The 65,401-nt window shown below is 42.1% G+C and overlaps 1 protein-coding gene across 1 annotated transcript; it reads right to left on the bottom strand.

Moving 5' to 3' along the window:
• Positions 1–5,727: 5,727 nt before the first annotated feature.
• LOC137372469 (LIM/homeobox protein Lhx8-like) lies at positions 5,728–45,750 on the bottom strand. Its single transcript, XM_068036328.1, has 8 exons — positions 45,670–45,750; positions 44,013–44,165; positions 41,594–41,715; positions 39,906–40,126; positions 34,496–34,599; positions 25,213–25,308; positions 13,122–13,302; positions 5,728–5,804 (listed from the first exon to the last, which is right to left on the bottom strand). Exons 1-8 carry the CDS (start codon positions 45,748–45,750, stop codon positions 5,728–5,730), a joined length of 1,035 nt encoding a protein of 344 aa, XP_067892429.1.
• Positions 45,751–65,401: the final 19,651 nt, after the last annotated feature.

Raw genomic sequence — 65,401 nt, 5'->3', positions numbered from 1 at the left:
AGCTAGCTTCCTAATTTCTTTCTCCTGATTAACCTTTTAGTCAGTCTCTGCTGTTCTTTATATTCTGACCAATCATCTGACCGGCCACTCACCTTTGCACAATTATATGTTTTTGCCTTCAGTTTAATGCTTTCCTTAACTTCTTCAGTTAACCATGGATGGTTAGAATTTTTCTTTATAGTAGGAACATACTTATTCTGAGTATTCTAAAATACCCCCTTAAATATCTGCCACGGCTTCTCTGTTGATCTATCCCCTAGCCTAGTAACCCAGCTCACTTCAGCTAGCTCAGTTTTCATGCCCACATAGCTTCCCTTATTCAAGTTTAAAATACTAGTCTTAGACCCACTCTTCTGTCTTTCAAACGGGATGTAAAATTCAATCATATTGTGGTCGCTGCTACCTAGAGGTGTCTTTACTCAGAGGTCATTAATTAATCCCATCACATTACACAATACCAGGTCTAATACAACGTGCTCTCTGGTTGGTTCCAGAATGTACTGCTCGAAGAAACTAATCTCAAGCATTGTATGCACTCCTCATCCAGGCTGCTATTGACAATCTGATTTTTCCAGTTCATAGGTAGATTAAAATCACCCATGATTATTGCCATCCCTTTGTCACAAGCACCCAATATTTCTTCTTGTATACTTTCTCCTACATTGCGGTTACTGTTAGGGAGCCTGTAGACCACACCCACTAGTGACTTCTTTCCCCTATTATTCATCTTCCCCCAAACCAATTCTACATCCTGATCTCCTGAACCAAGGTCATCTCTAACTATTGCCATCCTTGATTAAGTGCTACCCCTCCACTTTTACCTTTTTTTTCCTCTTGAATGCCATATACCCCTCAATATTGAAGACCCAATCCTCATCATCCTGCAGCCACATCTCCGTAATGGCTATCAGATCATATTTATTTACTTCAATGTGCACCATCAGTCTGCCTACCTTATGAATGCTATATGCATGCAGATACAAAGCCTTTAGCTTTGTCTGTTATCTTTGCAACATCTATTCTTAACTGTTTGTATGGTCAGTTTTTTTTTTTTCCCTGTCCATCCTGCCATTCATTTCCCATATTACTATTCTGCTCTCCTGCCTTGACTACCTCTCGATTGGCTACATCTACCCAAGCTTTATCCTTCTTCCCCCCCGTTTAGTTTAAAAGCCCTCTCTACTTCACTGGTTATATATTGTTTGCTAGAACACTTGTCCCAGCATAGTTCAGGTGTAGACTGTCCCAATAGTACTGGAAAAAGTGGGGGCTGTACCATTGGGACGCTCTGCACCTGAACCATGCTGGGACCAGAGCGTCCCAATGGTACAGCCCCCACTTTTTCCAGTACTATTGGGACAGTCTACACCTGAACTATGCTGGGACAAGTGTTCTAGCAAACCATATAACTAGTGAAATGAATACATGGCTCAAAGACCAGTGCCCAACAAACCAAAACCCACTTCTCCCACAACAGTCTTTGAGCCATGTATTCATTTCACTAATCTTATGTGCCCTCTGCCAATTGGCATGTGGATCAGGTAATAATCCAGAGATTATTACCCTCGAGGTTCTGCTCTTCAATTTGGTGCCTAGTTCCTCATACTGTCTAAGCAGAACCTCTTTCCTAGTCCTATGTCGTTGGTACCTACATGGACCATGCCAACTGGGCCCTCCCACTCAAAGTTCCTGTCCAGCCAAACAGATGTCCCAAACGCTGGCACCAGGTAGGCAACACAGCCTTCTGGACTCACGTTCTTGGCTACACAGAACAATGTTGATCCCCCTCACTATAACTATCCCCTATCACTACATTGCTTTTGGCTCTCCACCCCACACCCACCCCCCCCCCCCCCCCCACCTCACCCCCCAATTGAATAGCTTCCTGTACCACAGTGCCAGGGCCAGTCTGCTCATTCACTTTGCAGACCTCGCTTTCATCCACACAGGTTGAGAGTACCTCAAACCTGTTGGACAATTGTAAAGTCTGAGGCTCCTCCGTTACTGCCTGCTCAGTCCCTTTACCTGCCTCACTCAGTCACATCCTCCTGTCCCTCACTGCTCACCAAAATAGATGACCCTGTTCTAAGAGGGGTGACCGTCTTCTGAAACAAAGCGTCCAGGTATTCCTCCCCCTCCCTTATATTGCGCAGTCTTTGCAGTTTGGCTTCCAGATCAATGATCCTGATCCAGAATTCCTCTAGCTGTTTACACTTCCTGCAAACGAGTTTGTCCTGGATTGCCTTGGCATCCAGGAACTCCCACATACCACAGCTGCAACATAACACCTGTCCTGCCATTGTTACTCATGCTATTAATTTACCTTAATTGACTTATAACTCCTACATATAGTAGAATTTGCTGTGCTTATTAAATGCTAGTACCACCTTCAACTAAAGTTATACTTGATTGCACAGATATGTAGACCTTCCTACTGGTAATAGACCTTACCAATGCTGATAAAGCTTTGCCAATACTAATAAACCTTACTATTAGTAAACCTTACCAATACTGATAAACGCCAATACTTAATACAGCTTGTGTGTCAAGTTGTCTATTAGCGACTGTCTTTGTATGGCCCCTGATTCTGGTCTCCAGCATAAGCAGAAATATTTTCTGTATGTTTATCACATCAAACCCTATATATAGACCTCGATCAGGCCATTCCTCAGCCTTCTCTTTTCTAAAGAGCCCCAACCTGTTCAATCTATCCAGTTGGTTATAACCGCTCAGTTCTGGTATCATCCTTGCAAATTGTTTTTGCACCCTCCCTGGTGCCTTTTTTTTTGTAATATGGGGACCGGAACAGCAGTGCACTCAGTTGTCTAACCATGGCTCAAAACATGCTTAACATGACTCCTAAATGTGTTAGAATAATAGACTACTCTGGTACCTCTACATAAAAAAAAGCCTCTCACAAATTTGGGCCTGTATAAGGAAAGTTAAGTTGCTTTGCTGATGTGCTGTTGCTAGAGGCCAGAAACATGGAACCCACAGTATACACTTCTGCAGCTGCCCAAATCTGTAGGCAGTCAGGAAAAGGGCTATGGGCACAAACTAGTGAAGGTAAATGAGCACAAGCCACCTCACCCAAAAGTCAATATTCAATACCCTGGCAGACACATTCATCATAAACATGAGAAACAGAAGATTTACAGCACGGAGGCTATTTGGTCCATCATGCCTGTACTGGCCATTTAACAAAGGAACAAAGAAACAAAAAGATAGTACACTTTTTTCTGCAGTTTTCTCCTCCAAACCATTGTTACTTTCAGACTATTCCAATGCACTCCTATCTGGCCTTCAACCTTGCAATCTTCAACTTGAACTCATCCAAAATTCTACTGTCCATATCCCAACTCACCAAATCCCATGCACCCTTTACCCTAGTGCTCAAATGACCTACATTGACTCCCAGTTTGGGAAAACACCTATATTTTAAAAATACTTATATTCCTCTATATCCTTGCCCCCTCACCCATCATCTCCATAACCCCATAACCCTTCAATCTCTGTTCCTCAAATTCTAGACTCCTGCACATCCCCAATTTAAAAAAAATTGCTCCACCACTGACAGCCGTGCCTAGGCTCCAAGTTCTGGAATTCTCTCATCTAGCTCTTTCCTCTGAGGTAATCCTTAGAAGCTGCCACTTTGACCAATATTTTGGTCACTTGTCCCAAGACATCCTTCACTGGTTACAAAATGTTTGAGTGCCCCAAGATTGTGAAAGGCTGTATAAATGCAAGCCTTTCCCTTGTTTATTTCTATGGGAAGGAAACTTAAAAGACCCTAAAAAATTATACTGTAGGATTATAGGACTGTTTTCCTTTGCATTCTTCAGAATTCCTGAGTTCATGAAAGGCACTGTACGTATGCACGCTTTGCTTTGTCAAATCTCAAAATATCTTGCGTGAGGATCTCTGACAACTTCTTATACATCCCTTCCCCAATCTCAGCTGCAACTTGATGATCTTCACTTCAGGTAGAAAAGAACAGATATCCAGGTTTACAAAACTACCACTGGCACATTACATGGGAATTAAATAAGACTGCAGTATTGAAAACTTTACTTCTTCCCCCACCCACCCCACTGCACAGTGGCGCAGTGGTTAGCACCGCAGCCTCACAGCTCCAGTGACCTAGGTTCGGTTCTAGGTACTGCCTGTGCAGAGTTTGCAAGTTCTCCCTGTGACCGTGCGGGTTTCCGCCAGGTGTTCCGGTTTCCTCCCACAGCCAAAGACTTGCAGGTTGATAGGCAAATTGGCCATTGTAAATTTCCCCTAGTGTAGGTAGGTGGTAGGAGAATTGAGGGAAGGTGGGGATGTGGTAAGGAATATGGGATTAATGTAGGATTAGTATAAATGGGTGGTTGATGATCGGCATAGCCTCGGTGGGCCGAAGGGCCTGTTTCAGTGCTGTATCTCTCTCTGACTGTATGACTGACAGTGCATGGTGGTGTTTAAAGCCAGAATGGAAATTGTAGAATGACAAGCCTCCCACTTAAACGAATACCATGAAAATAACACCATGCATTTATATCACACCTTTGATGTAGCAAAGTGCCATGAGCAAGTATCAAAGAATATTTGACACCAAACCACATGAGGAGATATTAGGAAAGGTGACCAAATGTTTGGTCAAAAAGGCAGGGTTTAAGCAGCATCTTAAGAGGAGAGAGAGAGGGGAGGAAAGGTTTAGATAGGACGTTTTAGAGCTTGGGGCTGAGGCAGCTGAAGCCACCAATAGTGGCGCCATGGCAATTGGGGACGTCAAAGAGCCAGAAATGGAGGACGTTAGAGAGATAGGGAGGGTGTGAACATAAACTGCTTCTCATGGGGATTGCATTTAGTGCTGTCCTTTGGGGGGCTTTCCGTACCCCACCCCATTTAAAAACCAATGTAACAGACTGGTGTGAATATGGAACACACTACTCCAGGGAGTGCTGTGAGGCAAAGAACTTGGATGCAGTTAAGGGGAAGCTAAATAAATACCAGAGGGAGAAAGCATTGAGCAATATGGTGATGGGTGTGTGGAGACTCATCAAGCAGAAACAACCAGCATGAACCAGTTGGGCCAAAATGGCCTGTTTCTCCATAGATTCTATGCAATTCGTGACCTCTACTTGCCTTTTACTATGGATCATGCTTCAAACATCGAACCAACCAGAAAGCAAGTGTCTCGAGTGGTTAAGAGATTACCCTTGGCACAACTATTTCAACCATGGGATAGCAAGGAAACAGACAATCAATACAATTCAAGTCAGCTAGGATATAAAAATTGAACCATAAGCATCAGTAGCAAACATTTATTTTATTTGTCCAGAATCCAACATTGGTGCAACAAAAACTACAGAATGGAGAGATAACAGGACTTCTTACACAAATTCCTTTCCTCGAATAATCAAGTTACTGTATAAAACACAGATGGGGTTTGCAAACACTATATATTCTATAACAATAACTTATCAATATAAACTAGCGTCAACATTTACACTACAGTCAAGGTTGTAAACATTTGGCACATTAGTAACCAAAATAGGAATTTAAATCGATCAAAAGGTGCTCCACTAGACGCCAATAAATAGGAAAATTTGGGAGGGGTTTGGGGAGAGAAAAGTTTCTCATCTGCAAGACTCTTCAAAAAGTGGACTGAAATGCAGTAGATTAATGCACTTTGCATTCATCTTCCAACCTGAATATTCAACAAAATCTATTGATGAAGGGAAGTCAAGCATGGCCAATGGGAAGCTGCGTCATTGCTCGAGATGGAAGAGGTTGAAATCCCAGTGACGTTGGCGAATGAGCTGTTAATGGGGGAAGAGAGAGAGAGATTAGGTTTGATTATTCATAAACCAGTTAAGACATAACAGACAAAATGTAAAAACTTCAATAGTAAAAGAACACAAGAAATAGGAACATAGGCAATGGAGTAGGAGGCGTCCATACTGCCCAAGCAACTTGACAACTTTTTATTTTTCATTCATTCATGGGATGTGGGTGTCAAGGGCAACAGATCGCTTTCTTGAACAGTTGCAGTCTGTGTGGTGAAGGTACTTCAAAGTTCCAAGGGAGACCGTTCCAGGATCTTGACCCAATAATGAAGGAATGGCCAATACTCATTTCCAAGTTAGGATGGCTTAGTGTGACTTGAAAGGGATCTTGGGAGGTTGTGGTGTTCCCATGCACCTGCTGCCCTTTGTCCTCAAAGGTCACAGATTTGATCGGTGCTGTTCTGGAAGCTTCGGTGAGTTGCTAAGTTACACTAATTGTACCAGCTGTGGCTCAGTGGGTAGAACTCTTGCCTTGGAGTCAGAAGGTTGTGGCTTCAAGTCACATTCCAGAAATTGTGCTCAAAATCTAGGCTGACACTTCCGAGGGATTAAATAAAGATACAGCTTCTGTCCAACTATAATGGAGCAGGTGCCATGTTTTAATGTCCTACAGAGGGAGACCTGCACAGAGGCACCAACTTTTAGATGAGACATCAAACAGAGACCCTGTCTGCTCTCAGATGGATGTAAAAGATACCATGGCATTATTTTAAAAGAGTAGGGGAATTCTTCCCAGTGGCCTGGCCAATTTTATCCCTCAAATATTAGGTGAAAATATCTGGGCATTGCCACATTGTTTGTGGGGCCTTGTTGTGCATAAATTGGTTGTTGTATTTTCCTACATTACAAAAAATGACAACTTAAAAAAGTACTTGGACAGTTGGGACAGGTTGCAAAGTGAGCTTTACAAATGCAAGTTCTTCTCTGGATGGCAGTTACAAACATATGAATTAGGAGCAGGAGGTGGTCACTCAGCCCCTCGAGCCTGCTCTGCCATTCAACAAGATCATGGCTGATCTGGTTTTAACTTCAACTCCACATTCCAGCCTACCCCATCACCATCCACTCCCTTGCTTACCAAGAATTTATCTATCTCTGCCTTAAAAATATTTAAAGACTCTGCTTCCACTGCCTTTTGAGGGAGAGTTCCAACATCTCACGAGCCTGAGACACAAACATTTCTCATCTGTCTTTTAAATGGGCGACCCCAATTCGAGATTCTCCCACAAAAGGGGAAACATCGTTTCCACATCCACCCTATCAAGACCCCTCAGAATCTTATGTTTCAACCAAGTTGCTTCTTGCTCATCTAAACTCCAGCAGATCCAAGCCTAGCCTGTACAACATTTCCTAAGATAACCTGCCCATTCCAGGTATTAGTTGAGTAAATCTTCTCTGAACGGTTTCCAATGCATTTGCATCCTTCCTTAAATAAGGAGACCAATACTGTACACAGTACTCCAGATGCGGTCGCACCAATGTCCTGTATAACTGAAGCAACCTCTAAAATAAAAGCAAAATACTGCAAATGCTGGAAATCGGAAATAAAAACGGAAAATGCTGGAAATACTCAGGTCAGACTGCATCAGTGGAGAAAGAAGCAGGGTTGATGAAAGGTCACAGGCTTGAAACGTTAACTCTGTTTCTCTTTCCACAGATGCTGCCTGACCTGCTGAGTATTTCCAGCATTTTTTTGTTTTTATTTGAAGCATTGCCTACCTACATTTGTATTCAATTACCCTCGCAATAAATAACATTCTATTAGCTTTCCTAATTACTCACTGTACTGGCATACTAACCTTTTGTGATTCATGCACTAGGTCACCCAGATCCCTCTATCTCAGAGCTCTGCAATCTCTCACCATTTAGATAATATGCTTCTTTTTTATTCTTCCTGCCAAAATGGACAATTTCACATTTTCCAGCATTATACTTCATTTGCCAGGTCTTTACTCACTCATTTAACCTATCTATATCCCTTTGTCGCCTCCTTATGTCCTCTTCACAACTTACTTTCCTGCCTCTGTCTCATCAGCAAATTTAGCAACCATATCTTCGGTCCCTTCATCCAAATTATTTATATAAATTGTAAAAAGTTGAAGCCCCAGCATTGATCCCTGTGGCACACCACTCGTTACATCTTGCCAACCAGAAAATGACCCATTTATGCCAACAGTTTTCTGTTAGCTAGCCAATCTTCTATCCATGCCAATATATGTTACCCCCGACACCATGAGCTTTTATTTTCTGCAATAACCTTTGTTGTGGCACCTTATCAAAAGCCTTTCAGAAATCTAAGTACAATACATCCACTGGTTCCCCTTTATCTAGCCCATGTTACTTCTTCAAAGAACTCCAATAAATTGGTTAAACATGATTTCCCTTTCACAAAACTATGTCGACTCTGCCAGATTACCTTGAATTTTTCTAAGTGCCCTGCTATAACAATTTGCTCAGTACCACGTCCCTGGCGATTGTAATTTTCTTGAGTTCCTCCCTCCCTTCCATTTCCTGATATACAGCTATTTCTGGGATGTTATTTGTATCCTTCATAGTGAAGACCGATGCAAAATACCTGTTCAATTCATCTGCCATCTCCTTATTTTCATTATTTCCCCAGACTCACTTTCTATAGGACCAACGCTCACATTAACTCTCTTTTTAAATATCTATAGAAACTCTTACTACCTTTATATTTCTAGCTAGCTTTCTCTCGTACTCAAAGTTTGATAGGGAGAGAAAGTTATTCTTTGCTGTTCTTTATATCCTGTCCAATCGTCTGACCTGCCACCCATCTTTGCACAATATGCTTTTTCTTCAAGTTTGATATTATCTAGTTATCCACAGTGGGTCCTCCCCTTGAAATTTTTCCTTCTCGTTGGAATGTATCTGTTGTGTATTCTGAAATATCCCCTTAAAATGTCTTTTAAAAATTTTCATGGAATGTGGGTGTTCTTGGCAACACCAGCATTTTTTGCCCATTCCTAATTGCTCTCGACAACTAAATGGCTTGCTAGGCCATTTCAGAGGGCATTTAAGAGTCAACCAAATTGCTGTGAGTCTGCAGTCACATGTAGGCCAGACCAGATAAGGGCAGCAGATTTCCTTCCCTAAAGAACATTAGTGAACCAGATCAGGTTTTTTTTTTTAAACCACAATTGATGACAGTTTCATGGCACTATTACCGAGACTCACTTTCCAGATTTTTTTTTTAAATATTAGTTGAACTTGTTAATTAATAGAATTTAAATTCCACCAGCTGCCATGGTGGGATTTGAACCAGTGTCCCGAGGGCATTGGCGTGGGCCTCTGTATTACTAGTTGTGACATTACCACTACATCACCATCTGCCCCTAATGCCATTGCATCTTTGTTGACCTACCCCTTAACCTAATTTGCCACTTCATTTTAGCTAGCTCTACTTTCATGCCCTCATAATTACCTTTATTCACGTTTAAAATTCTAGGCTCGGACCCATTCTTCTCTCCCTCAAACTGAAATGTAAAATTCAAACCATATTATGAACGCCATCATCTAGGGGCGCCTGCACTACAAGGTCATCAATTAATCCTATCTCTTTCCACAATACCAGGTCTAGTATAGTTTGCCCTCTGGTTGGCTGCAGAATGTGCTGTTCTAAGAAACTATTCTGAAAACATTCTAAACTCATCTATGCTACCTTTGCCCATCTGATTTTTCCAGTCTATAGGTGTATTAAAATCCCCCATGATTATTGCCACACCATTCTAACAAACTCCCATTATTTCTTCCTTTATACTCTGCCCTACCATGTAGGTACTGTTAGGGGGCCTATACACTACTCCCACAAGTGACTTCTTGCCTTTATCATTCCGCATCTCTGCCCAAACCCCTTCTACATCCTGGTTTCCTGAACTTAGGTCATCCCTCTCTATTGCGCTAATATCATTAATTAACAGAGCCACCCCTCCACCTTTTCCTAGTTTTCTGCCCTTCCTAAATGTCATGTACCCTTCAATATTCAGGTCCCAATCTATGTCATCCTGCAGCCATGTCCCTATAATGGCTATCAGATTGTACTTCTATATCTTTCTATTTGCGTTATCAGTTCATCGGTTTTGTTTCAAATTCTACGTGCATTCAAATAGAACCTTCAGTTCTGTCCTTTATTGTAATCTTTATCCTTGACTGCTGATTTACTCAGATTTGTACTCTCTATCCCTTCCTGATCACTGTCTGTATCATTACCCATCTTGATACCTTGCTCTCTTGCCTTGTCTCTGATTTACCACATATTCCCAAATTTTACAACCAATAAAATTAGAGCAAATCATTTTTGTTCACTTTAGATTGCAATGTTGGTTTTGCAACACTTATTGCAAACTCCCAAACTATAAACTGATCAGACCTGTAAGCAAAATATTTAACCACATTCCAATTATGTCCTGCCTCAAACAGACACCTAGACCCAATAGTAAGTCATTCAGACCCTCGAACCTGGTTGAACAAGCACGAGGGACTGAATGGCTTACTCCCCTGGTCCCATGTTCAAGTACGAGCTTGCTAGCGGTCAACAAAAAAAAAAGGGAAAAAAAAAATCATCGCCACAATTCCCACGCAGGACCGAGAGGCAAAAAAAAAAGTTCTTAGAAACTGCAAGAGTATTGTAATCGGAGAATACAAGAAACAGGAGTAGGGCATTTGGCCCCTCGAACCTGCCTCACCATTTAATAAGACCATGACTGATCTGATTGCGGCCTTAACTCCACTTTCCTGCCTGCCCCAAAGCACTCGACCCCCTTGCAGATCAAAAATCTGTAACTCAGCCTTGAATATATTCAATGAACCAGCCTCCATTGTAAAGATTAACTATCCTCAGAAGAAATCCCCCCTCATCACACTCTTAAAAGGGAGTTCCCTTATTTTGAAACTGTGTCCCCTAGCACTGATTTACCTCAAGGGGAAACATCCTCTCAGCATCTACTCCATCAAGCTCTTTCAGAATCTTACAGGTTTCAATATCACCTCTCATTCATCTAAACTCCAGTCAGTATAGGTCCGACCTGCTCAACCTTTCCTCGACAATCCCTTCATCCCAGGAATCAGCCTACTGAACTTTCACTGAACTGCTTCCAATGCAAGTACATCCCTCCTTAAGTGAGACCAAAACTGCACACAGTACTCTAGATGCAGTCTCACCAATGCCTTGTAGAGTTTTAGCTAGACTTTCCTACATTTATACTTCAACCCCTTGCAATAAATACCAACATTCCATTTGCCTTCCTAATTACTTTCTGTACCTGCATGCTAACTTTTGATGATTCACGTACAAGGACACTCAGATCCTGTCTCTCCCATTTAAATATACTGCCTTTCTATTCTTCATGCTGAAGTGTACAACTTCACATTTTCTCACATTATACTCTGCCAAATTTTTGCTCACTTTCCAACCTAAAAATGCCCCATTTATCCATACTGTTTCCTGTTAACTAATCCTCTATCCTTGCTAATATATATTCCCCAACAGCATGTGCTCCTTTCTTGTGTAGTAACCTATTATGTGGCACCTTATTGAATGCCCTTTGGAAATCCAAATACACTTTTTTCTTCACCCAGAGAGTGGTGAGCCTGTGGAATTCACTACCACAGAAAGCAGTTGAGGTCTAAACATTGTTTTCAAAAAAAAAAAAAAAATTCAAAGAGTTAGATATAGCTCTTGGGTCTAAAAGGATCAAAGGGTATGGGGGCGAAAGCTGGAACAGGTTACGGAGTTGGATGATCAGCCATGATCATAATGAATGGCGGAGCAGGCTCGAAGGGCCAAATGGCCTACTCCAGTTCTACGTTTCTAGGTCTACTGGTTCCACTTTATCCACCCTGCTTGTTAAATCCTTTAAGAACTCTAATAAAATTTGTCAAACACGATTTTCCTTTGATAAAACCTTCTTAGCCTCCTAAAAAAATCAAATTGCCTATTATTTATGTTTTGCAGGCAATAAAATGTCATTATATTGATTATTTTTGTTCAAGAATGCTCAAACACACCCAAAATAAAGTCATTCTATAATAGATTAACTAACTAGCACCACTTCCAGTTGCAATAAAAGTAACCTTGAAACAAGAACTGTGGGGTGTACCTACAACACATGGAGTGCAGCGGTTCAAGAAGGCAGCTCACCACCACCTTCTCAAGGACAATTAGGGATGGGCAATAAATGCTGACCTAGTCAGCGACACCCACATCTCATGAATGAATGAATTAATTAATTTTTAAAAATTAAATACACTAAAATCTTAAATTTTAAACAGGTATATCTGATTAAAATGTATGGTAGAATACTTGATGAAAATCTTTAAGAAGAGTATTGACATGAAACATAAATCACAAAAGTGAGTAACTTAGAAGTTACTGGGCTAGATCAAGTCAGGTCTTCTGTCCTTTTTTGGCAGCAAACTGATCCGATTCAATGATTTGCTGGGCCACTTCAGAGGGCAGCCACATTGGCACAGAACTGGAGTCACATAGACCAAGACCGGGCAAGAACAGATTTCCTCCATTAAAGGATGTTGGTGAACCAGTCAGGGTTTTGCAAAGGTTTTATGGTCACTTTACAGATAGTAGCTTTTTATTTTCAGATTTCTTTTAATTAAAACTGAACTCAAATTCGGAGACTGGAGTGGCAAGATTTGAATTGATATTCTCTGGATTATTAGTACATTAACATAACCACAACCCTACCATACCTGGCAATGCGCAAGCACAGATAGCTGAGCAAGTGCAAATCCAGGGAAGTCATTTCTTACACAAAAAAAAAAATCTAGTTTCAAGAACAAGATGAGACATCTGAAAAAGTTACATTTCTATAATGCTTTAGATGACCACAGACAAGCCAAAGCATTTTACAGCCAATGAAGTACTTTTTGTTTTGAAATGTAATCAACGTTGTGCAGGAAAATTGGCAGCCAATTTGCACGCAAGGTCCCAAAAACAGCAATGAGATAATTACAAGATAATCTATGTGATGTTATTTGAGGGATAAATATTGACCGGGAAACTAGGGAGAGCTCCTCTGCTCTTCAAAACAGTGCCATGGGATCTTTAACATCCTTTCAAAAGGGCAGACAGAGCCTCAGTCATCTGAAAGATGGCACTTCCCAATAGCGCAGCAGGTCCTTCACTGCTGGCACTGGGACGATCAGCCTAGATTTTTGTGCTCAAGTCTCAGTGACTCAGGAGTAGAAGAATGTGCTACCCAGAGTCAAGGTTGACACTAGACCATAATCTACTCTCACTAGTAGTAGAAAACTTACATTCCATGTAGGTGTGTAAGGCAGTCAACATCTGTCCATCTGGTGCTATATACGAGTAGGTCATTTCGTCCAGCATCGGTGGAGAGACTCTCTCTTGTTGTGCCCCTGTCACAGGGGTAGTGGACAGATGGTTTGGACTCACATGCTTCTTATGACGTGCTCTACAGTTCTGAAACCAAACCTGTAAACATCATTTTGCCAATTTAGAAAATATAGTGCATGCAAAACTACATTTGAAGAGATCCATTGAGTCATTTTAGGATTGGCTCACAAACAAAAACTGTTAAATACATTTTCAAATATTACAGCAAAAAAAGGCCACTCGTCCATCATGCCTGCACTGGAGAACTATCCAATCAACAGCACCATACCAGCCCATCCCCAGTCCCCACTCTTTCCCTATAGCCCTGCAACTTGTTTGCTTTAAGTATTTTTTCCATTCCCTTTTGAAAGTTACTATCGGATCTGCTTCCACCACCCTTTCAGGCAGCGCATTCCAGATCCTAACCACTCGCTGTGTTGTAAAAGTTTTTCCTCATGTTGCCTTTGGTTCTTTTCCCATTCACCTTGAATTGGTGGTTATCTACTTCACAACACATCCAATGGAGTCAGTGCTTGTGGAGACAAAGCAGCTACTCCCTGATCCAATTAACACTAATGGATTTTGATCACCATTGAATCACTTCACGGCAATAATTTTATCTGCCACGTGTCTACCCATTCCACCAGCCTGTCTATATCCAGTCTATCACAATCCTCCTCACAGTTCACAATACTTCCAAGTTTTGTATCATCTATAAATTTTGAAACTGTGCAGTGTACAAAGTTAGGTCAGTAATATAGATCAAGGAAAGCAGTGGTCCTCCTACTGACCACTAGGAAACCCCACTGTATACCTTCCTTCCTTCAGTCTGAAATACAACTATTCACTATTACTCTTGGTTCCTATCGGACATGAAGACCCTCACCAGCCAAGAATGAGGCATATTAATTTAGTCATATGAACATTAATTTTAAATTGTTGCTGGAGTGAAGAAATTACTTATTTAAAAGGGATCACCAGACATTTGGCTGGAGGACATGTGCATACTAAGAGTCGGTGCTTGTGGAGACAAAGCAGCTATTCCCTGATTCAGTTAACACTAATAGATTTTGATCACCAGACATTGAAGGTGTAAGGAAGCTCGCATTCCAGGGTCTGCTAAGATGATAGAATCCACAAACACAGGAGTTTGTTAAAGCAGCTGGTCATGTAACTAACCAGTTGGCCCAGGTTTTCTTTGTTTGAACTGCACACAGCACAGTTTGGTCAGACAGAGATGGTAACTGAACCCGGAACAAGACAGCCTCTCTCCTGGCTGGTGCGCTCTCGCTTTCTCACAAGCCTCCAGATCCACTGAAGACACAAACCTCAAAAGAGAAAAGACTTCTACATCAAAACAAGTTGAAGCGTGCACTGGGCCCCAATGAACAGCAAGACTTACCGGCAACCAGAGACTCCACATTAAACTCAAAGGACCGTAAATAACTACCAGATATTGCCTCAAACTTGTCCCCTTTATTGCTTCTACTTTTTCTGTCTCTTTCTGCGTGCGTTTATCAGGTATACATGCTAGCGTGGTCATGTCGCATAATCGTAGCTGTTAACCAAATTAGAGTTTAAGATTAATAAACTTCCACCTTTCTTGTTTAAATCTAAGGAAACCGGTCGGATTTGATCTCTTTGCCTTGCAATTGGAAAGCAGTGAACAAGGATTCACTGAGGGGGGAGCTAAATGTTGGTGTTTTTAAAATTAAACCCCGTTATGATTAAACCAAGCAAAGGCTGAGAGGGAACCCCCGAGACCCCCCTTCTCACCTGGTCATAACATATCACTCAGCCAACATCGTATCCATGTTACTATTGTCCCTTTTATTCCATGGGCTTTAACTTTGCTGGCAAATCCTTATATGGCATTATCAAATGCCTTTTGGAAGTCCATGAACACCACATCATTGCATTGCCCTGATCAACCCTCTCTTGCCTCAAAAAAAACTCCAGCAAGTTAGTTAAACACGATTTCTCAACAAATCCATGCCCGCTTTCCTTAAATAATCACTTGTCCAAGTAACTGTTAATTTCATCCTAGATTATGTTTTCTAAAAACTTTCCCATCACTTAGGTCAAACATATTGGCCTGTAGTAGCTGCGTTTGTCCTTGCATTTTTAAAAAAAATATAAATTGGACAAGGGTGCAACATTTTCAATTCTCCAGTCCTCTGGCACCACTTGTGTTTAAAGATGCTTGGAAGATTATGGCCAGTGCCTCCACAATTTTTACCCTTGCTTCCCTCAGCATCCTTGGATGCATCCCATCTGGTCCTGGTGACTTAACATTTTTTAAATTCATTTCTGAGAGGCAAGCATTGCTGGCAAGACCAGTATTTGTTGCTTATCCCTAACTGTCTGAGAAAGTGGTGGTGAGCCGTTGCCTTGAACCTCTAATCCCCGTGTTGTAGGTACACTCAGTGCTGATACAGAGGGAGTTCTAGGAATTTGACCCATGGCAGTAAATTAACACTAGATTTCAAGTCAGGATGGTGTGCGACTTGGAGGGGAACTTGCAGGTAGTGGTGTTCCCACACATCTGCTGCCCTTGTCCTTCTAGGTTGTAGAGGTCACAGGTTTGAAAGGTGCTGTCATAAGAGGCTTCCAGGTTGCTGCAGTGCATCTTGTAGATGGTACACACTGCTGCCACTGTGCGCCAGTGATGGAGGGAGTGAATGTTTGTAGTTGGGTGCCAATCAAGCAGGCTGCTTTGTCATGGATGGTGTTGAGATTCTTGAATATTGTTGGAGCTGCACTCATCCAGGCAAGTGGACAGTATTCCAACACACTCCTGACTTGTGCCTTGTAGAGAGCGGGGATTTGAAGGTCAAGCGGAGATTGTTAGATTCTCTCTTGCTGGAGATAGTCACTGTCTAGCTGGTAAGCACCATGCATGTCACCTACCAGCCCAAACCTGAATGCCATCCAGCTCTTGCCGCATGCACACATGGACTGCTTCAGTACTGGAGGTCTTGAAAACAATATTGGACCCTTTGCAATCAAATATCCCCAATTCTGACCTTATGAAAAAGGTCATTGATGAAACAGCTAGGACACCATCCTGAAGAACTCCCGCAGTGATGTCCTGAAGCTGAGGTGATTTGCCTTCAACAACCACAACCATCTTCTTTTGTGGTAGGAATGACTAACTAGTCAAGAGCACCACCCCACCCACTCCACACCACCCACCCCCAGATTTCCCATTGACCAATTTTTCTAGGGCTCCTTGATGCCATACTGTCAAATGCTGCCTTGAATGTCAAGGGCAGTAACTCTCACCTCAGACTGGAAGGTTGTTTCCAGTGGGGGTCTAGTGGGCTCAGTATTAGGTCCCTTGTTCTTTATGGTACATATCAATGTTTTGGGCAAGAATGTAGGGGGCAGACAATACAAAAATTTGCCATGTGTTGATAATGAAGAATGTAGACTGCAGACTGCAAGAAGATATCAATGAACTAGGTCAGGTGGGCAGAACATTGGCGAATGAAGTTCAGTCCTGAGAAGTGAGGGGCATTTGGGAAGGCTAACAAGGCAAGGAAATACGCAATAAATGGTGGGATACTGAAGGGTAGAAGAAAAGGAATTTTGGAGTGTATGTCTTCAGATCCCTAAAGGTGGCCGGACAGATAGATCATCAAGAAGGCATACAGAATTTATGAAAGGGAAATAATGTTTGAAAAATCTGTTCGAGTTTGAGGATGTTTCTTGTAGCATAGATAAAAGGAGAACTAGTGGACGCGGTGTATTTGGATTTTCAGAAGGCTTTTGATAAAGGTCCCACACAAGAGGTTTGTAAACAAAATTAGAGCACAGGGGATTGGGGGTAATATACTGCAATGGATTGAGAATTGGTTAACAGACAGAAAAGGGAATACAAATAAACAGGTCATTCTCAGGAATGGCAGGCTGTTACAAGTGGGGTACTGCAAGGATCAGTGCTTGGGCAGCAGCTGTTCATAATCTATATGATGATTTGATTTGGGGACCAAATGTAATATTTCCAAATTTGCTGATAAAACTAGGAAGGAATGCAAGTTGCGAGGAGGATGCAAGGAGACTTCAAGGGGAGTTGGACAAGCGAAGCGAACATGGCAGATGGAATATAATGTGAATAAGTGTGAAGTTATTCACTTTGGTTCTGATGAAAGGTCACCGATCTGAAACATTAACTGTTTCTCTCTCCACAGATGCTGCCAGACCTGCTGAGTATTTCCAGCACTTTTTGTTTTAGATTTCCAGCATCTGCAGTATTTTGCTTTTATTGAGGATGGGGATGTTTGTGGAACCACCTCCTCCGATTAGTTGTTGAGTTGCCTGCCGCCATTCACGACTGATGTGGAAGGACTGCAGAGCTTTGATCTGATCTGTTACTTATTGGATTCTTAGCACTTTCCATCACATGCTGCTTCTGCTGTTGATCATGCATGTAGTCCTGTGTTGTAGCTTCATTTGGTTGACACCTCATTTTTTGGTAATGACTCATGCTGCTCCTAGCATGCTCTCCTGCACTCCTCATTAAATCAGAGTTGGTCTCGTGGCTTGATGGTAATGGTAGAGTGAGGGCTATGCCAGGCCATGAGGTTACAGATGGTAGTTGAATACAATTCTGCAGTTGATGGCCACAGCACCTCCTGGAAGGCTGGTTCTGAACTGCAAGATCTGTTCCAAATCTACCCATTTACCATAGTGGTAGTACCACACAAGAAAATGGATGGTAGTTTCAGTGTGAGGATGGGACAAAGCCTCCATAAGAACTGTCCAGTGGTCACTCCTACCAATATTGTCATGGACGGATACATCTGCAACAAGTAGATTGGTGAGGACTGTGCAGTGGTCACGCCTACCAATACTTTTTTCTTCTTTCATTGGATGTGGGCATTGTTGGCAAGGCCATCTCTATCTCAGTTTGGTAGAGGTAACATGGAAGATGAATTTGTAGAGTGCATCAGGGTTTGTTACTTAGAGCAATATGTTGCAGAACCTACCCGGGAACAGGCTGTTTTAGATCTGGTAATGTGTAATGAGGTAGGATTAAGAGATAACATAGTTAAGGATCCTCTAGGGGGTAAGCGATGACAACATGGTAGAATTTCAAATTCAGTTTGAGGGCAAGCAACTCTGGCCTCAAACCAGTGTCCTCAACTTAAACAAGGGCAATTACGGAGGTACGAAGAAAGTTGTCTAAAGCAGGCTGGGAAGATAGACTAAGGGGAAGGTCAGTGGATAAGCAGTGGCAGACATTTAAGCAGGTATTTCATAACGCTCAGCAAAAATTTATCCCAGTCAAAAAGGAGGACTCTGAGAAGCATGAACCATCTGTGGTTAACAAAGGCAGTCAAGGAGTATCCAATCAAAAACTAAGGCATTCAAAGTGGCAAAAACTAGTGGCAGGCCAGAGGATTGGGAATTTTTTGGGGGGTGGGGGGAGGAAACCAGCAGCGGATGACTAAAAACTAAGAGGGAGAAAATTGATTATGAAAGTAAATTGCAAGAAATATAACAAACAGGAGTTTCTGCAGGTATATAAAAAAAAAAGAGTAGCTAAACTGAGCGTGGGACCCTTGGAGGATGCAACTGGAGAACGGATAATGGGGAGCAGGGAAATGGTAGATTACTTAAACCAATATTTTGCATTGGTCTTCACAGTGGAGGACACTATAAACATCCCACAGATATCGGATAAGCAAGGAGCTAATGGGAGGAAAGATCTTGTAACAGTCTCTATCACAAGGGACAAAATATTTGACAAACTAATGGGACTAAAGGCAGACAAGTCGCCAGGACCTGATGGCCTGCATCCAAGGGTTTTAAAGGAAGCGGCTGCAGAGATAGTGGAGGCATTGGTTGAAATTTTCCAGAACTCACTGGATTCCAGGAGGGTCCCAGTGGATTGGAAAACCACTAATGTGATGCCCCTGTTCAAGAAGGGAAGGAGACGAAAAGCAGGAAACCATAGGCCAGTCAGCCTAACATTGGTCATTGGGAAAATGCTAGAGTCCATTATTAAAGGAAGAAATAGCAGAACATTTAAAAAAGCTTAATGCAATCAAACAGAGTCAACATGGTTTTGTGAAAGGGAAAGCATGTTTGACAAATTTGCTAGATTTCTTTGAGGATATAACAAGCAGAGTTGATAAAGGGGAACCAGTAGATGTAGTGTATTTACATTTCCAGAAGGCATTCGATAAAGTGCCACATAAAAGATTATTGCACAAGATAGGAGCTCACAGTATTGGGGATAATGTATCAACATGGATTGAGGATTGGTTAACGCCAAGAAAGAATTGGGATTAATGGGTCTTTTTCAGGTTGGAAAGACGCAACTAGTGGAGTGCCACAAGGATCAGTTCTCGGGCCTCAATTATTTACTATCTGTGTTAATGACTTGGAGGAGGGGGGCAGAGTATAATATACCCAAATTTGCTGGTAATACAAAAATAGATGAGAGGGCATGTTGTGATGAGGACACAAGGAATCTGCAAGGGGATATAGATAGGTTGGGTGAGTGGGTAAAAACTTGGCAGATGGAGTTTAATGGAGGAAAGTGTGGAGGTCATGAACTTTGGTAGGAAAAATCCAATGACAGATTATTTAAATGGAGAGAAACTTCAAAAAAGTACAGCACAGAGGGATCTGGGTGTTCTCGTGCATGAAACACAAAAAGTTAGCAAGTACAGCAAGTAATTAATGCAGCAAATTGACTTTTGGCCTTTATTGCTTGGGGGTTGGAGTTTAAAAATAGGGAAGTCTTGTTACAACTGTACAGGGTGTTGGTGAGGCCGCACCTGGAGTACTGTGTACGGTTTTAGTCCCCGTATTTAAGAAAAAATATACTGGCATTGGAGGGAGTTCAAAAGAGATTCACTAGGCTGATTCCCGGTTTGAAGGGGTTAACTTATCAAGAACGGCTAAACAGGTTAGGCCTTTATTCATTAGAATTTAGAAGAATGAGGGGTGATCTTATTGAAACGTACAAGATTCTGAGGGGGCTTGACAGGGTAGATGTTGAGATGATGTTTCCACTAGTGGAGGAATCTCAAACTAGGGGACATAGTTACAGAATAAGGGGACACTCATTTGAAGCGAATGCCTGGAATTCTCTGCCTCAGAGTTGTGGAGGCTAGATCACTGAAAGTATTTAAAGAGGAGGTAGATAGATAGATTTTTGAAATATCAGAAAGTTGAGGATGAGGAGCTGGCATGAAAGGAGAGTTGAGGTCTGGGGCAGATCAGCCATGATCTTATTCCATGGCAGGGCAGACTCAAGGGGCCAAATACTCCTATTTATGTTCTTAGGTATGTTCTTAGCCCTAGTTGTCCTTGACAATGGAGTGGCTTGCTAGGTCATTTCAGAGGTCAGTTACAAGTCAACCACATTGCTGTGGGTCTGGAGTTGCATGTAGGTAAGGACAGCAGATTTCCTCCCCTAAAAAAAGGACATTAGTGAACCAGATGGTTTTTTTTTAAAAAACCCATCGATGATACTTTCATGGCACTGTTACTTTTTGTAATTCTAGATTTTAATTAATTGAAAATTAATTGAATTTAAATTCCACCAGCTGCCATGGTGGGATTTGAACTAGCGCCCCTAGGGCGTTGGCTTCCATTACTAGTTCAGTGACATTACCACTATGCCACCATCTCCCCCATGGACAGTTGCATCTCTGTTAGGTAGATTGGAGAGATGAGGTCAAGTAGGTTTTTCCTTCTTGTTGGTTCTCTTACCAGCTGCTGCAGGCCCAGGCTGGCAGATATGTCCTTCAGGACTCAGCCAGTAATTTTTCTACCAAGCCCCTCTTCATGGTGGATATTGAAGTCCCCCACCCAGGGTACATTGTGCCCTTGCTACCCTCAGTGCTTCCTCCAAGTGGTGCTCAACATGGAGTACTAATAATTTATCAGCTGAGGAAGGGTGGTAGATGGTTTGACCTGATGCCATGAGACACGAGTGCCAAAGTCAATGTTGAGGACTCCCAGAGCCATTCCCTCCTGACTGTATACCACTATGCCAGTGGGACAGGACATACCCAGGAATGATGGAAGAGTCTCAGACATTGTCTGTAAGGTATCATTTGATTTTGTCTGTCAGGCTTTTGCTTGAGTAGTCTGTGGGACAGCTCTCCCAATTGGCACAAGCGGCAGATGTTAGCAAGAAGGACTTTGCAGGGTTGACTGGGCATGGCATGCCTTTTCCCTTTCCAGTGCCTAGGACAGTCTGGTTTTATTCTTATTCGACTTTTCTGTAGTAGTTTGATGCAATCAAATGGCTTGCTGAACCACTTCAGAGTGCAGTAGTTCTGGAGTCACAAAGGCCAGAAAAGGGTGTGTGGATCCAGTATTGGATTATTCAATTACCTAAGGACCCACAACCTTGGAGGAGTGGAAGAAAGGCAGTCCCTTGGGAACGAGGGTGACTAAGAAGAAAAAGGACAGATTTCCTTCTCTAAAAGGGCATTAGTGAACCAGGCGGGTGTTTCAGACATTCCAGGAGCTTTGTGATAATTGATTTTATTCCTGCTTTATTAATTGAATTTAAATTGCTCCAGCTGCCATGGTACAATTTGAACTCATGCCCCTGGAGAATTAGTCTGGATTTCTAGATTACTAGTCCAATAACAGTGCCACTATGCTACCATTCCCTCAGTACAGCCAACTTTTCGAAATCCTTCTCTATCAATTTTCAGCCCATCCAGTATCTCAACAACCTCCTTTTTCATTATGAAATTATTCTTTCTTGGCGAAGAGATATTAAGGACTCATTTAGTACCCGAGCCAGGTCATCTGCCTCCATGTGTAGATGTCTTTTTGGTCTCCCAATCAGCTCCATCCCTCCTTTTACTACTCATTTATATGCCTACTTTTGGATCCCCTTTTGTTAGCTGCCACCCTTCTCGTGCTTTTTGCCTCAGATTTTCTTTTTTCACTTCCCCTCAACTTTTTATATTCAGCCTGGTTCTCACTTGCATTATCAACCGGATATCTGTCATATGTCCCGGTTTCTGCTTCATCTTACTGTCTCTCTCAATCATCCAGGCAGCTCTGGGCTTTGGATGCCCTACCTTTCCCCCTTGTAGAAATGTATTTCGACAGTACCCAAACCATCTCCTCTTTAAAGGAAGCTCATGGTTTCATTATAGTTTTACCTTTACCAGTCTTTGATTCCAATTTATCTGGGATAGATCGGCTCTCATCCCACTGAAATTAGTTCTCCTGAAATTAAGTATTTTTATTCTATATTGTTCCTCATCCTTTTCCATAGATAAACTAAACTTTGACACTTTTATCACCGTTACCTAAACATTTCTTTGATATTTGATCCACTTGACCCACCTCATTTCCCAAGAACCAAATCCAGCAATGCCTCCATCCTCATTGGACTGGAAACACTGATTTAGAATATTTGGGGCAGCACAGTGGTTAGCACCGCAGCCTCACAGCTCCAGCAACCCGGGTTCAATTCTGGGTACTGCCTGTGTGGAGTTTGCAAGTTCTCCCTGTGTCTGCATGGGTTTTCTCCAGGTGCTCCGGTTTCCTCCCACAAGCCAAAAGACTTGCAGGTTGATAGGTAAATTGGCCATTATAAATTGCCCCTAGTATAGATAGGTGGTAGGGAAATACAAGGACAGGTGGGGATGTGGTAGCAATATGGGATTAGTGTAGAATTAGTATAAATGGGTGGTTGATGGTCGGCACAGACTCGGTGGGCTGAAGGGCCTGTTTCAATGCTGTATCTCTAAACTAAACTAATATTTGCCTGAACACACAAGAAACTCTTCTCCCTCTCTGCCCTTTACACCACTACCCCAGTATATATTCAGATAATTTAAAGTCCCCTATTATAACTACTTTATAGTTCTTGCATTTCTCTAATTCCTTGCAAATTTGCTCCTCTAGATCTTTCCCACTAGTTGGTGGCCTATAGAATACACAATATTATGGTACCTCTACTGTTTCTCAACACTAACCAAATTGATCCCATTCTTGACCCCTCCAGCACTAATATTCTCCTTAATTGATACAGCCACCCGATCTCTTCTCTCGTTCTTGAACATCTGTATCTAATGGATATTTAGTACCCAGTCCTGACTTTTTTGAGCCATTTCTCATCACTATGAGATCATATTCCCATATGGTTATTTGCACCAGCAGCTTATTAACCACACTTGGTGTATTTACATACATGCACTGTAAACTAATTTAGACTTTGTTTTCCCTTTCAAGCCTGGCCCCACCTAATAACACCACAGTTAAGGAGTAATAAGGTATATCTCTCCCAATCTTTTGTGCACCTTGTTTCTCTTTTATTGCTATATCCATGTTCCCAGTCCCCTGCCAAAATTAGCCCTCTCACCTGCACCATCCCTCGAGCCACACATTCACCAGCTCTATACCTATTGTATTTCTATAGTCACTAGCTATGTAGTTGATTAAATTTTGCCATGTTTAGGGGAATGGAGGGCTACATTTACTTTGCATTAATGAGAAAATAGCAGTATAGCAAGAGTGAAGTTACACTGAATTCAGATGAGAAACTGCTTCTAATAGAAAAGATTCTTGCAGCTAGATTCAGTGCAACAATCCCAGAGCAAAAAAGGTCAATTAATTGAACAACTTGTATTTATATAGCACCTTTAAAAACATAGTACAAAGTTTCAGGGTGCTTCACAGGAGCAATTGAACAAATTTTTGACACAGCCATGTGCAGATTAGTACAAGTGACTAAAAGTCTGGTCAGAAATAGGTTTTAAGCAGCAATTTGGAGACGAGTGGAGGGGGTTTAGGGAGACAATTCCAGAGCTCAGCTGAAGGCATGGCAGCCACTGGTGGAGCAATTAAAGTCAGGAATGCTCAAGAGGCCAGAATTGGAGCAGCACAGGGATCAGAGGGTTGTGGGGCTGGAGGAGATTACAGAGATAGGAATGGGGTGAGGCCATGGACGGATTTGAAAACAGAGGATGAGAAATTTAAAAATTGAGGCATTGCCAGATTGGGAGCCAGTCTAGATCAGCAAGCCATGAATCTTTGAGAGCTACAAGTCAGTGATTCAGGCAATCACAAGTAGCAAGAAACAAATCCAACCTATTTGTAGACCAGGTCGGCATGTCCCTCAGTTGGGTCAGCTGAACATACCGCTAGAGATAAAGATATATAAAAGAACTATTACTGCCAATAATTAGCACCTCGGACATCACATTAAAAAGGTGCTTCACATGGTTGCAAGGGAAAGAATCGTGAATACTGAACAGAAAAAAAGAAATTTAGGAGGAATGAGCCAAATATTGACCAGAGGTGTTGTTCTTTTAAAGAACTTTTAACACCTTTTACTACCTCAGGATCTCTGTCACAGCCAATCAATACTTTTGAAGTGTAGTCACTGTTGTAATATAGAAAACAGCAGCCAATTTGTGCACAGCAAGCTCCCACACACAATGTGATAACAACCAATAAATCTGTTTAATGATGTTGATTGAGGGATAAATATTGGCCAAGACACAGGGAATAACTTCCCTGCTCTTTTTTTTGCAGCAGTGCCATGCAATCTTTTACATCTGCCCGAGGGGTCAGACAGGGCCTCAGTTCAACCCAAAGACAGGTACGATAACAACCAGACAATTGGTTGAGCAATAAATATTGGCCACGACACTAAAGGGAACACCCCTGCTCTCCACAACAAAAAAAAAGAGCTGTGGGATGTTTTACATCCACCTGAGGGGGAAGTCCGGGGCTTTGGTTTAACATCTCCTCTGAAAACAGCACCCTCGACAGTGCAATGCTCCCTTAGTGTTGACCCTCAGAGGCAGCACCAGGAATGTCAGCCTAGATTATGTAAAGTCCCTGGAGTAGAACTCTAATCCATGGCTCCCAAACTGAGACGAGAGTGCTACCAACTGACGAGCAACTGGCACTGACTCTGGGGGATGCTAGTAAGTCATTCCAACACAGCTATCCCATGAACTCACAGCTAGCTTAAAGCCTTTACCAAGATCATTGCAAATGTCTCACCTGTATTACCCGTCTGCTTAAACCTGTTCTGTCCGCAAGTTTCTGGAGCGTTTGTGCATCTGGATTGTTGTCTTGTGAAAACTGTGCTTGCATTATCTGTAAAACAAATATGAATTGCATGTTGTGAAACAAGTTTCCTAGTCATTAGCATAGCATTCCTGCCAAATTTTAATTCCATTTAGAAAGGTACAGTAAATAAAACTTCATAGATGCTAGAAATCTGAAATGAAAACAATGTTGGAAATACTCAGCAGGTCTGGCAGCCTCTGTGGAGAGAGAAACAGAGTTAACGTTTCAGGTTGAGGACATTTCATCAGAACTGCAACCTGTTGCATCTCTAACATTTTCCAGTTCTGAAGAAATGCCATCGAGCTAAACGTTAACTGTCTCACTCTCCACAGATGCTGCCAGACCTGCATTTTCTGTTTTTATTTTAGAAAAGGAGTCTTCAGTCCAAGAAAAACCTGTCAATCCAGGATAATGCCAATGTAATATTTTTCTTCCAACCTTAAAAAGTGTTATAGGAATTTTGTTTTTTTTAAATTTGCGTCAGTGAGTGGCCTGGTTCATAAGATAACAAGAACTTGAGGATGGTTTAAACTAGTTTGGCAGGGGGATGGGAACATGAGCACAGTCTTAGATAGGACAATTTCAGGGCAGGGAACAGGAGGAAGAAAATTAGCGAGTGACTCTGAAAAACAGAAGCAACAAAAGGTTAACAAGTGCACAGCACAGGAATTTGGCAGTGTTAAAAAGGTATTTATTTAAATGCAAGGAGTATAGTAAATAAAGCCAATGAGCTGAGGGCACAGACAGACACATGCAACACGATATCATTGCTATAATGGAAACCTGGCTTAAAGAGGGAAAAAATGGCAGCTCAACATCCCTGGATATAGAGTTTTAAGGCAGGATAAAGAGGGGGATAAAAAAAAAAGTGTAGCATTATTGGTTAAGGAATCAGTAACAGCTGTGAGGAGGGATGATATGCTAAATGAAACATCAAATGAGGCCATATGGGTGGAGCTCAGAAATAAAAAAGGGGCAGCCACACTACTAGGAGTGTACAATAGACCCCCTAATAGTGAGAGGGAGATAGAACAAATATGGAGGCAAATTTGAGTGCAAAAATGAGGGCAATAATAGTCAGGGATTTCAACTACCCCAGTATCAGCTGGGATACAAACTGTGTAGCACGCATCAAGCCCAACAAGAGGGGGTGCAATTCTAGATTTAATCTTTGGTAATGAAGCTGGGCAAGTGGATGAAGTAACAGTAGGTCACCATTTTGGAGACAGTGACCATAATACAGTTAGTTTTAACATAATCATGGAAAAGGACAAAGATAAAACAAGAGTAAAAGCTCTAAATTGGGGAGGGCAAATTTTACGAAACTGAGAAGTGACTTGGATACAGCTACTTGAAGGAAAATCAGTGGCAAACCAGTGGGAGGCATTCAAAAGCAAGATACTACAAGCATAGTGTAGGCATGTCCCTACAAAGATGAAGGGTGGAACTGCCAAATCTAGAGGCCCCTGGTTATCAAGTTAAAGCAGAAAAAGCTTATGACGATCACAAATATCTTAATACTTTAGAAAGCCTATTCATATAGAGTCAAGAGTTATACAGCACAGAAACAAGCCCTTCCAGTGGTGCTCCACAGGGCTCAGTGTTGGGTCCCTTGCTGTTTGTGGAGTATATTAATGATTTGGACTTAAATGTGGGAGGCATGATTGGGAAGTTTGCTGATAACTACACAGCCAATTTTTTGTGTTAATAGTGAAGAGGATAGCTGTAGACTCCAGAATGATGATATCAATGGTTTGGTTGAGTGGGCAGAAAAGTGGCAAATGGAATTCAATCTGGAGAAGTGTGAGGTAATGCATTTGGGGAGGGCAAGAGAGGGGAAGTAGTGAGACCTTGGAGTGCATGTGCACAGGTCCCTGAAGGTGGCAGGTGCGTAGAGTGGTGAAGAAGGCATTTGGATTGCTTTCGTTTATTAGCCAAGGTATAGAATTCAAAAGCAGGGATGTAATGCTGGAACTGTATAAAACGCTGGTTCGGCCACAGCTGGAGTGTTGCATAGAGTTCTGGTCACCACATTACAGAAAGGACATAATTGCTCTGGAGAGAGAGTACAGAAGAGATTTACAAGAATGTTGCCAGGGCTTCAAAGTTGCAGCTATGAGGAAAGATTGGATAGGTTATGGTTGTTTTCCTTAGAATAGAGGAGGCTGAGGGGGTGACTTAATTGAGGTGTACAAAATTATAAGGGGCCTGGATAGAGTAGACAGGAAGGACCTGTTTCCCCTAGCGCAGAGGTCAATTACCAGGGGGCACAGACTTAAGGTGATTGGTAGAAGGATTAGAGGGGGCATGAGGAAAAACGTTTTCACCCAGAGGGTGGTGAGTGTCTGGAATTCACTGCCAGGAATGGTGGCGGAGGCAGAAACTCTCAATTCATTTAAAAGATACCTGGACCTGCACCTGAAGTGCTATAACCTGCAAGGCTATGGAGCAGGAGCTGGAAGTGGGATTAGATTGGACGGCTAGTTTTAATCGGCCTGCACGGACAGGACAGGCTGAATGGTCTCTTTCTGTGCTGTAATTTTTCGATGGTTCTAACTTGTATTTCTGTAATGCCTTTCACAACCTCAAGCCATTCCAAAGCACTTTCCAGCCAATGAAGTACTTTTGAAGTGTAGTCACTGTTGTAATGCAGGAAATGTGGCAGCCAATTGTGCACAGCAAGCTCCCATAAATAGCAAGGCGATAATGGCCAGATAGTCTGATTTTATTTTTGTTTTAGTCAAAGGATGACTATTGGCCCAGGATACCAGGGAGAACTCCCCTGCTCTTCTTCTAAATAGTACCGTGGGATCTTTTACACCCACCTGAAGGAGTAGTTAATACATTCAATTAAATGAAAAAAAACTGGAACAAAAAGATGGCATCAGTAAATGTGACCATGAAACTACCGGATTGTCAGAAAAACCCCACCTGGTTCACTAATGTCCTTTAGGGAAGGAAATCTGCTGACTTTACCCGGTCTGGCCTACATGTGACTTCAGACCCACAGCAATGTGGTTGACCCATAACTGCCCTCTGAAATGGCCTAGCAAGCCACAATTCAAGGTGGCAGTTCACCACCACCTTCAAGGGCAATAAATTCTGGCCCTACCATATTCTGTGAATGAATTTTTTTTTTTTTTTAAAAAGTCACGAGATATGAGGACAGGCGACTAAAAGCTTGGTCAGAGGTAAGTTTTAAGGAGGATCTTTAAAAAAATGTGGCGATTTGGGGAGGGAATTCCAGCAATATGAGCCAGACAGCTGGTGGCCAATGATGCAGCAATGGAAGTGGGGGTTGCACAAGAGGTTAAAATTCACATTACCCCGGAAGCCTACAGGCACAATGTGTAGCACATCCTCAACTCTCTACAAGACTATATCCCAGGCTTAGTTAATGAAGATTCTGTCCAGTCATTAAGGATTTTCTTACTAGCAGGATTAATGTACCTGACCAAACCAACACCCTGAGATGATCACTCTTTAATCTCTGGGGTGCAACTTCGTTTTCTCCCCAGTTTATCATTGTCCAGTCCTCTCATTCTGTGCACAGTGATAAATTTTCACTTACTCCCAAGAAAGGGTGCCTAGAATAATAAAACTAAACAATATCTGGGGCCGGGGTGACTGGGCTTGGGCAGTGCTCTGTACAATTGCAAAACACTGGAGAAGCAGTGTTAATGTTTCAGGTCTGTGGCTTTTCACCAGAACAGTTCTGATGAAAGATCACTCACTCAGAACTGAAACATCAACTCTGCTTCTCTCGCCACAGATGCTGCCTGACCTGAGTATTTTCAGCACTTTGCTTTTATTTCAGATTTCCAGCATCTGCAGTATTTTGCTTTTATTAACTTTTATATTGTGTTACAAGCTTTATTAAAAACTTAAGATTGCGTTTTTTAAAAAGCTGAAACAGAATTTCAGTGGACATTGAGGTACCTGCAAATATTTGAAATTCTTGATTATGTAAGGAAGTTCAAAGCAAAAGCTGAACTTGTACACAAGAACAGGAAAGCAGGCAATTTCAAGGAAACCAGCAAGGGGGGACCTCCTCAGAGTTTCTTTTTGAATAACAAGGGAGACTATATCTGGACATGTACCCTGTTCAGGAAGGTTGCTTTCACTATGGACCTTTTAAAAAAAAAGCCAGAGAGTTGGACAAAGTGCAGGCATTTGAAATTTGATTTTAACCTGCTGGAAGATCAGAGGGGAAGACCCAGAAAAAGTGTTACATCCCCCTATAAAGGAATCTTGCATCTCGAGAAGAAACTCTATTTCAAAGGTGGCAGATTCCTATTGCCTCTGCTCTCGGAAGAATCCCTGCATCAAGTGGTTCCTGCTGCCTCCTGTGTTTTAAGAAATGCTGAAATCTGAAGAAATCTTCTACAGCTATACTGCTGCTATAAACCTCAAGACGACCTGTTGCTACACCCCTGAAGAAAAACCTGCTGCAGTGGAATTGCCTTGAACGCCTACCCATCACAGACTGTTCATCAACCTCACCTGGAGAGACTTGGAGTAGCATCTGACTATTCGACTCCAGGACACCTCACCAACCCGAAGAACCTCCTACTAGAATGGGACAACCCAAGTTATTTTACTCCTTTCATTACTATAAAACAGATGTAAACCAAAAATCTTTCTCCCCCAGTTAACCTTTTTTTTTTTTAAAATGGGGAGGCAGTGGCGTACTGGTATTGTCACTGGACTAGTAACCCAGAGACCCAGGTATTGCTCTGGGGACATGGGTTCGAATCCCACCACAGCAGAAGGTGGAATTTGAATTCAATTAATAAATCTGGAATTTAAAGCTAGTCTAATGATGGCCATTGTCAATTGTTGTAAAAACCCATCTGGTTCACTAATGTCCTTTTGGGAAGGAAATCTGCTGCCTTACTTGGTCTGGCCTACATGTGACTCCAGATCCACAGCAATGTGGTTAACTCTTACATGTCCTCGAAATGGCCTACCAGCAAGCCACTCAGTTAAGGGCAATTAGGGATGGGCAATAAATGCTGGCTCGGCTTGCGACGCCCACATCCCATGAAAGAATAAAGAAGAAAAAAATGTATATGTGCGCGTGCATGAGGGCTAGGGAAATAAGGAGCTTTTCATATATAGAGTTCTCATTATTGGTTAAGACTTGTTTTTATAATAAAATAGTTAATGTTGATTAAAGAAATCTGGTTGGTGTGCTTTATTCTGGGGGACAAAGTATGTAATTGACTTTTTTGTTAGGTGGAAAATTTGATATGCTATGACCAGTGGAGAAGTAGGACTGAATTAACAGTGCATTCCTCCTGCCTCAGTCATAACAATCCTGTGTCTCAAGACAAGCCGTGCATTCTATTGTTTCGGACCAGCAAGGTAGGTTTGAATGCTGTGATCTAGTATTTGAAATTTAAATTCCACCAGCTGCTGGGATGGGATTTGAACCCATGTACCCAGGGCATTAACCCAGGCCTCTGAATTACTAGTTCAGTGACATTACTACTACCCTGCTATGTCTCCCGAATTTCCTATTGGAAATATTAGTGACTATCTTGTATTTAGGGTCCCTGGTTTGGGTCTCAGAAATCTATCCCATCAAATCCTTTCATAATTTAAAAAGACATCAGATCCATCCTTCAGTCTTCTCACCATTGTGAATCTCTTGTGTCCTCTCCAGTGCCTCTTATTTTTATATGGAGACCATTCCATACAGTGATACTGAACTAATATGCCTTGCCCCTCAAGATCAGAAGTGAAAAATCTACCCCCTCCTCTCTAATTGATTCCCTTAGGGACACCATCTCACTTCCCAATCTGTGCAATGCCCCTTTCATCCAACTCACCGTCTTGTAGCCGCAACCAAATTCCCAACTGTGCATCTTAGCTCCGACACACAAATGTCTTGCATAGATTACATGCTTTCTGAAAATCTATGGCCATGGCATGACAGAAAAGAATCCATTAGTTACCACCTCTCAATAGACAAGGAACTACTTTGAGTTAGACAGACGTGACAAATTTTCTAACAGCTCACCAAATATCTGAGTGGCCTAGCAAGCCACTCAGTTGTAGCCAATTCAGGCTTACTAAGGATGGCATTAAATGTTGGCCTTGACAGTGATATCCACATCAAGAACAAGTAGAAAAATAAATCCCAATTTCCTTGCCCATTTATTGTTTCTAAAATAAGCCTTAAAAACTGCCTGAAACTCAATCCTGTTCCAATCGTCTTTTAATAGTATTTTATTGATGTTAATCCTGGTTACTTTCCTCCCAACCTTCACTAATCTTCCCTGCATCTCTGAAAAAGCAAAACTAGCAATTCCATTTGGTCTTGATCCTCAAGCAAATGAATTTTTTTTTAAAAAGAATGGATGCACTGCCTTCTTCTCATCTACCGTATGCATATAAAATACCTGCATTAGCCTCCTTTATTACTCGTCTTTTGTTGATTTCTAGACTCCACATTCTTGCCATTATTTTTCTTTAATAAAGTTCTTTTCCCCTTTATTTAAATGGCAGCTAAGGCTCTATCACCTCAGGCACAAGATTATGGGTTCAAGTCTCACTCCAGAGACTGGAGCACAATCTCGCGTGACACCCACTGCTGCACTGTCAGATGTACCATCTTTCAGGTGAGATGTTAAACTGAGGCCCCATCTGTCCTCAGGTGGAAGAAAGGAGACCCCACAGCACCATTGGAAGAGCAGAGGAATTTTCCTCTGGTTATAGCCAACATTTATCCCTCATTATCTCATTTTGCTGTGCGCATAAAGATTAGTTGTGAATGGTTGTTTTTCAGACTACAGGAAGGGGTTCCCAGGGGTCAGTGATGGGACCCCTGCTTTTGATATATATTGACAGACTTGGGTGTACAGAGCACAATTTCAGTATTTGCAGATGGCAAAAAAAAACTTGCAAGTATTGTGAACGGTGAGGAGGATAGTGATAAACTTCAAGAGTACATAGACACGGGCAGACAAGTGGCAGATGAAATTTAATGCAAAAAAGTGCGAAGCGATTCATTTTGATAGATGAGGAGAGGAAATATAAAAGGGCAATAAATGCTGGCTTAGCCAGCTACACCCACATCCTATGAATGAATAAAAATTAAATGGTACAATTCTAAAGGAGGTGCAAAAGCAGAGGTACCTGGGGTATACATGCAATCATTGAAGTTGGCAGGGCAGTTGAGAAAGTTAATGAAGGATACAGGATTCGGGGCTTTATAAATAGGGGCAGCGAGTACAAAAATAAAGAACCTTTATAAAACATTGGTTTGGCCTCAGCTTCTGGGCACCACAATTTAAGAAGGGTGCGAAGACAGAGTGCGGAAAAGATTCACGAGAACGGTTCCAGGGATGAGGAACTTCAGTAACGTGGATAGGATGGAGAAGCTGGGGCTCCATGGTGATGATGATTAAGAGGAGATTTGATAGGGGTGTTCAAAATCATGAGGTATGGACAGAGTAGAGAGAGATAAACTGTTCCCATTGGCAGAAGTATCCTGAACCAGAGGACACGGATTTAAGGTGACTGGCAAAAGCGACGAGGAATACAGTTTTTTTTTTAAATAAACGCAGCAAATGCTTAGGATCTGGAATACCCTGCCTGAGAGTGTGGTTCAATCAAAGCCTTCAAGAGAGAATTGGATAGTTATCTGAAGAGTAGAAAATTGCAGGACTACAGGGAAAAAGCAGGGGAGTAGGACTAGAGTTGGTTTTGCAGAGAGCTGGCACTGACGACAGGCCAAATGGCCTCCTTCTGTGCTGTAACCATTCTGTGATTCGACTGACTACTGCATTTCCTACATTGGATCAGGGCCTAGACTTCAAAATCACTTCATTGGCTGTAAAGCATTTTGGTGCATCTAGATATTCAAGAAATGTGCTATATAACCAAAAGTTCTCTCCCTTACTGACTCTAATTATGGTATTAGCTCAAACATCCTTTTTGCCTTTCAAGGATATATATTCCAGTTTTGTAATCCAATTACTTTAAAGCATTGATTATACCCTGCTGCACAAACTAGTGACTTTTCGACCCTTGAAACCACAATTACAAATATGAAATATGCCAGAGCACTGTCTGAAATGGGATGTTCAACTAGTAGCAAAAAGACCATCCCTTCTTTTACTTGCATAACACTAGCACCTCTCGTGAATTCACCATCATCTTAAGCGATCAACTCCTGAAACACGAGTTCGGAGTCACCGTTGACCTATCACTAACCTACAAAAATCATTTACTAAGAATCCAAAACAACGCAATTGCCAAACTTGCTGGATCTACTGGGGAGCAAATGACTCTACTTTGCACTCACTAAAGTTGCAGAATATTGCACTCCCACCTGAACACACTCACTGCACACCAAGTTAGTGGATTGCTCAATACTTTGTGGCACATTGCACCCTACTCCTCTCCCATGGTTACGCATTATCTAGAATAAAGCCACTTTAGATTACTCGTCCAGATGCAGTTGCAAAAATTTATTTATTTATTTATAGATACAGCACTGAAACAAGCCCTTCGGCCCACCAAGTCTGTGCCGACCTTCAACCACCCATTTATACTAATCCTACATTAATCCCAAATTCTCTACCACATCCCCACCATTCTCCTAGCACTTACCTACACTAGGGGCAATTTACAATGGCCAATTTACCTATCAACCTGCAAGTCTTTTGGTAAATATAATTTTGCCAATACACTCCAATTTGTTATATTCACCAATAATGTAGCTCAAAGACACCCAATACGGTAAACTTTTGCTGATTCATTTCAGTTTTTCGTTACAATCTCACTGACAGGAGTGGAAAACAGATGCTCCTATAAAATAGTTATTTCATCTGTGATCCTACTAGCCAACCAGGATTCAACAGGTCATGACGTTGAGACTGCTTGCAAACTAGACAGGGGTAGTGCAGCTCATGTCTTCACCCACACAGCTTCAACAACAAAATGTTCTTCCAAACATGGGCCATATCCCACCTCATTGGATCAATGCCCACTCCTAAATTATCTGGTGCAATGCAAGAAACAAAAAAACATTGTTCTTTCAAACAAAAGAAAAAATAAATAAATCACTAATAAAAGAGGAACGATGGACCAAATTGCTTCCTTCTGTACAGTAAGATTCTATGATTTGATTAAAAATAGTCAGAGAAGCAGATCAAAGACCAAAAAAACACTTGGAAGAGGGAGGTGATGAAATATTCATTACCTGGAGTTGATCGGCCGTGAAGCTGGTCCGTGCTCGTTTTGTTGGCTTGGGTTGAATCACATCTTGTTCTGTTGGTAATGCTCCTTCCATAGTTACTCCATTCCCTACAAAAGTCCACCTACAGTCTCAAAGTTTGCACCAAATCTTATGTTTTATACAAAGTTATTTTGCATATGAAAATGTTTTGTAATACATCATTGAGCGAGATTCACTTTCACCTCTCGATTCAGAATTCTGATCTACAAATCCCTCTACTGCACAGTCCTCACAGATATTACACTCTGGTCTCCCACAGATCCCATACTCTTTTCCCCCACAAATTATACTCCACCTCCCATGTATCCTTTAAAATTTAGTTGTGCAGCATGAGTTCTTTTTTTGTGTGTGGCCCCTTAAATTTTTGTGCAATATTTATAAATCAAACAAGTCCTGTATGGCACCTTTCAGGCTGCTAAGTATCCACACACCCACAGAGCTTAGTAGGAACATTGCTCCCCACCTCTATTAGTGGCAGAGCCTCCAGCTGTCTTGCTTGTATTCAAACATTAATAATGAAGACTTCACTAAATCCCAGCTTGTAAAAGACCTCAAAAAATTCTCAACCTTGCAATTGGTTAGCTCTCTAAATTACTTGTACTTCTGCTCAGTGTCTCCGATTCTAAATCCTTGAATGTTTGCACAACATCGCATCCAAATTGCTGTAGGAAAGGAAGTTGCAGTGTAATTTGATCATAAACCAATCACTAAGAAAATCAGTGCTAAAAGGACTTTCAAACGTGCTTGCACTCTTATTACCAGCCAAACTCCACGTGCAACTTTTATTTGACTAGAATGAGAATGAAGTTCATTAAAATATACCAACATTGATCATTTTTAATTGCTATGAAAAACTATACTGCAAAGATCCAGAAAGTTATTGAATTGTAAATATTTCAGTTTATACATTTCGTATACCCCATGGATTTTTAGTCTCCAAATTTTGTACTACTGCATAGTATTTTAATGGAAACCAACTTCTTCTATTTCACTTTTTAGTCCCAAATAGTGAAAAGTTATTGCTGGCAGCATTATAAACCCAAAACAAAAAACAGCAAGAACACAAGGGCTCTTGTATGAATTCAATAAAGATTATCTGCAGAGGAGACTATTTTGAGGTGAATTGAGTATTCATGCTAAAATTTTCTCCTGTTCCTAAAGAGGAAACCAACTCTCCACTTCTTGAAATTAAAGAGGAAAATTAAACTTCAGAAATTTTCTCCAATATTTTTGGCCAAGGTTTACAAAGGATAAAGCAACCATTAAAAAAAAAAAAGTCATACAAAATACAGCACAGACAGCAACCTTCTCATTGTGCTTTTGCCCAATCAACTGGATCCCACCACTCCAGTGATACTCAATGTGGTCCACAGGCTGGTCCAAAGTGCAAGTCACTGGCTTATAGTGCCAAGGCCATGAAAGAACAGGTCAGAACCCTCATTCCTACCACTGGCATGACATCACTCAACCAGGTTGGCTCCACTTGTGTAGCACGAGTCGTCATAAGTGTGAGTAACAATGTAGGTTTATAAGCAGGACTTATGTTTACTGTTGGTTTTGTTTGATTACTATAGATACAAGTATTAGTTTCTCAAGATGATTTCAGAACAGAATGTTTCAAACAAACATGTTCTCTTGTAATATTGTTTACAATATGAAAATGTCTATACTTGTGTTTCTGGTATGAATTAATTTACTCATTTAATAAAATTAATTCACAAATTTACTACATTTAGTAGCAAAAAAAGCACCAAAATATTTGTACAGTTCCCTTGAATTCTGATGAGTTTTTGTGCTGGCAAGAAAAAGTGACTGGGGTAGGACCTGTTGGTGGTCTGCAGGGTCTTTTGCTCTGCCTAAGTGGGTCATAGATTAAAAAGTAGTTTGTGAAGCACTCATTTACCCCAATACCACTTATGTCCTAAAAGATTCTTCCTGTTCAAAACACTTACCCCATGCGTATTTAAATTATATTCAAAGTCTCAGTCTTAGTAGTCACTTATAACAAAGCAATTCATGCTCCAATTAACATTCAGGTGCAAGGGTGGAAGTGGGAAAATCTTAACTGCTCCTTTTCTCTGCTAGTGATAATCCTCAGTTTGTACCCCTTCATCAAGGGTTGTAAAGCATTGATTGGTAGTCACGCTTTCCAAACCCTTCCATTACATACTCCCAGCCAATGTACCAATGAAAAACTACAATACCTTCACCACAGACTGCAGCCGTTCAAGGTGGCAGATCACGACCACCTTCGAGATCAATTAGGGATGGGGGAATAAATGCTTCCCTTACCAATAACACCCACATTCCGTTAGTGAATTTAAAAAAAAAAGAAAATCGATGCCATGATCATGGAGAAATAAAAGATTTTATAACTACTATAAACAGGACACAATACTAATGCAGTTTAATATTCCAAGAGCTTCTTATAACCAGCATCTGAATTGCCTCTTTAAAAACGTTGGTCTTAGTATAACTGAAAGGAGCAGGTGGGGTTCAGAGCCCATTTGTCATGCAACGTTTAACAGCCTATTCCAGTTTTAAAGCTGAACCAAATAGAGTTTCTAAAAATATGGCAACCTCATTGAACTCAACCACCATCTGAGAGCATTAGGATATCAGCAAACAGAATGACTAAACTCTAGGGCATGAGAATAAATGGGAAATTAATTGCATCAACATTTTTGGCTTGGTTTAAAGTTTAACCAGAAACTTAACTGGATCAGCCACATAAATGCAGAAATAAAAAGAAAACATTTCAGGTCAGCGACCTTTCATCAGAACTGACCTAAAACATTAACACTGCTTCTCTCTCCACAGATGCTGCCAGACCTGCTGAGTATTTCCAGCATTTCTTGTCTTTATTTCAGATTTCCAGCATTGCAGTATTTTGCTTTTATTGTAGCTACAGTATTTATGTGGCTAAAAGAGCAAGTCAGAGGTTAGTTATCCTGCAACAAGTGACTCATCTTGATTCCACAAGCCTTCCCACCATTTACAAGGCCTAATTCAGGAATGCGATTGAATACTATCCACTTGCCTGGATGAGTGCAGCTCCAACAGCTGCCAAGAAATTCTATACCATTCAGGACAAAGTAACCCAGTTGCTTTGCACCGATCCATGACTGGCGCACTGCATGTGCCATCTACAAGATACTGGAAGCAACTCTTCTAGGTTTCTTCACCAGCACCTCCCAAAACTACGATCTCTACCATCACTGGGTCAAAATTCTGGAACTCCCTACCCAACAGCACTGTAGGAGTACCTTCACCACACAGACTACAGCAATTCAAATGGACAGTTGACCACCACTTTCTCAAGGACAATAAACGCCAGTCCGGTCAGTGACACCACATTCCATGAATAAAATTGAATTTATATAGCACCTTTCATAAGCTCAGGATGTCCCAAAGGGCTTTACAGCCAATGAAGTACTTCAGGAAACATGGTAGTCAATTTGCACATAGCAAGGTCCCACAATCAGCAACAGGATAATGATCAGATAATCTGCAAAAATACGAATTAGGAGCAGAAGTAGGCCATTCGGCCTGTTGAACCTGCTCCGCCATTCAATAGGATCATGGCCGATCTGTGTGCTTCAAATTCCACACTCCCATCTAACCCCGATAACCCTAGATTCTCTTGCTTAACAAGAATCTATCTACCTCCACCTTAAAAATATTCAATGACCCTGCCTCCATCACCTTCTGAGGCAGAGTTCCAAAGTTGCACAATCCTCAGAAAAAAAACCTCTTCTCTGTTCTAAAAGGGCAACCCCTAATTTTAAAACAGTGCCCCCTATTTCTGGACTCACCCACAAGAGGAAACATCCTTTCCACATCCACCTGGTCAAGACTGTTCAGGATCTTATAAACTTCAATTAAGTCTCCCCTCACTCTTCTAAACTCCAGGGAAAACAAGCCCAGTTTGTCTAACCTTTCCTCAGAAGACAACCCACTTATTCCAGGTATCAATCTAGTAAACCTCCTCTGAACTGACTCCAATGCATTCACATCCTTCCTTAAATGAGACCAAAACTGCACAGAATTCGAGATGCAGTCTCACCAATGCCCTGTATAACTGAAGCACAACATCCTTACTTTTATTTTCAATTCCTCTCATAATAAAAGATAGCATTCCATTAGCCTTCTTTATTACCTGCAGTACTTGCATACTAACTTTTTCTGACTCCTGCACTAGAATACTTAGATCCCTCTGCACCTCAGTATTCTGAGATCGTTTTCCATTTAAGTAATACTCTGCTTTTTTTATTCTACCTGCCAAAGTGAACAATTTCACATTTTCCCACATTATACTCCATCTGCCAGATTTCTGCTCATTCACTCAACCTATCTATATTGGTCTGCAAGCTCCTTATGTCTTCTTCACAATATACTTTGCTACCTATTTTTGTGTCAGCTGCAAATTTAGCTACCATGCCATCGCTCCCCTCATCTAAGTCATTGATATAAATTGTAAAAAGTTGAGACCTCTGCAGGATTCCACTCAGCACATCCTGCCAATCAGAAAAGGACCCATTTATGCATACTCTGTTTTCTGCCAGCCAGCCAACCTTCTATCCATACTAATATATTACCCCCTACACCATGAGCTCCTCTATTTTTTGTGATGTTGCTTGAGAGATAAATATTGGCCAGGACACCAGGGAAAACTCCCCTGCTCTTCTGCAGCATAGTGCCTTGGCATCTTTTACATCCACCCGAGAGGGCAGATGAGGCCTTGGGTTAACATCTCATTATCTCATCTGACAGACAGCACCTCCGGCAGTGCAGCATTTCCTCAGTACGGCACTGGTGTGTCAGCCTAGACTTCTGTGCTCAAGTCCCTGGAACACAACTTGAGGTTTAACAAAAAAACACCCGATTCCCATTTGTATATAAATCACCAAGTGAAGTTTGAAAATTTGAGAGTTTAAAACTACCCTTGCTGTTTTTAACATGTCCTTTAGGGATTTGGATTACCAAGCCTCAAGAATTGCCCTGGAGTCTCCAGGAACTAAAAGACTAATGTCCAGGGTCCTGAACTGCACATTAAAAAGATAGTTTTTAGAAAAATACAATATGAATGTGACATGGTGGTGGGGAAGAGAAGGCAGTTTGACAGAATCAAAAATCATCCAATCAGGCCATGAATAGAATTCTTGCTTTCCAATTGGCCATAGGAAGTGGGCATCAGAAGAATGGATACATCAGCAACCAGTGACACCAAGTATGGGCTGGGCAGGACAGTGGGAGATAGGCGGTCATGTGATGCCTCCAGGAATATGTCCAACCAGATTAGACAACCATATTGTGTATAGACAATTAGCAACACAGTCAAAAGTCTTTTTTCCCCCCCAAATAAAGCAGTTACCATTTTCAGCTGCCCTTTTGAGGTTGTCCAACATGCAGTCGTAGTGTATCCGGCAAAGGACCTTCTCTTCCACCAGAGCGAACTCCTCCCCAGTGGACAGCTGCCTCTTGCAGGAGAAGCAGGCGAAGCACGCCAGGTGATAAACGTTACCCTTGGCCCTTCGGACCCAGTCTGTCGAATGGATATGTCTGCCACAGCGAGAGCACCGGGTTCCGTACCGCCTGTTTAAAACAAACACCATAGAGTTGGGCTGTAGGGTAAAATCACTGGAAAAGAAATTGGTGCTCTCTCTTGCCGCTGACATCCAACTCTTGCACTCAAAAGAATGTGACTGAGAAAAAAGACCTGCATTTATATAGCACCTTTCATGACTTCTGGATGTCCCAAAGAATGTTAGAGCTAATGAAATATTTTTTGAAATGTACTCACTGTTGTCAGAAACACAGTAGCCAATTTATGTACAGTAAACCTTCACAAACAGCAATGTGATGACCAGATAATCTGTTTTTGTAATTTTGGTTCAGGGATAAATATTGGCCCCAAGATACTGGGGAGAACTCCCCTGCCCTTTAAAATAGTGCCATAGCATCTTTTAAATCCTCCCGATGGGGCAGACAGGGCCTCAGTTTAATGTCTCAGGTGAGAGACAGCACCTCAGACAGCAGAGCACTCCCTCAGTACTGGTGCTGTCAGCCATGATTGTGCCCTGGTCTCTGGAGTCGGTCTTGAATTCATGGATTTTGATTCAAGTGGTAGTATTACCGAGGCAAACAATTGGTGCTATCAACAATGAAACATCTTTCTAGTAGCGGCGGACTGCAAAACAGCCAGCTATTGGATCCCAAGTGACCCACAAGAGCAGGAGCAAAGTTCACACTAAGTTGGAACATGTGCACAGTCACACAATCCAGAAGGTACTGTGCAGACCCTCAATCCCCTACAAGATATTACATTTTTACACAGCTGTGCAAAAATGTAAAAAGGTACCATGCACCGAAATAAACAAGCTGCATACAAATAAAATTAGGAGTTGGCCATTCAGCCCCTCAAGCCTGTTCTGCCATCCAATGAGATCTGTGAAAGTTTACTGCTGTTCTAGTATCAATTGCCATTTGTGGAAGAGAATTCAACTTCTACCACCCTTTGCGTGTAGAAATGTTTCCTAATTTCACTCCTGAAAGGCCTGGCTAATTTCAAGATTATGCCCCTAGTCCTACGCTTCCCATACCCACAAGAAATATTCCTGCTAGATGAGTGTATTTTTTAAAAAATGAAATGGAAAACTGAACTGATAAGAAATTCACAGCAGTTGAAAGAACAACTGATGAAGGAAATCTACCAGAGAAAAAAAAAAGAGGACCAGTATGCAAAATCAAAATAAACCCTTGACCGAAACGGTTTTTTGGCCCTCACCTAAAATCAGCACAGTCCCAGTAAGTCGGAGTTGCCCGACTGGGGAACGCTATCGCTCCAAACTCCCCGATTCTAAATGAAAACCTTCATGTTTGGGCCATGCATGATATTGCATAGATCTGTGGGAGTTAGCAGAAACTGGTTCCCACACGGCTGTTCAAAGATAGAGACTCCTACAGAAGACCTGTGGTGTCCCACTGGGATCGAAAACTGATTAAGTCAATCCATAAAGAACCTTTAAAAAAAAATCCAAAATGTTCATTTCTAACCGGTACCTGAAATAATCCAACTTGCAAAATATTTCTTGATCCTTAATATAGCAGCTGGTATGCCGGCCCAGAGAGGTTCTGCACACGCTGCAAGCCAAACATCGGACGTGCCAACATCGCTCGTTCACCTGGAAAAAGGCAGAGAATATAAAAAGTTAGGAGGGTCCAGACTCAGCGGGAGTGTCGGTACAGACGGGTAAGCGCCATCAGGAACACCGATTCAAGCAAATAAGAACAAGAAATGCTGGAACCACTCAGCAGGTCTGGCAGCATCTTCCGAAGAAGGATCACTGACCCAAAACATTAACTCTGCTTCTCTTTCCACAGATGCTGCCAGACCTGTTGAGTGGTTCCAGCATTTCTTGTTTTTATTTCAGATTTCCAGCATCCGCAGTATTTTGCTTTTATTTTACCGATTCAAGCAACTGCATTGAGCTTCGATGCCACCTTGTCCAAAGCAAACACCCAAAGAGCAGCAACAATCGAGTGAATAGACAGATCATTCTACACGCTGGAGGAGAACTGCAATGCATAAAAGAACTTGTATTAAGATCGCGCTGTTCACGGCTTCAGCAACGTCCCGAAGCGCTTTACAGCCAATGCGGTAGTGTTTTAACAAATAATGAGAAACTGTTTCCACAGGCAGGAGAGCCAGTAACTAGATTTAAAATCATTGGCAAAATAACCAGAGAGGAGATGAACATTAACACAGGGAGTATTGAGATCTGGAATGTTCTGCCTGAAAGGGCGGTGGAAGCAGATCCAATAGTAACCCTCAAAAGAGAATTGGATAAATATCTGGAAAAGGGAAAACAAAATTTTACAGGGCTTATGGGGGAAGAGGAGTGGGATTAATTCTTTCAAAAATGAGTTTAATGACCCTTTTGCTTTTTGATTCTAAATGCTCCCAAGAATACTGCAACTAGAGGTGTAGTGATGATAGACAAATTCTTGGGATGTGGGCATCGCTGGTAAGGATGGCAGTATTTATTGCCCACCTTTAGTTGCTCCGAGGTGGTGATGGTCCTTGAACCATTGAACTTCAGGCCGCGTCAAAGGGCAGTTAATACTGAGCAATATTGGTGTGGGACTGGAGTCACATGTAGGCCCAGACCGAGTAAGGACAGCAAATTTCCTCCCCTTAAAAAAAGGACATAAGTGAACCAGTTGGATTTATAAAACAAGTGGAGCTTCAGAATCACTTTCTAAACCGGTATCCCCCCCCCCCCCCCCCCTCCCTCCCCTCCAAGTACTGGAAGAGTACTAATCCATCAATACATACTGTTACTGGGGCTGCAAGGGCACGGTAAAGAGGAGGTTGAAGGCGTCTCAGTTGCAAAGGTCAGACAAGACTTAATGGACATTGTGAATTTCTTGGTAGGTGAAAGGACAGATACAGGATCCAGCCTTAAATAAGAATCTGTCAGATGGAAGAATGAAGGATTTGTAAAAGGATTGAAAGTTTTAGCAATGACCCAGATGCACTTAAAAGGAGAGCACAGCACAACTAAGCGAAGGGGACCGATTAATTGAAGAGTTTAATGCGGACAAAAACTGACCTTTAACAACTTGCATTTATATAGCGCCTTGAACATGGAGAAACATCCCATGGAGCTTCACAGAAGCCAGACCCCAAAAAAATGACAGTATGCGGAAGGAGGAGACATTAGAAGTGAATACAAGTTTGGTCAAAGGGGAATAAAAACGGACTCGCCTTTTTTAAGTGTCCTCACTGTTGTACTGTAGAAACGTAGTAGCCAATATGGGCACAGCAAGCTCCCATAAAGGGTAATGAGATAAACAGATAATCTGCTTTTAGTGATGTTAATGAGGGATAAATATTGGCCAGAGCATCTTCCAAACACTACCATTGAATCTTTACGGTTTGAACATTTGATTGGAAAGAAGGCCCCTCTGACAGAGGGGCAGGCCCTCAGCACAGTCAGGGAGTATCAATGTCACAGATCTTCAGCACAAGTCTCGGGAGTGGGGCTTCAAACTACAATCTTCTGACCAGAGGCGAAGAGCTTTACCCAATGAACCGCGGCTAGAAGTTAGGAACTTTAAAATGCAAGTTGTTTTACATCAGAACAATGTTTAGCATGACACCAAAACAAGACTTCGTTGTAAATTGGAATAATAATGGTCCTCTTGCTACTTTCCCTACAGTAGAACACAGTTCCAGCGCCGGTTGAGTAGTTGGTCTAGACTGTTTGATGTAGGGCAGTTGTTCAGACAAGAACTGGATGTTACTTTCCTCTACCAAAACTTTGCGTTTCTGGACACACTGGCCCCAAAGACAGTACAAATTAAACCACTTATTGATCAAAACCAACTCTTTACAAGAGTTGGCTCTCGAATTTATTTTAATCGGATTTCTTTGGGGGTGGTGGGAGTAGGTTGTTCGTTCTCTGGTCCGTCTCACCTTCAGGAGATATCGATCCACTATTTCCAGCCTGCAGCTACTACAGATGTTTCTCCCAGTCCTTGAGGAGACTATCGACTGTGGAGACAAGGATGGCGAGGCCGACGTGGCTGGGGAACAGGAATCATCTTTAACAACTCGATCAGAATTATTCTAAAAAAAAAATACACAAACGGAAAATTAGCCCTCAAGTGCAAATTGATCTCAACAAATATATAAAAAGGGAGCAGATTGTAAAACGATAGGGACTGGGTACCAAACTACAAGCGCTCCTGGGCTTCCGATTTCTTCCAAAGGGGACGGAGGAAATAGTTTCAGGGTCATCCGACATGGCTTTTAACTGGAAAAAGAAGAGAGAGCTTCAGCGCATTCTGAACTAGCTGCGTGCATCAGTCTTTTAATATCAACACCCACCCTCTACCCAGCACCCCCACCCACCCTGAATAAATATCAACCATTCGCCCCGTTCACCATGACAACGCATGTGATCATTAAAGATGCAATTTGGAAAGTAAATACCCTTGACTCAGTTTACAGAAACAAGACAGGACACTTGAGTGAATCATTAGCATTCATTCCAATGTCATAGGCTATTCTAGTCAAGTGTTTCAGACAGTTCTGGCCCCCCTTAAGTTGCACAAAGCTTTTCATTTATACCCATCAATTCCTAGCGCCAGTTAAATCAGGTTGGAGTCAGTGAAGGGGGGGGGGGGGAAGGAAAATTGTTTTTTTTTTGCTCTCCAACAATTAAAGCAGTCCTTTTTCCATCCAAAACGCCTTTGAAAGGGTAACCTAGAGGTGAAGAGGTTTAATGGGGGTACTTGAAAGATAATTACAGCTAGTCCGCTCCGGTCAGGTTTGTTCGATTGACAATTTGCAGAAAAGGCAAGGAGCAATTACTGCTGCAGGTGATTCGCGTTAACTGTCCCGAGGAGATCAGATTCCGAGTTACATATTTAACCAAAATCAACACGATTCTTCCCCCACCACCACACACCCCCTCCAAAAAAACAACACGAATACTCACACTTATTAAACTTCTCCAACCGCCTGGAGATGTCTAATCTATATGTGGATAGGTTAGAACTGAAGACTTTACTGAATTCCCACTATCATGTTAAATACCAATTGCCAGCTCCGATTAGGACGCTGGCAGCTTTCAGTAAAGTCTGCACTCGATTAAGTCCGAAATGGGTCGGTTTTCAAGAGTGTGTAGCATTAACACGTAAATCGTTTTAAACATAACTCACAGTAGGGCAATATCTTGTCAAGTTCACCCCCTAACCCCATTATTGAACCCCATCACATTAACCTTGCATATATATTACTCACTATAGGATAATATCTGGACTAGATTAATCTACCCCCAACCCGATTATTGTATTGAACCCCGTCATAGTCCACCAGAATCTGGAGCCTCCCATTACTTCACTCTCCCCAGTTATGACACTTATTAATTACACCGATTCTGACGATTTTTTTCCTGGTGAAAACTGTCCATTTGTCAGGAAGGGACGTTACGAAACGCACATAGAACGATGGAAACAGGCGACTGTCTCCCAACTCAATGTTGCATCTGGTTTAATTGGCCGTAATAAAAGTCAACAGATCTTACCCGGCGGACTGGGGTTAGAGAGACACATTGAGCCAGCCTTACCTTCTCGAAGTACACGCCAGTCGTGTAGTTCACTTTGCCTTCCATACGACACACTAGTAACTCAGTACTCTTCCAGTACATTGCATTCAAGACTCGTATTCCAATGGCATAACAAACACAAAAAAAAAACCTCCTTGTCTAAGAGGGAGACTTTTTGAAAATTGCCTCTACTCCAACACCTTTCCTATCCAATTCCTCCTCGGTCCGAATTTCAATTGGCTGCGTTGTTTTTAAAAAAGTTAGCTTGGTGCAGTGAATTTACAAAAAAAAATTATTTTTTCGCTAACCACACCTCTTCAACGTAGCACAGCCCTCAGACATGTAAGAATTTTTATTCATATACACTAGAGAATAGCTCAGTGATTTCCCCCCTCCCCTCTGTATCCAACCAGCAGCAAGCATTATCTCACAAGCCTTTATCTCTAATCGGCTACACGACTCGACTGAAATCTAAACACGGATTCAGGTTACGTCCCCGCAGCCTTTACAAGGGAAGTAAGCCAAATAAAAACATTTACAGTCACTGCACGCCATATTCCCGGGGTTTTTCCTCTCCAAAGGAGAGAGTGAAATAGAGGACGCGGATTTTTTTTCCTTCCTTCTCTCTCAGTAAGATATAAATTTGTGCGACTCTGGTTCGCTATTAATAACTTTCCATCAACAGATCGCAAGCATCTGAACCATATTAATATTTTATTCCTGGTGGTTTCAAATAATGCCCACGAGGAACGGAGTGCTAATTATTACAAATTATGGGAGTCTCTCTTTAAGATTGCAAGTCCTGATAAAGACAATCGCGTCCCTTCATTTGCTTTCCCCCTCCAAATATTTAAACAAAAACCTGTTTTCTTTGTACTTGTGTGTGGCAGACCGAATAGATTCTCTCAGTCCATTCAAACACACCTGGAGTACTTCAGCACTGAATAACAACACAAACCCTTGTACTCGCTACTCCGACTGGGATGTTTTACGACAGTTTAAAGGGCGCTATAATAAATGTAAGCAGTTACTTGGAGTCAAAGGGTCGCTCAATGAACCACTTATGGTCAGCGTCTGACAGGTGAAGCGTTGGATTTCTACATTTCCCCGAAATGGAACGTGATATCGATTCGGTTTCTGATGCGAGTTAAATCCACAAGTAGTGTTGATTGTAAAGATAAGGGTCAGTCACTCGTGCACATACACAATTCCTGACCTCGCCAACATTGGGAGCTCTTCTGATTTGTAATGTATGTTGGTATCTGCATTCTACTGTACAATTGCGACACAATTGTCCTGCTCGAATGCGAAGTACATTTTTGTTTAAAATATATTGCAGATTCTGACAAATAATCCATTATATGAGGGGTTTTGTTAGCTTTGACAGGTATAAACTGTTTCCACTGCCAAGAGAGTTAATAACCAGAACTCATTTGGCAAAACAGAAATCCGGGGGAAATAAGTTTTTTTAATCTGGAATGCAAGGCGGTGGAATTAGATCTGATATTAACTTTCTAAAGTGAATCGGCTACATATATACTTTAAAAAGAGAAATTTCTAGAGATGGAGTATTAATTGGATAGCTCTTTCAAAGAGCCGGCACAGGCACGATAGGCCGAATGGCCTCCTCCTGAGTTGTAAGAATCTGTAGAATTTTCTTGCAGTTAGATATAGTTTTGTGTGATTGGACATTGGGGAAAAGCTCAGTCCAGGTTAAATTTCCACCTTTTTTTTCAAACAATTCACAAGAACCGACTGAGTGACTCTAAACCGCGGCTCTTTAAACAATGCACCCATCCCAACCCCATAAACAACCAGTGCCAAACTGTAAATTCACATTTTTGTTCCTAAAAATCCCCAATCGGGAATTTAATTTAATGGTTTACGGTACTGGAAAATCCACGTTTGAGCAACAATTTTGGGCCAGGAAAGTATAAAGGAATAATGATCCTGTTCATGGAATAGCCCCTGGTACAATTAGGTTAAGTGAAGAGCGGGAACTCGGCAGCTGTCTGCTGATGAGGGACGGAGTCATTCTTGAAGCACAAAGGCCGTTCATTATTAAAACTGTTTTGGGGGCATTTTTATTTAAATTTATTGAAATATTTCGCAGAATGGAAGGAGCTGTATCGACCTCAATAATCGCGAATTACAGCCAGGAGCCGGGAAAAAAGGTGCAATTAATATTCTTACCACCCTGCGTTTCACCCTGGTAAGATTAAAACGGGTTTAAACAACCTTTTATAAGCCCAGCGCCGTCCTTCGCAGCGATTTCAATCAGCCGAATATAAACGCAATAATATATTCTTTAACCATTCAGACAGCAACTGCACAAGGGACTGAGTTTGATAACTTTCTTTGCAATCGCTGAACTAACTTTCCACTGAATGTTCTTCAACCACAAACTTCTTTTTAATTGCAAACTCAGCGATGGTGTTATTAATTTAGGAGCTATATCAGCTGCTGATACATATAATATATATATAGTATGTATATATAGGTGAGTTATTGGATGCGGTAATAGGGAAGATTTATATAATATTGACTGGAGAGGCAATCGCAAATTCTTGCAAATCAAAATTATTTGAATATTTTGAAAAGGCGGATATTTGTCCAATGATTGCACGCGGTCCAAAGTGGCATTCTGTTCGATTTATTGTGATTTCACAGTTTGATTTTTAAAATTAGGAGTAATACTGGGTGTTTGCCTTACTTGTACGCCGATCCTTGACTATAATTATTGACTGCGTGATATGCGTGAAAATACGTTTTAAAAGATTTGTTGTTTTGTTAGGATATTTTATTAAGAATTTGCAAACGAACGAAATCTTTTTAAATTTGATGGAAATGCACTTATTTAACATTTGCAGATTCTTGTTAAGGCACTGTTATGAAATCGGCAGTTTATGGTTATTATTTTCAATGTAACATTACGACCTCGGTATTTTTTCGCTTGCACCGTGTCTGATTGTAATCCCAGCATATTTTTTTCTTAGGCATGGCTATTTAATGACAGTCGGCAGTTTAGCTTGTCTGGTTTACATAATTTTTAAGAATTCACTGACATTTTCGTGTTTTTTTAAAAAAAAATACGCCAAAACTGTTTCTTATCAGACGCCTAAAATTACATTCGATAGAAAGAAACGGACTGACCCAGAGAACTGGGATGGAATGAATATTCAAAAAATGATGCATCGCTCAGAATTTCGTGAAATTACAGCATTCCCTCCGCCCCTGCTAATTCATTTCGAAAAGGGAGTGTTAGCAAGGCAATTGCTTATTTTACTGATTTAAACGCTTAAAATGTAGCTTTGAACCGTGCACTTATTGAAACTTTAATTCAGAGAAGTGCTGTTGAAATAATATTTGAATTCCATTCACGGATCGTCACGATTCTACGGGTAAATGTTAAATGATGCAGGCGATTTAAATATTTTTTTTTGATTTATTAATCAGTTTATTTTAAGTGCTGTACTGTATAACGTCCTTGTTTTATTTTGGGGTATAATGCGGTGCGTTTTACTTTACAACAAAACTGGTTTCATTGCAAATAAACTTTGGATAACATGCCTCGGAGAATGTAACGTTTAAATGGAATAATGTTTTACAATCTGAGTTAATAAAAAGGACAGACGGTCTCATCATCCGCAAAGTATGGTTTGAAACTTATTTCCAATTGAAAATCAATCTGTTTATTTTAACAATTTGCGAAATATTTTTCACTTCCCGAGACATGTTTCGCTTTTCCTTCAATTCTCTAGCCTGGGGACTAGTCAAGTCATTGAAAAAAATTATTTGCCTCCTTTCTCCGTTTATATTCTCTTAAATTCATGCAGTCAACTTTTTATCTGCTCCAAAAAAAAACTAATTTTCGAATTTTATATATTTCCACTCTATTTTCTCCCCTCCCTTTATTCCTTTACTCTCTTCTTCTAACCTGGATTAGCTCGGTATAGTTTGTCTGTCTAAACTAGATCACGGAGTGATGCTGTATGTTGGCGAGAGGAATCAGGTGGTATAATGTTTTACAGCAAGTGTAGCTAATCTTATGCTCCAATTTCCCACGATTTAACATTATGCTGTTATATTTGATATCTTTGACATTTAAGAAGCAAGACCGGTGTTTCTGGGTTGGGAAACACTTCAGCAAAGCAGCTCCATGTAACATGTTAGCCAGACTGTGACATTGACAATGATGCAGGAGGGGTGTTAACTGAATAGTGGGGCAATTGGGAGGGAAAAGATGTTGGCACCCAGCCTTCTTAAAACAAAAATAAGCATGATCTAAAACTGGGATGTGTGAGTAACAACGGCTAAATGGAATTTTTAAAAGAATACTTATAAAGAGAGTGGTGTGGGGAGTGTGAATATTGTGAGGTGGGAAAGGTTGGGTGGAGCAGAAGATCAGTTCCTGTCCAACATTGTTCTTGCGTTCGAAGAATTACAACAGGTAAATCCCAAAACATCACCACCATATCTTGTATTTTAGGAAAGAATTCCTCACTAACAACGCTAATCCTGCAGGATAAATAATTCAATTTTCAAGGGATATTCAATTTTCAAGGGCTATTACAATCTAAACAAAACTGTGTTCACAAGTGATTGAACTGAGTGACAGAACCGAGTCTGTTCATTGGAAAATGCAACCATGTTAAACATCTTAAATCAAGAAATGCGATTTTTTTTTAAACCAGAAGTTAATAAGATTCAAATTATCCGTTTTTGGTCCAACTTTTCCAGAACCGCCACCTTATTTAGACCAAAGGGATAAAACTCTCTGGAGCAAATCAAATCAGATATTCAGACTATCTCAACTGTCACCTGGTAGCTAATGAATGGTTCATGTTTATTTTTATTTCTTGTCTAAAATTCCAGTTGGTTAATAGACAACCGCTCGGGGTTTATGTGGAAACGAGATTCAGGTAAGAATGGATTGCATCCAGTGGAAGAATACTTAAATCAACGCTCTCGGCTATTCTGGTATTTTTGCCGACACATGTATACGGTTTAAGAAGCCAGCCTTGAGCAAATAATCCAGGCTGACACTGCAGTACTGAGGGAGTGCTGCACTATCAGAGGGGCACCGCTGAGGGAGCGCTGCACTGTCGGAGGTACTGTGTTTTGGATGATGCATTAAACTGAGTCCCACCTGCTCTGTCAGGTGAATGTAAAAAAAAAAATCCCATGCTACTATTTCAAAGAGCAGGGCATTCTCCCCGGTGTCCTGGTCAATATCTAACCCTCAGCCAACATCACTAAAATTATCTGGTCATTGCTGTTAGTGGAATCTTGCTGTGTGTAAATTGGCTGCCGTTTTCCCAACTTGACAACACAGCCTACATTTCAAAATACTTCATTGGTCCTAATGCACTTTGGGATGTCCTGAGATGCTGAAAAGTGCTGTAGAAATGGAAGTCTTTTTGTTTTTTTATAAATGGTTACTTGTGCAGGAGAAGGATTGTGAAATGTAGGCACTTTTCAAGACTGTTGCTGAACAAATGTCAGGAAGGGATGTTGTAGGAATTGATTCTCATGTTTATGAGAATAAGACAGCAATGATATAGAAACAGTTGGATGGGACTTAGCAGTTGGCAGGAAAAAAGACAGAAGCGCAAGGAGAGAGCCAACTGTGTAACAGCCCCAACAACCAATTTTATCTGCAGCACCTGTGGAACAGTCTGTCACTCTAGTATTGGCCTTTATAGCCAGTCCAGGTGCTGCTTCACAAACCACTGACCACCTCCAGGCACTTACCCCTTGTCTCTCGAGACAAGGAGGCCAAAGAACAAGAGGAGAGGGATGGGATGGATAGTAACCATATTCAGAGGATCAGATACCTGCAAGCTTTGAGGTGTTCCAAAGAGCAGAGGGGCTTCTGGCTGATGCAATGGACCAGGGGTTGTGTTTTTGAATAACAGTAAAATTTCACCTGACCAATGTGTCTTGGCTGTTTCTCCAGCAGAAAACTTGCTTACTACCAAAGGCTTATCAACCAAAATCAAGGATTTATACATATGTATGTATAGAAAAACCCAAACTATCCAATTAACTGGTCATTCATCTCATCACTGTTACAGCATCTTGTGCACAAAATGGCTGCCAGTTGTGCTGACATAACTTGAACTGACACTGAACTTCAAATTAACTCTTTGCATGCAAAGCGTTTTGTGATGTTTCTGGGACATGCAATGAAGAGCTATGTATGTGTAAGTCTTTCCTCCTTTGCTGCCTTCACTATAACTGCATTCGTTTTATTCTCATTTTCTCACTCTCATTTTTCCATTCATCATCCATTCTTTAACTATCTGTCTTTACAGCAGCCGTCTGATTCAATTACACTGTTATTAGAATCATAGAAAGTTTAAGGCACAGAAAGAGGCCACTTGGCCCATCGTGTCTGTGCCGGCCGTTATTGCAGAGTCAGTCTAGGGATAATCTTTTTCATCCCTTCCAGTTAATTTCAATATGATTTTTATCCCCTAAGTTTTCTTTTCATTTTATTTTTATTTTTGTTGGACTGAATTGCTTATTCTTTTGACGAAGGATGTATTCCAAGTATTGTCTGGAGGCTCTTTGCCTCAAAAATAAATTGTACACAAATATAACAATCTCTACTCCATGAAAATAGTATTCTATATCTTCATTTCTGCTTCAGAAAATTATTTAATCTGCCAATAGTTCATTTTATTAAGACACTGCCTCCAGTTTTGACATAATTCATAACAGCTTTTATTTTTGCAGACCACAATTTTATCAGAAGCAGTAATTCTGTGGAAAAGTCTGTCTTAATGGAACAAGTATTTTGCAGCTATGTCTCTCTCTCTCTCTCTCTCTCTCATGTTTTTTTAACAATATATATCCATCCTTACATTTACACACATTTCCTGTCACATTTTTCCATTATAAATTCCTATGTAAACTTGTCACATGGCAATTTCACTCACTGTCCAGTGGTAGTATTGTAGCATTTCAGTTTTGCATCTGCCTAGTCTTCAGCCAGTATTGTAGTCGCTGTTTCCCAAACTGCTGTGTTTTGCTATTTAACTGTAAATAATATCAAAATGAATATTAAACTATAAAGACAGAATGTAAGAATGTCTGAGATGCCCAGATCCTGAAAAGGAATAAAAGTTACACTGAAATTTTAGCACCAATATCGTCAGAATTCTGGCACATGGACTGCTGTCAAAGATACAGTATAAAGATATCACCACACCCCTCAGTCTCCATCAGACAGTGCTATCTGTACCTCAGTATGTCCAGTCAACACTCCCAACACCTCAAAACCTCTTCAGTTTGGGCTTTAAACTTTACACCTCAGTCTACATTGGGTTTCTCAGACTATTGGTTTAAAATTCCCTGAATTGTCAGCAAATTGCCTGCAAATTTCTAAGATGTAAATCAATCACCGACAGGTTTAGTTCCCTCTGTGCGTACTTCTTAGTGTCTCTATTAATGTGTTGGCATGAATTCCTGACCATGCTAGCTAGATGCATTTTAAATGGGACAATGACTGGGTTAAAATAATGCAGGCTGAAATTTACCTTGTGTGTTAACATGTGCAGTGAAATGAGTGCATAAAAGGAATTAAACACTTAAAATTCAGCACTGAACCTCAAAGAAATTCCTTTCCAAATTTGCCAGTGTTCATAATAAAGACTGGTATTCATACAGCACCGTTCACAACTTCAGGATGTCACAAAGTGCTTCATGGCCAATGAAGTACTTTTAAAGTGTAGTCACTTTTGTAATGTAAAATGTGGCAGCCAATTTGTGCACAGTAATCTCCCACAAACAGAAATGTGATTGTATAACCGATTATTTGATCTTTAAAGTTGGTAGAAGAATAAATGTTTTCCCCATGATACGGGGGAGAAATTCTCTGTTGTTCTTTGGATAAAGTGCTGCAGAATCTATACCTCCACCTGAAAGGGCAGATAGGATCTTGGTTTTGTGCCTCATTTGAAAAACAGCATATCAGGCAGTGTGGCACTCCCTCAGTACTGCCCCTCCAACAGTGCAGTGCTCCCTCAGCACTGCCCCTCCGACAGCGCGGCGCACCCTCAGCACTGCCCCTCCGACAGCGCGGCGCACCCTCAGCACTGCCCCTCCGACAGCGCGGCGCACCCTCAGTACTGCCCCTCCGACAGCGCGGCGCACCTTCAGTACTGCCCCTCCGACAGCGCGGCGCACCCTCAGCACTGACCCCCCGACAGCGCAGCGCTCCCTCAGCACTGATCCCCCGACAGCGCAGCACTCCCTCTACTGACCCTCCGACAGCACAGCACTCCCTCAGTACTGACCCTCCGACAGCGCAGCGCACCCTCACTACTGACCCTACGACAGCGCAGCGCACCCTCAGCACTGACCCCCCAACAGTGCAGCACTCCCTCAATACTGACCCTCCGACAGTGCAGCACTCCCTCTACTGACCCTCCGACAGCGCAGCACTCCCTCTACTGACCCTCCAACAGTGCAGCACTCCCTCTACTGACCCCCCTGACAGTGCAGCACTCCCTCAGCACTGACCCTCCGACAGTGCAGCAATCCCTCAGTACTGACCCTCCGACAGTGCAGCACTCCCTCAGTACTGACCCTCCGACAGCGCAGCACTCCCTCTACTGACCCTCCGACAGTGCAGCACTCCCTCAGCACTGACTCTCCGACAGTGCAGCACTCCCTCAGCACTGACTCTCCGACAGTGCAGCACTCCCTCAGCACTGACTCTCCGACAGTGCAGCACTCCCTCAGTACTGACCCTCCGACAGTGCTGCACTCCCTCAGCACTGACCCCCCCCCGACAGTGCAGCACTCCCTCAGCACTGACCCCCCCCCCCGACAGTGCAGCACTCCCTCAGTACTGACCCTCCGATAGCGCAGCACTCCCTCTACTGACCCTCCGACAGTGCAGCACTCCCTCTACTGACCCTCCGACAGCGCAGCACTCCCTCTACTGACCCTCCGACAGTGCAGCACTCCCTCTACTGACCCTCCGACAGTGCAGCACTCCCTCTACTGACCCTCCGACAGCGCAGCACTCCCTCTACTGACCCTCCGACAGTGCAGCACTCCCTCTACTGACCCTCCGACAGTGCAGCACTCCCTCAGCACTGACTCTCCGACAGTGCAGCACTCCCTCAGTACTGACCCTCCGACAGTGCAGCACTCCCTCAGTACTGACCCTCCGACAGTGCCGCACTCCCTCAGCACTGACCCTCCGACAGTGCAGCAATCCCTCAGTACTGCACTGGAGCGTCAGATTGGATTATGGGCTCTAGTTTGTGGAGTGGGACTTGAGACATTTGTTACTGAGGATATTTGTGAGGTTTGAAGCAGAAAAAAGCCATAATTGTCCTTGTTGAGCATGCCTGGATTAGTCACAGCTGGTTTGCTATAGGAGCTGGGGAATGGGTGACAAACAGTTCAGTCTACAGCCTTCATGCTGCCAGACTCCAGTCTGAATGAAGCCGTGTCTCCATTGCCCAGAGCCAAGAGGAAGGAAACTCTCACTTGGCACATCCTGAGGTACAAATTGGTCAACCAACCTAAACAAGAGCATTTGCCACCCCACTCAACCTGCTGTCCTCCCCTGATGAAGAGTTCATTTTGCCCAGGAGTCTTGTCTTCATCTGTGGTAGCTGCATTTGTTGTGCGACTGCCGCCTTCTCTCCTCCCCCGGGTCCGCGGCCGGACAGGTGGGCGGTGTCGCCAGGACAATGGCCGCGTGCCCAGTGTCCGCGCGGACCCTGCCCTGGTCAAGCAGCACGTGGTGGCCAATCAGGATAACACCTGGTGCCCAGCGCGTGCTCAGTGTCCGCGCGGACCCTGCCCTGGTCAAGCAGCACGTGCTGGTCAGTGCGGTCAATCAAAGGTGTTGGGCGGTTCAGCCTGGACGTCTTCGTTCCTTTAGGTAAGTGCAAGAGGGACATTATTGTGCATCAGCAGAAATTAATAACAGCAAACCCTGGGTGCATTTTCCCCATTCCTGTCACCAGAGTACATTGCCCACCCATTTTGATAAATAGAGACTTTTATATATATTTCTGGGCGGGGGAATCTATCAAGATGGGTTTGGAAAGAGTAAGAGTTCACTTTTTAATATTTCCAGCGGGTGAGATGAGGGGATCTTTTTTACACAGTGAGTTGTTATGATCTGAAAGGGCGGTGGAAGCAGATTCAATAATAACTTTCAAAAGGGAATTGGATAAATACTTGAAAAGGAGAACATTTTTACAGGGCTATGGGGAAAGAGCAGGGGAGTAGGATTAATTGGATAGCTCTTTCAAAGAGCCAGCACAGGCACAATGGGATGAATGGCCTCTTTCTGTGCTGTAAAATTCCATGCTTCTATACAGTGCTTTTCATAGAAACATAGAAAACAGGAACAGGAGTAGGTCATTCGGCCCTTCGAGCCTGCTCCGCCATTTATTATGATCATGGCTGATCATCCAACTCAGTAACCTGTTCCCGCTTTCGCCCCATACCCTTTGATCCCTTTAGACCCAAGAGCTATATCTAACTCCTTCTTGAAAACATACAATGTTTTGGCCTCAACTGCTTTCTGTGGTAGTGAATTCCACAGGCTCACCACACTCTGGGTGAAGAAATTTCTCCTCATCTCAGTCCTGAAAGGTTTACCCCGTATCCTTAGACTATGACCCCTGGTTTTGGACTCCCCCACCATCGGGAACATCCTTCCTGCATCTACCCTGTCAAGTCCTGTTAGAATTTTATAGGTTTCTATGAGATCCCCCCTCGCTCTTCTGAACTCCAGCGAATATAATCCTAACCGACTCAATCTCTCCTCATACGTCAATCCCGCCATCCCAGGAATCAGTCTGGTGAACCTTCGCTGCACTCCCTCTGTGGCAAGAACATCCTTCCTCAGATAAGGAGACCAAAACTGCACACAATATTCCAGGTGTGGCCTCACCAAGGCCCTGTATAATTGCAGCAAGACATCCCTGCTCCTGTACTTGAATCCTCTCGCTACGAAGGCCATTCTAAGGAAGTCCCAGAGAGCTTTCCAGCCAGAATGCAGCCTCTAATTTTCATAGCAACATCCCATAGATATTAATGAGATAAATGACCAGCCTGCTGTTGTTGTGTTGGTTGAGGGATAAATCTTGGCCAGGTCAGCACTATGGTGTCACATGATGCTTTGCCATGGAATGTTTTTCATTTTTCTTTATCTACAAAATTAAAAACTTCTGGATTAAAAATAGCAGGGGATAAATTTGCTCCATGAGTTAGATTTAGTGCATTTGTGTCAAATACTTCTGCACTATTGAATGCTGTTATTAAAACATGTCTTATCCATTGCATTGAAATAATACAAATTTAATGCAGAAACATTAACTAGAGGATTAAGCTGTCAATAAAGAGGAAACCAGATCTCTCGAAGAGATATTCAGAACAGGTGGGAAATATTGTTCACCTCAGCCCTTATGATAGATCCTCTGCCTGCTTACCTGTATTCTCACTATATCCTGCCAACAATAACTTACATTTATATAGCACCCTTAACATAGTAAAATGTCCAAAGATGCTTCATAGGAGTATATTAAGACAAATATTGACACTAAGCAAAAGGAGGAGATGATAAATAGTAAAATAGAAAGACTTGCATTTTTATAGGACATCTCACAACCTCGGGATGTGGCTCCCTGGGTTGCATTCTCACCTCTGAGTCAGAAGGTTGTGCGTTCAAATTTCACTCCTGGACTTAAGCACAAAAATCAATGCTGATACTCCAGTGCAGTACTGAGGGAGTGCTAAAATATCAGAGAAGCCTTCTTTCAGATGGGACATTCAATTGAAGCCTACCTGCCCCTTCAGACATTTTGAAGAAGAACAAGAATGCCCCTAATAGGGCGGCGCAGTGGTTAGCACTGCAGCCTCACAACTCCAGCAACCCGGGTTCAGTTCTGGGTACTGCCTGTGCAGAGTTTGCAAGTTCTCCCTGTGACCGTGTGGGTTTCCGCCGGGTGCTCTGGTTTCCTCCCACAGCCAAAGACTTGCAGGTTGATAGGTAAATTGGCCATTGTAAATTGCCCCTAGTGTAGGTAGGTGGTAGGAGAATTGAGGGAAGGTGGGAATGTGGTAGGGAATATGGGATTAATGTAGGATTAGTATAAATGGGTGGTTGATGGTTGGCACAGACTCAGTGGGCTGAAGGGCCTGTTTCAGTGCTGTAACTCTCTATGACTCTAATATTTATCCCTCAATCCACATCATATGGGTTTCCTCCGGGTGCTCCGGTTTCCTCCCACAGCCAAAAGACTTGCAGGTTGATAGGTAAATTGGCCATTATAAATTGCCCATAGTATAGGTAGGTGGTAGGGGAATATAATGACAGGTGAGGATGTGGTAGGAATATGGGATTAGTGTTGGATTAGTATAAATGGGTGGTTAATGGTCGGCACAGACTCGATGGGCTGAAGGGCCTGTTTCAGTGCTGTATCTCTAAATCTAAATCTAAAAATCTAAATCTAAACAGATGATCTGCTCATTATCACACTACTGTTTGTGGGAGCTTGCTGTGCACAAATTGGCTGCCACGTTTCCTACATTACAACAGTGGCTACACTCCATGTCTGTGAAGCATTTGAGGTTAGAAATGTAAGTTCCTTTTTTCACAGAGAAGCACTTTTCAGCAGGAAGCAGTGGACAAAAACAATAGCTTCTCCTTTCGCCAAAAACAGTGATTCACAGATGGCAGTATAAATGCCTCCTACTAGAAGAACCAAAAGGATGAAATTCATGTTGATAATTATAGAGAAGTCTATTTTTTAAAATTGTAGTTTTTCACTAAAATTATCCAACTGGAGGAATTTCACCCCCACCCCAATTAGCTAGACAACCCCAGATTATATCTGGTGGTACAACCATATCTTTGTAAAGTATCCTATTCAGCTCATGTATCTGCCTCCATCTGATACACAGAGCAAGAGTTTAGTATCTGATCTGGTTATCGATTGCAGCTGTACAAGGATAGGTGAGGCACACTGACAGAGATAGCAATCTAAAGGCCATACCTTCTGACAGGTGTAGACAACAGAGATCAGACTTTCAGTTATCCATCTGTCTTTTAACTCTTCAGTTACATACCTATTTATAACACAGCTGGGTTATGAGAGCTGCACAATCTTGTGAAATCACTTCTATTTATTTTTCCAAGAATTGTTTGTCATTATGTTCATTCCTGTTGGGTGAGTTGTTTTGGTTGAAAGTTCTTTTTCGGTGGATTATACGGGCTTGAATTTCTAAGAGATTCTCCAAAGTTACGGTGGATGGCTGGACTACTTCTCCCCAGGAAATATTTAACTCTTGCAATTTTGACCGAGGATTGGATGATGCAATGGTTTAAATGATGGCCCTGATTCTTGGACTCAGTAGCTGCGTGGGCTGGAGGATTGATAATCACAAGATCCCAAGACACTATCTGAAGACGAATAGGGGAGCTCTCTCAGTTTCCTGACCAATATCCATCTCTGGATTAACATCACTAAAAACAGTTTCTTTGGTCATTGTGACATTGCTGTTCATCGGAGCTTGCCATGTGCAATTTGGCTGCCGCATTTCCTACTTTACGACAATAACTATAGTTCATTGGCTGTAAGATGCTTTGTGCTTCCTGAGGGCATGAAAGATGCTATGTAAATGCAAGTTTTTTTTCTTTCTTTCTTTCCCTGTCACGCTGTGGACATTACATCACCCCTCGTGGTTGCACCTCCTCTACCTAGAGTTCCATCCTTGATTCCAAACTCTTCATAATTTATATGCTCCCCTTGATATCTGTTTTCCAAAAGCATAGGCTCATCAATCACATGTATCTTGACAACACCTAGTTCTACCTTTCCCAGTCCCCAGCAAACATTAAGGCTTGGATGAGTCAAAACATCACACATCATTGTTGCCTTAAGCTACCTCAAGCACTTGTCGGCTCTGGCCTTGATTCCATTGCCACCTCAGAGATGTGAATCATAAGAACATAAGAAATAGGAGCAGGAGCAGGCCGTGTGGCCCCTCGAGCCTGCTCCACCATTCAATAAGATCATGGCTGATTGTCTATCTCAACACCACTTTCCTGCCCTATCCCCATATCCTTGATTCCCCGAATGTCCAAAAATCTATCAATCTCAGTCTTGAATATACTCAATGTCTGATTCGTAGGTGAAGAGATTTCTCCTCATTTCAGTCCTAAGTGGCTGACCCCTTATCCTGAGATTGTGACGCATAACTCTAGACTCTCCGGACAGAAGAAACAGCCCCTCAGTGTCCACAATGTCAAGCTCTCTAAGAATCTTATATGGTTCAATGAGATCACCTTTCATTCTTCTAAACTCCAGGGAATATAGATCCATTCAATTCAATCTCCTCTCACAGGACTGCCTAAGACACGTATATCTTTCCTTAGGTAAGGAGACCAAAACTGCACACAGCATTCCAGATGTGGTCTCACTAAAACTATGGTGTAAGTTCAGCTTCCTTTTCCCATATTAAAGCCATCACCAAGACAGCTTTCATCCACGCGAACAACATCACTAGCTTTTACCCCTACCTTCTCACTACCAACCATGGTTTTTGTTAACCTCTACACTCAATTTCTCTACTGTGACCCTCTGCAGGCTGTTCAGTCCCCTTCCTCCATGAGCTATAACTCATTCAAAACACATATAAAAGCAAAATACTGCAGATGCTGGAAATCTGAAATATAAACAAGAAATGCTGGAAAAACTCAGCAGGTCTGGCAGCATCTGTGGAGAGAGAAGCAGAGTTCTGATGAAGGGTCACTGACCTGAAACGTTAACTCGGCTTCTCTCTCCACAGATGCTGTCAGGCCTGCTGAGTATTTGCAGCATTTCTTGTTTATATTTCAAAACACATTGCACACCCATCATCTCTGTTCTCATTGATCTGCACTGGATTCCTGTCTCTCAGTGCATTTAAGTTGAAACCTTCCTCTTCAAATCTCAACCTATTTCTGCAGTTTCCTCCAACTTATACCTCTGCTCCTGAAAGTTGAGGTGAATAGTAGATCATTTAAGGGAAAGCAAGATAAACATACGAGGGAGAAAAGAATAGAAGGATATGCTGATAGTGTGGGAGGAGTCTTTTGTGGATCATCAAAACTGGCACAGGCTCATTGAGTCAATTGGACTTTTCTGTGCTATATATTCTATGTAATTCTATGTATTCTTCAAGTCCTCTGACTTCAAAAAACTCTTCAAAAGTCCCTTCTTTAATGATATGTTCGCTCTCCAACAAAACCTCTTTTCTTTTCCTTTCTGCTCAAAACTAGGGGCCATAAATATAAGACAGTCACTAATAAATATAAGACAGTCACTAATAAATCCAGTACAGAAGACAAGAGAAACTTCTTTACCCAGAAAGTGGTGAGAATGCAGAACTTACTAACACAGGGATTAGTTGAGGAAAATGCTATAGATGAATTTAAGAGAAAAGTACATCAGGGAGAGAGGACTAGAAGGTTATAGAATCATAGAATGCGACACTCATAGGAAGCCAGTCGGTCCAATTGGTCCGTGCCAGTGTTTATGCTCGACACAAGCCTCCTTTCACTCCTCTTCATCTAACCCCATCAGCATAAACAAAAAGACAATGTCCACAGGACCCAGATTTAAGGTGATAGGCAAAAGAACTATAGGTGACAGGAGGAAAACATTTTTACACACAATGAGTTGTTGCTATGATCTGGAAGGTGCTGCCTGGAAGAGCGGTGGAATCAGATTCATTAGTAATTTTCAAAACAGAATTGGGAAAATGCTTGAAAGGGAGAAATTTACAGTGTGACGGGGAAAGAGCAGGGCAGTGGGACTAGTTGGGCTGAATGGCCTGTTTCCATGCTGTACGTTCTATGTAATTCATGTACCCTTGCTATCCACTGCCCCGTAAAGCTGTCAGACTACTCTGTATGCAATAGGTGCTAGAGGCATACAAGTTGCTCATGATCTGAAAGTGGCCTTTGTCTACTGTCTTGGCTGACACTTGAGTGCAGAAATGAGGGAGGTGCCATCTTTCAGGTGAGACGTTACACTGAGGCCCTGTCTGCTCTTTCAGGTGGATGTGAAAGATCCAACAATCTGAGACTAGCATTTAGTTCCAGATTGATTAATTGAATTTATATTCCACCAGCTGCCATGGTGAGATTTGAACCCATGTCCCTAGGGCATTAACCTGGGCCTCTGGATTATTAGTCCAGTGAATAACCACACCATCTCCGTCTCCTCCTTGACCAAGCATTTGGTCACCTGTCTTAATATCTGCTTATGTGGCTCAGTGTCAAATATTGCTCTGATAATGCTCCTGTGAAATGCCTTGGGATCTTTGACTCGGTTAAAAGAGCTACATAAATGCAAGTTGTTGTTGGTGTTATAAGCTGGTGAAGCTAAAAGATTAAGATTTTTGGCAGTAATCTACTTTGAATACTCAGGCTAAGAGCTTAAGTTAGTTGCTACACATCAATGTGCAAACCTTCTGCATTTTCGGAAAACTTGCGGCCAGAATTTCCTGTTTTCAAACTTTATCTAATGCTCCGCTCTGCTGGCTTTAGTTTGCTAGATTGTAGAAATAACACAAGTCATGCAATATCTTACGGTCACTGTACAAAATTTAACCTGTAAATATGATGAAATGCATTCACTTATTTCGTCAGGTGTTTCACAAAAAAATTGAGATACAATAATGCAGCTGTCACACAGTAATTTCCCTGATTGTGTTTGTGCAAAAATATATATATATTATGTATGAAAAAAGTTGTTGCATGCTTTTCACATCCTGCATATTTTTCACTCAGTTCCTGTGTCAGGATCTTGTGTCACACCCATTTCTTTCGTGTTAGGGACATCACACTATTTCTGCCACAATTTTTGAGTTTCTTGAGTTCCATGCAACACAGATTCAGCCCCCCCTTGCTAAACCGCCAAGCTAGATGGGAGTCCAGTGCACCGCATTACCACTACTTACCTGTCCTGATTGGCGTCTAAGGATTACCCGACTGAAAAAATAAATGGCTGGGTCTGCTTTTAAATTATTGATGCTTTTATTATACTGACTCTGAAGTAATATGCAAATTATAAGAAATACCTTTAGCTTTTTTGGAACAGGGACAGAGAAGGTTGAGGGGTGATTGAATGGGGGTTTTCAAAATTCTGGAGCAGTGAAGTCGACGTCCAATGGTTGGTGAGTTGATAACAAAGGGGCATAGATTCAGGATTTAAAAAGAAATAATTCTTAGCATGTGGGTTTTTTTATTCTTTCATGGGATGTGAGCCAGCATTCATTGTCCACTCCCAATTGCCCTTGAGAAGGTGGTGGCGAGCTGCATTCTTGAACTGCTGCAGTCCTTCTGGTGTAGGTATACCCACAGGGCTGTTAGGAATGGAGTTCCAGGATTTTGACCCAACGATGAAGGAATGGCAATGTAGTTCCAAGTCAGGATGTTGTGTGGCTTGGAAGGGAACTTTCAGGTGGTGGTATTCCCATGCATCTGCTGCCCTTGTCCGTCTAGGTGGTAGAGGTTGCAGGTTTAGAAGGTGCTGTCGAAGGAGCCTTGGTGAGTTACTGCACTGCATCTTGTAGACGGTACACACTGCTGCCACCACCAATGGTGAATGGAATGAATGTTGAAGGTGGTGGATGGGGTGCCAATCAAGTGGGTTGCTTTGTCTTGGATGCTGTCGAGCATCTTGAGTGTTGTTGGAGCTGCACCCATCCAGGCAAGGGGAAAATATTCCATCACGCTCCTGACTCGTACCTTGTAGATGGTGGAAAAGCTTTGGGGAGTCAGGAGGTGAGTTACACGCCACAGAATTCCCTGCCTCTGACCTGCTCTTGTAGCCACAGTACTTTTATGGCTGGTCCAGTTCAATTGCTGGTCAATAGTAATCCCAAGGATGTTGATAGTGGGACAATTCAGCGATGGTAATGCCATTGAACGTCAAGGGGAGATGGTTGGTTTCTGTCTTGTTGGAGATGGTCATTGCCTGGCACTTGTGTGGCACGACCATAACTTACTACTTATCAGCCCAAGCCTGAATGTTATCCAGGTCTTACTGCCTATGGACACAGACTGCTTCAGTATCTGAGGAGTTGTGAATGGTGCTGAACATTGTGCAATCATCGGCGAACATTCCCACTTCTGACCTTATGATGGCGGGAAGGTCATTGATGAAGCAGCTGAAGATGGTTGGGCCTAGGAAATTACCCTGAGGAACTCCTGCAGTGATGTCCTGGGGCTGAGACGATTGACCTCCAACAACCACAACCATCTTCCTCAGCGGAGAGTTTTCCCCTGATTCCCATTGACTCCAGTTTTGCTGGGGCTCCTTGATGCCATACTCAATCAAAGGCTGCCTTGATGTCAAGGACAGTCACTCTCACCTCACCTCCTGAGTTCAGCTCTTTTGTCCATGTTTGGACCAAGGCTGTAATGAGGTCACGAGCTGAGTGGCCCAGATGCAACCCAAACTGAGCATCACTGAGCAGGTTATTGCTAAGTGCCACTTGATAGCACTGTCAACAACACCTTCCATCACTTTACAGCCAATTATGTACTTTTGAAATGTAGTCACTGTAGACAAAAGAACATAGAAAATAGGAGCAGAAGTAGGCCATTCGGCCCCTCAAGCCTGCCCCTCAATTCCATAAGATCATGGCTGATCTGCCCCAGACCTCAACTCCTCTTTCATGCCAGCTCCTCATAGCCCTCAACTCCCTGATATTTCAAAAATCTATCTACTTCCTCTTTAAATACTTTCAGTGATCGAGCCTCCACAACTCTCTGAGGTAGAGAATTCCAGATATTCACTACCCTCTGAGAGAAGAAATTCCTTCGCATCTCAGTTTTAAATGAGTGTCCCCTTATTCTGTAACTATGTCCCCTAGTGCGATATTCCCCCACTAGTGGACACATCTTCTCAACATCTACCCTGTCAAGCCCCCTCAGAATCTTGTACGTTTCAATAAGATCACCCCTCATTCTTCTAAACTCTAATGAACAAAGGCCCAACCTGTTTAGCCGTTCTTGATAAGTCAACCCCTTCATTTCAGGAATAAGCCTAGTGAATCTCTTTTGAACTGCCTCCCAAGCCAGTATATCCTTTCTTAAATACAGGGACCAATACAAAATATTGGTTTAAATTATCTGCCATTTCCCTGTTTCCCATTATCAACTCTCCAGTTGCATCTTCCAAGGATCCCTCACTCACTTTAGCTACTCTCTTTCTTTTTATATACCTGTAGAAGCTCTTGCTGTTTGTTTTTATATTTCTTGCCAATTTACTTTCATAATCAATTTTCTCCCTCTCTATTAGTTTTTTTAGTCGTCTGCTGCTGGTTCCCCCCAAAAGAAAATTCCCAATTCTCTGGCCTACCACTAGTTTTTGCCACTTTGTATGCCTTAGTTTTTGATTGGATACTCTCCTTGACTGCCTTTGTTAACCATGGGTGATTCATCCTTCACATCGAGTCCTTTTTGACTGGGATAAATTTGCCGAGCATCATGAAATATCTGCTTAAATGTCTCCCACTGCTCATCCACTGACCTTCCCCTTAGTCTATTTTCCCAGCCCACTTTAGACAACTCTTTCTTCATACCTCTGTAAGTGCCCTTGTTTAAGTTGAGGACACTGGTTTGAGATCCAAGTTGCCTACCCTCAAACTGAATTTGAAATTCTACCATGTTGTGATCGGTACCCCCAAGAAGATCCTTAACTACATTATCTCTTAT

Source organism: Heterodontus francisci, chromosome 8 (assembly GCF_036365525.1).
Source record: "Heterodontus francisci isolate sHetFra1 chromosome 8, sHetFra1.hap1, whole genome shotgun sequence".
Taxonomy (NCBI): domain Eukaryota; kingdom Metazoa; phylum Chordata; class Chondrichthyes; order Heterodontiformes; family Heterodontidae; genus Heterodontus; species Heterodontus francisci.
The sequence above is the reverse complement of the archived record's forward strand: the minus strand, read 5'-3'. Positions and strand labels throughout refer to the sequence as shown.

Coding starts and splice junctions, on each gene's coding strand:
- LOC137372469 (XM_068036328.1), bottom strand. CDS start 45,750: ATGTACTGGAAGAGTACTGAGTTACTAGTGTGTCGTATGGAAGGCAAA. Junction 34,600..39,905: donor CAAAAGGGCAGCTGAAAATG/GTAACTGCTTTA, acceptor GGACTTTTGTAG/GGAATGGAGTAACTATGGAA. Junction 5,805..13,121: donor CTTACACACCTACATGGAAT/GTAAGTTTTCTA, acceptor CCCCATTAACAG/CTCATTCGCCAACGTCACTG.